The 71,449-nt window shown below is 39.5% G+C and overlaps 3 protein-coding genes across 3 annotated transcripts; all 3 read left to right on the forward strand.

The window, feature by feature from the left end:
• Positions 1-16,653: 16,653 nt before the first annotated feature.
• On the forward strand, positions 16,654-19,917 carry LOC111544798 (olfactory receptor 4C12-like). The gene is made up of 2 exons (XM_023215450.2): positions 16,654-17,544; positions 19,852-19,917. Exons 1-2 carry the CDS (start codon positions 16,654-16,656, stop codon positions 19,915-19,917), a joined length of 957 nt encoding a protein of 318 aa, XP_023071218.2.
• Positions 19,918-46,255: 26,338 nt separating this feature from the next.
• Positions 46,256-47,166, forward strand: LOC111544818 (olfactory receptor 4C6-like). The gene is given in 4 exon segments (XM_023215465.2): positions 46,256-46,340; positions 46,343-46,499; positions 46,501-46,652; positions 46,655-47,166. Coding segments are annotated over 4 exon segments (906 nt in total).
• Positions 47,167-59,665: 12,499 nt separating this feature from the next.
• LOC111551345 (olfactory receptor 4C45-like) lies at positions 59,666-60,603 on the forward strand. Its single transcript, XM_023225235.2, is given in 2 exon segments — positions 59,666-60,050; positions 60,053-60,603. Coding segments are annotated over 2 exon segments (936 nt in total).
• Positions 60,604-71,449: the final 10,846 nt, after the last annotated feature.

Genomic DNA, 71,449 nt, shown 5'->3' on the forward strand with positions numbered 1-71,449 from the left:
TATTTAATCCTCACTGAAAACCTATGTATTAGTTACTATTGTCTTTTTATACTTATTTTACACATTAGGAAACAGAAGCACAGAGAAATTAAGGTTCCTCCCAAGATTGAGCAGATAATCAAGGCTGGACCCAATATTAAGTTTCAAATTATGCTTGTTAATTTTTTTCCCTGCAAAGTCTTAACTCTTGCTTTATATTGTTACAATAAACAATGTTGAACTGGTAATTTCCCTTTGATATGGCCATAATTTTTATAATTACTTTAATACTACTTCAGAGACAAGTTTATATGAAGCGATTTCATCAGCAGACAGACAGACACACACAATGATATATTGAAACTCCTAAATATTAAGAAAAATGTGGTATTACATTCATTGAAGGGTTGTTTTTGCTTAGTCTCTATGTCAGCACTATCCATTCCTTCTCAATCCCCTTCCAAAGCATGGGACCCTGGCCAGAATTTTCTGCAAAGTGTTAAAAACCATTATCACAGTAGTTAAGGGTGTTAGTTTGAGAATCAGAAAGACCAGATTAGAATCCTTGTTTTTTCACCTGTAACTTCTAACTGGGGTATATTTCTTGGCACCTTACATCTTAATCTTATCATCCATAAAATGATAAGAATAATATTCACCTCGCATACTGTTATGAGAATTAATTGGGAGAACGTATATGAATATATCTACCCTACTGTTAGGGACATACACAGGACTTTCATTTATTTTTATGGCTGTATAAGCCTAGGAGACAGGATAAATTGACAGTGTGATCAATATAATACAGAGAAACATTTGACCATGCATTAAGCTCACAAAGAAAGATCTCCAATTTTCCTTTTAAAGAAGCTACAGGGATTTATATTATTCATAGCAAGTGATCCCAGGAAAGCTTCTTCATGTTTGTGCTTGGACTAATCAGCTGATGATTTGCCATTTAATATTTATATTTACGTCTTTTGTGTGTGTGAAGTGTGTTTAAATTTTGTTTTCGTCCTCATAACTTGTCTCACTCACTAAGGAGGTGTCTCATGGCAAAAGTACGGTACCTGATATCAGAGAGATGGGTTCTATACATTGCTTAATCTCTGTAAGCCTCAAATATTTCAACTGTCAAATTAGGTTAATGATATTTACCAACTACTTTTTGAAGAATTGGAGTGAGAATGCAAGACTCTATTACTCTATTTGAAAAGTGTTGAAAAATACTGATTACTATATATAGAAAGTAACAATCCTTGATAAGCTTCAGTACTATTGAAAAACTTACCTTAGTAGTCCTTGATGATCATAATGATGTTTAGGGGTGCTCAGACACAATCTTATTTGAAATTATCTTTACTTGGAATAAGTAAGTTTCAATGTGAAAGGTATTTCACACTTCAGAAGAGCCTATTCAGATGATTCAACATCAAATCAACAGTTGTTAAGAAAGTCTGTTTGTAAGTCTAAATATTTTCTTCTAGCCTAAAGCCTCTGAACATTTTCACAAAAAACTGCTCTTCTTTACATGGCTCTGGTCCCCTCAGGGCAAGATGAAGAAAGTGTGGAGGAAATACATTTAAATGAGTCACTCAACTCATGATGAATCTTGCTCTGGAGATGTGAACAACAACAAAAACAAAAACAAAAACACCATTTTTACCTTGTACTGCATGTGTATTTAAAGAGGTTTCTACAAAGATTCAGAGACCTTGTCTTGTAGCTGTTGCTTTCTCTCCCAGGAATTAGTTTTCTCCCTTGATGGAAAGACTTTGTCTTAGAAGCAGATATTCTGGAGAGACATGTTTGAAAAATGCCCATCCTGAATGGGGAATTGAATTCTCTATATTTAAAACTTAAGCCTGTGAGAGTCCCTTTTTCCTATCTGAACCCAGGTTTCTAAGAAAGCTGAATGCCACCTAAATGGCAAGGTGGCATAATTGCAGAGTGGGCACCTCATGTAGTTTCCCTGTTGACTCATGCTACAGAAAGAGCTGCTGTTTCTTCATCTAATATAAAACCTTTTTTGGAAAAATGTTATTGATTGCTTGAGATCTAGAGCACTGAGGGCATGAAATGAATGGCAGCCATTTTAAAGGACTTGATTCCAAATGCTCTTTTTCTTTCCCTCCTCCTACTTTATTGAGGTATATTTGACAAAAAATTTTTATATTCAAGGTGCACTACTTGATGATTTATATATGTATACATTGTGTAATGATCACCATAATCAACATAATTAACATGCTCATCAACTTATATAGTTAATCATTTTTATTGGTATGGTGAGAAACTTAAGCTCTACCTTCTTAAATCTACTGTACTGTATACAAAACTGTAGTAATAACTACAGTCACCTTGCTGTACCTTAGCTCTACAACTTATTTTACATAAATGCAACTTTATACACCTTGACCAACATTCCCATTTCTCTCTGCTCTAGCCCCTCACAAACCACCATACTATTCACTGTTTCTATGAGTTTTATTATTTTAGCTTTTACATATAAGTGAGGACATGCAATATTTGTCTTTTTGTGCCTGGCTTATTTTGTTTAGCATAATGTCCTGCAGATTTATCCATGTTTCTGCAAATGAAAGAATTTCTTTTCTTTTTTTTTAATTATTATACTTTAAGTTCTAGGGTACATGTGCACAACGTGCAGGTTTGTTACATGTGTATACACGTGCCATGTTGGTGTGCTGCACCCATTAACTCATCATTTGCATTGGGTATATCTCCTGATGCTATCCCTCCCCCCTTCCCCACCCCACAACAGGCCTTGGTGTGTGGTGTTCACTGCCCTGTGTCCAAGTGTTCTCATTGTTCAATTCCCACCTATGAGTGAGAACATGCGGTATTTGGTTTTCTGTCCTTGTGATAGTTTGCTCAGAATTATGGTTTCCAGCTGTGTTCATGTCCTACAAAGGACATGAACTCATCCTTTTTAATGGCTGCATAGTATTCCATGGTGTATATGTGCCACATTTTCTTTATCCAGTCTGTCATTGATGGACATTTGGGTTGGTTCCAAGTCTTTGCTATTGTGAATAGTGCTGCAATAAACATACTTGTGCATGTGTCTTTATAGCAGCATGATTTATAATCCTTTGGGTATATCCCCAGTAATGGGATGGCTGGGTCAAATGGTATTTCTAGTTCTAGATCCTTGAGGAATCACCACACTGTATTCCACAATGGTTGGACTAGTTTACAGTCCCACCAACAATATAAAAGTGTTCCTATTTCTCCACATCCTCTCCAGCATCTGTTGTTTCCTGACTTTTTAATGATTGCCATTCTAACTGGTGTGAGATGGTATCTCATTGTGGTTTTGATTTGCATTTCTCTGATGGCCAGTGATGATGAGCATTTTTTCATGTGTCTGTTGGCTGCATAAATGTCTTCTTTTGAGAAGTGTCTGTTCATATCCTTTGCCCACTTTTTGTTGGGGTTGTTTGATTTTTTCTTGTAAACTTGTTTAAGTTCTTTGTAGATTCTGGATGTTAGCCCTTTGTCAGATAGGGAGATTGCCAAAATTTTTCTCCCATTCTGTAGGTTGCCTATTCACTCTGATGGTAGTTTCTTTTGCTGTGCAGAAGCTCTTTAGTTTAATTAGATCCCATTTGTCAATTTTGGCTTTTGTTGCCATTGCTTTTGGTATTTTAGACATGAAGTCTTTACCCACCCCTATGTCCTGAATGTATTACCTAGGTTTTCTTCTAGGGTTTTTATGGTTTTAGGTTTGACATTTAAGTCTTTAATCCATCTTGAATTAATTTTTGTGTAAGGTGTAAGGAAGAGTTCCAGTTTCAGCTTTCTACATATGGCTAGCCAGTTTTCCCAGCACCATTTGTTAAATAGGGAATCCTTTCCCTATTTCTTGTTTTTGTCAGGTTTGTCAAAGATCAGATGGTTGTAGATGTGTGGTATTATTTCTGAGGGCTCTGTTCTGTTCCATTGGTCTATATTTCTGTTTTGGTACCAGTACCATGCTGTTTTGGTTACTGTAGCCTTGTAGTATAGTTTGAAGTCAGGTAGCGTGATGACTCCAGCTTTGTTCTTTTGACTTAGGATTGTCTTGGCAATGCAAGCTCTTTTTTGGTTCCATATAAACTTTAAAGTAGTTTTTTCCAAGAATTTCTTTTCTTTTAATGCTGCATAATATTTATGCATATATATAAAATCACTTTTCTTATCCATTAAGTTACTAACAGGCAATTAGGTTGTTACTATATCTCTGTATTGTGAATAATACTCCAATAAACATGGAATACAGGTATCTTTTCAAGGTACTGATTTCATTTTCTGTGGATATACAACTAGAAGTGAGATTGCTGGATCAGAAGCTTTCTAATTTTGGGGGGAACCTCTATACTGTGTTCCCAATGGCTGTACCAATTTACATTCTTGCCAGCTGTGCACAAGGGTTTTCTTTCCTCCACTCTTCACTAACATTTATCTTTTTTTCTGATACAGCTATCCTACATGTGTGAGGTGATAGTTCATTGTGATTTTGATTTGCTTTACTATAATAATAAGTGATATTGAGTATCTTTTCATATACTGGTTGGAAACTTATATATTCTTCTGAGAAATGTTTATTCTCATTCTTTGTTCATTTTTAATTTTTTTGCTATTGAGTTGTATGTGCTTCTTTTGTATTTTGGATATTAACTCCTAATCATACACATGGTTTGCAAATATTTTCTCTCATTCCCTAGATTGCCTTTTCACTTTGTTGATTGTTTCCTTTGCTGTGAAGAAGCTTTTCATTTGATGCAATACTACTCATTTATTTTTGCTTTTGTGACCTGTGCTTTTGGTATTATATTAAAATATCATTGCCCAGACCAAAATCAAGATTTTCTTTCTCCTGTTTTCTCCTACTAACCTTATAGTTTCAGGTATTGCATTTAAGTTCTCAATCCATTTTCATTTGCTTTTTGTATATGGTGTGAGATAAGGGTCAAATTTCATTCTTCTGTTTGTGGATATTCAGTTTTTCTAACACCATGTGTTGAAGAGACTCTTCTTCCTCCTACTGTGTGTTCTTGGCACCTTTGTTAAAGATGAGTTAATAGATGTATGTGGGTTTATTTCTAGGCTACTATAGAGTTGGAATAGTGTATCTTTACCAATGAGTTTATGCTTTCATATGTTTTCATGTTGTTAGTTAGTGTCCTTTCATTTCAACTCACTTTTGTTTTAAGCATGAGGAATTTCCTTTAGTATTATCTTTAAGGCAGGTCCAGTGGTGATGAACTCCCTCAGATTATGTTTGGGAAAGTTTTATCTCTTTTTTATTTCTGAACAGTTTTGCTGAGTAGTCTGTGTTGACAGTTCTCTTTCCTTTTCTTTCAGCACTTTGAATATATTATCTGACCCTCTCCTGGCCTGCAAGGTTTCTGCTGACAAATCTGCTAATAGTTTTATCATTCCTTTGTATGTGATAAGTCAGTTTTTCCTTAATGCTTTCAAACTTCTCTCTTTGTCCTTAACTTTTGGCAATTTGATTCTGTTGTGTTTTGATGAAGACATCTTTATGTCCTAACTTTTGTAGTTCTTTGGGCTTCATGGGTCTGAATGTTTATATCCCTTCCTACATTTGGGGACCCTTTTCTTTATTATCATTTCTTTAAACATACTTTTAGCTTCTCTTTCTTTCTCTGTTCCTTCTGGGTAGCCCATAATACTTACACTGACATATAGGATGGTGTTCCTGAAATACCAAAGGCTTTTTAATCTTTATTTTTACTTTTTATTCCCTCTGAGTGAGACAAATTTCAAGCGATCGGTCTTCAAGCTTGCTGATTCTTTCTCCCGCTTGGATGAGTCTGCTTTGCAGCTCTCTCTATTGAATTTTTCAGGTCACTGTTTGTGTTCCTCTCTTGAATTTCTGTTTGATTTCTTTTTATGGTTTATATATTTTTATTGAACTTCTAATTTTGTTCATGCATTATTCTCCTAATTTTTAAAGTTGTTTATCTGTGTTATCATATATTCCCATGAATTCTTGAAGACAATTATTTTGAATTCCTTGTCAGACTGTTCATATATCTCCATTTCTTTAGGGACAATTACTGTTGATTTATTTATTTCCTTTGGTGGTACCATGTTTGTCTGATCTTTCATGATTTTTATAAACTTGCTTTGGTGTCTTTGCATTTGAAGAAGTTGTCATCTCTTCTAGCTTTTACAGTCTGGCTTCTGCTGGGAAAGTCCTTCACCAATCAGCTTGTCTAGAATTCCTATGTGAGCCAACAGTTGAAGAGACTATGGGCAGGTTGACTGTGGAGGTCTCCAGGCAGATAACCTTGCTATCTGTTTCCACAGGGTCGGCCTTGCATTAGAGTCCAGTGGGAACAGACCTGACACATGGGTCTGCAGGTGAGAGCCTGGAGCCTGGGTCCACCGGGGTGAGTTTAGAACCTGAGTTTATGTGGGCTGGCCTGGCACTGGATCAGGCCTTGAGTCTGCATTTTTGAGGGACAGCCTGGAACTGGGGTAGGGTGTAAACTGAGTCCTCCATGGTGGAGCTGGACCTGTGTTAAGCCTAGTGCCAGGGTCCATGGGTACTGGCCTTCCACAGATGCTCACTGGGGCAGACATGTAGGTTGAATCCATAGGGGTTGGTCTAGTGCCTGGTTGCATTCCTGACCTAGTGCTGAGGTAGTCTGATAGACTATTTTCATGAGGACTGGCCTGGTACTGAGGCAGGCCTGGAACCTAGATCCACATAGCAGTCTAATCATAGAATAGACCTGGAACTGGAGCCAGTCTGGTAATGGGGTGGGTCTGGTTCCTATATCTACATGAGCTGGCCTTGCAAAGGGGCTGGTCTGAAGCTTTAGTGTGTGAAGGGGTGGTGTGACACTGGAGCAGCCCTGGTGATTATCTACTTGTGCCAGCCTGGCTTTGAGTTATGAGGGCCTCATTGGTACTAGGACTGGTTCTGTGCCTTGGTCTAAGAGAGTTGGCCTAGTGCTGGGTGGTTTAGGAGCCTGGGTCTGTGGGAACCTGCTCTGGCTCTGGGGTGAGCCTGGTGCTTAAGTTCATGCAAATAGGCCTTGTGCTTGAGACTGTCGGTGCAGGCCTGAATAGGTGTCTGCAGTGAAGCCAATGCTCACTTCACTTTTCTTTTCTACATAGGAGAGCCCTGGGACAGAGAGGGTCTCTCTTAGCCTTGTGCGGCATGGGCTTGGGGAATGGGTGACTTGGGTAAAGCAAAGCTGTTCTTCCCCCATTCAGTGTATCTTTTCTTGATTGTGCATTCCACTTGGGTACTGTAAGTTCTCACCTGTGATCTAGAACTCTTGTGAAGGTATTTTCACGTGCAGATGGGATATGTATATTGGTGTTTCTGTGAGGGAATGTGATGTGGAACGTCCTATTCTATCTTTTGACATCACTCCCTTTGTGCATTTTTAATTGAGTTGCTTGTCTTTTTATTTTTGAGATGTAAAGGGTTCTTTACATATTTTTATACAAGACCCTTATCAAATATATGATTTGGAAGTATTTTCTCCCAGTATTTGTGAACTGACTTTGACTTTCCAGATAGTTTCCTTTGAGGCACAGAAGTTTTAAAAATTGATAAAGTTCAATTTGTCATTTTTCATTTGTTGCTTGTTTGTGGCTGTATTTAAGAAACCATTGTCTAATCCCAAGATCATGATGATTTACCCCTCTGTTTTCCTCTAATAGTTATATGGTTTTAGATTTTACATTGGATCTTTGATTCATTTGGCATTAATTTTGGTATATGGCAAGAGAAAGAGATCCAAATTCATTCTTTTGTGTTTGGGTATCCAGTTGTCCCAGTATCGTTTGCTGAAGAGAAAATTCATTTTCTACTGAATGTTCTTGACTAGTATTATTGTCACCTTAATTATTTTAAGTCTTCCATCTATGAAAAGTAGATGGGTTTCTGTTTATTTTGGTCTTTGTCTTACTTCATTTGTGCTACTGTAACAAAATACTACAGACTAATTTATAAAAAACAGAAATTTATGTCTCACAGCTCTAAAAACTGGGAAGTCCAAGATCTAGGTAGCAGAAGATTTGGTGTCTGCTAAGGGCCCAGTCTGTGCTTCCAAGATAGTGCTTTGTTGCTGAGAGGGCACAAAAGAGAAGAACACCATGTAAAGTCTCGTTTATAAGGATATATCAACCTTTTGTGCATCAATTCTTATGTATTTTATTCTTTCTGTTTCTATTTTAAATGGAATTGTTTTGTTTTATCTTCAGGTGGTTCATTGCTAGTGTATAGAAATACTACTGGTGTTTGTAGGATGTTGACCTTGTACCCAGCACTAAAGTGCCAGCACTAATAGCATTTACATACTAGTGATGATATACTACTTTGAATAAAAGTGATTTTTTAACTCTTATTTTAAGTTCAGGGGTACAAGTGCAGGTTTGTTACACAGGTAAACTTGTGTCATGGGGGTTTGTTGTACAGATTTTTACATTACCCAGGTATTAAGCTTAGTACCCATTAGTTATGTTTCCTGACCCTCTCCCTCCTCCCACCTTTCACCTTCTGAAAGGCCTCAGTGTGTGTTGTTCTCTTTTATGTGTTCACGTGTTCTCATCACTCAGCTCCCACTTATAAGTGAGAACATGTGATATTTGGTTTCCTATTTCTGCCTTAGTTTGCTAAAGATAATGGCCTCTAGCTCCATCTATGTTCCTGCAAAGGACATAGTCTTATTCTTTTTTATCGCTGCAAAGGATTTCATGGTGTATATGTACCACATTTTCTTTTTTGCTTTTATTTATTTATTTTTATTTTATTTTATGTTTGCAGATACATGTGCAGGATGTGCAGGTTTGTTACATAGGTAAACGTGTGCCATGGTGATTTGTTGTACCTATCAACCCATCACCTAGCTATTAAGCCCAGCATGCATTAGCTATTTTACCTGATGCTCTCCCCTCCATCCACCAAGACAGACCCCAGTATGTGTTGTTTCTCTTCCTGTGTCTATGTGTTCACGTTGGTTAGCTCCCACTTATAAGTGGGAACATGTGATGTTTGGTTTTTCATTCCTGCATTAGTTTGCTAAGGATAATGGCTTCCAGCTCCATCCATGTCTTTGCAAAGGACATTGTTTCATTCCTTTTTATAGCTGCATGGTGTATATGTACCACATTTTCTTTATCCAGTCTATTACTGATGGACGTTTAAGCTGATTCTGCATCTTTGCTATTGCAAATAGTGCTGGAACGAACCTATGCATGCACGTATTTTTGTGTGTGTGTGTGTGTGTGTGTGTGTGTGTGTGTGTGTGAAGGAGTCTTGCTCTGTCATCAGGCTGTAGTGAGGTGGCGCAATCTTGGCTCACTGCAAACTCTGCCTCCTGGGTTCAAGCAATTCTGCTGCCTCAGCCTCCCGAGTAGCTGGGACTACAGGCGTGCACCACCATGCCCAGCTAATTTTTGTACTTTTGGTAGAGACGGGGTTTCACCATGTTGGCCAGGATGGTCTTGATCTCTTGACATCATGATCTGTCCACCTTGTCCTCCAAAGTGCTGGGATTACAGGTGTGAGCCACTGCGCCCGGCTGTGTGCATGTATCTTTATAATGGAATGATTTGTAGTCCTGGGATGAGTCCAGTAATAAGATTGTTGGGTTGCTGGTATTTCTGTCTTTAGGTCTTTGAGGAATGGCCATGCTGTTTTCCAAAATGACTGAATTAATTTACACCTCCACCAACAGTATATAAGCATCACTTTTTCTCTACAATCTTACCAGCATCTATTATTTTTTGACTTTTTGCTGATAGCCATTCTGACTGGTGTGAGATGGTATCTCATTGTGGTTTTGATTTGCATTTCTCTAATGATAAATGATGTTGAGCTTTGTTCTATATGTTTGTTGGTCACATGTATGTTTTCTTTTGAGAAGTGCCTATTCATGTCCTTTGCCCACTTTTTAATGGGGTTATTTTTTTCTTGTAAACTTGTTTAAGTTCTTGTGATGGCTAATACTGAATATCAACTTGATTGGACTGAAGGATGCAAAGTATTGATTCTTGGTATGTCTGTGAAGGTGTTGTCCAAGGAGATTGATATTTGAGTCAGCAGGTTGAGAAAGGCAGACCCACCCTTAATCTGGGTGGGTATCATGTAATTAGCTGTCAGCATGGCTAGATAAGCAGGCTAGATAAGCATGGCTTTATAAGCAGGCAGAAAAACATGAAAAGACCAGACTGGCATAGCCTTCCAGCCTACATCTTTCTCTTGTACTGGCTGCTTCCTGCCCTTGAACTCGACTCCAAGTTCTTCAGTTTTTGGACTTGGACTGGCTCTCCTTGCTTCTCAGCTTGCAGACGGCCTGTTGTGGGACCTTGTGATCATGTGAGTTAATACTTAATAAACTCATTCATATATATATATATATATATCTGATTAGTTCTGTCCCGCTAGAGAACCCTGACTAATATGGTCCCTTATAGATACTGAATATTAGACCTTTTTGGATGCATAGTTCAGAAAAATTTTCTCTTGTTCTGTAGGTTGTCTGTTTACTCTGTTGCTAGTTTCTTTTGCTGTGCAGAAGCTCTTTAGTTTAATTAGATCCCATTTGTCAATTTTTGCTTTTGTTGCAATTGCTTTTGGCATCTTTTTCATGAAATCTTAACCCATGCCCATGTCCTGAATGGTGTTGCCTAGGTTGTCTTCCAGGGTTTTTATAGCATTTGTTTATATGTTTAAGTCTTTAATCCATTTGAGTTAATTTTTGTATACAGTATAAGGAAGGGGTCCAGTTTCAATCTTTGGCATAAGGATAGCCAGTTATCCCAGCACCATTTATTGATTAGGGAATCCTTTCCCCATTGCTTGTTTTTGTCATGTTTGTTGAATATCAAATAGTTGAGTTGTAGGTGTGCAGTCTTATTCCTGGGCTCTCTATTCTATTCCATTGGTCCATGTGTCTGTTCTTGTACCAGTATCATGCTGTTTTGGTTACTGTAGCCTTGTAGTATAGTTTGAAGTTGGGGAGTGTGATGCCTCCAGTTTTGGTCTTTTTGCTTAGGATTGCCTTGGCTATTTGGGCTCTTTTGCGGTTATTTTAAAATAATTTTTTCTATTTCTATGAAGAATGTCAATGGTAGTTTAAAATAGCATTGAATCTATAAATTGCTTTGGGCAGTATGGCCATTTTAATGATATTGATTGTTCCTATCCATGAGCATGGAATGTTTTTCCATTTGTTTGTGTTATGTCTGATTTCTTTGAGCAGTGGTTTGTAGTTCTCCATGTAGAGACCTTTCACCTCCCTACTTAGCTATATTTCTAGGTATTTTATTCTTTTTTTGGCATTTATGAGTCAGAGTTTGTTTATGATTTGGCTCTCAGCTTGACTGTTGTTGATGTATAGGAATGCTAGTGATTTTTGCACATTGATTTTTTTTGTTTGTTTTTGTTTTGAGATAGAGCCTCACTCTGTTGCCCAAGCTGGAGTGCACTGGCATGATCTTGACTCACTGCAACCTCTGCCTCCCAGGGTCAAACAATTCTCCTGCCTCAGCCTTCCGAGTAGTTGGGATTACAGGCACCCGCCACCATGCCTGGTTAATTTTTATTTTCAGTAGAGAAGGGGTTTCTCCATGTTGAGCAGGTTGGTCTTGAACTCTTGACCTCAGGTGATCCGCCTGCTTTGGCCTCCCAAAGTGCTGGGATTACAGGTGTGAGCCACTGTGCCCAGCCTTGCACATTGGTTTTGTATCCTGAGACTTTGCTGAAGTTATTTATCAGCTTATTGATTTGTATATGTTGCTTACCCAGCAATCCCATTACTGGATGTGCTTTTGGACTGAGATGATGAGATTTGCTAGATATAGGATTATGTCATCTGCAAAAAGGCATAGTTTGACTTCCTCTCTTCCTATTTGAGTGCCTTTGTTTCTTTCTCATGCCTGATTGCCCTGGTCAGAACTTCCAACACTAGGGTGAATACAAGTGGTAAGAGAGAGAGCATCCTTGTCTTGTGCTTCCAGTTTTTGCCCATTCAGTGTGATGCTGGCTGTGGGTTTGTCACATATGGCTCTTATTATTTCGAAGTACATTGCTTCAATACCTAGTTTATTGGGAGTTGTTAATATAAATTGATGTTGAATTTTATTGAAAGCCTTTCCTGCATATATTGAGATAATCATGTGTTTTTTTTCTTTAGTTCTGTTTATGTAATTATATTTATTGATTTGTATATGTTGAACCAATCTTGCATCCCAAGGATGAAGCCTACTTGATCATGGTGGATAAGCTTTTTGATATGCTCCTAGATTCTGTTTGCCAGTATCTATGACTCAGTTTAGATTAGAGACTGGTCTGTGTTTATCCAACGTCTATGTGCTTTCTACTGAGCTGTCTTTGCTTACATGTAGGTGAATCAGTTGTAACCGGGGTTTTTTTACTGGCTTGATGCATTTTGACTTTTCTACCCATGTAATTTACAGCTAATTGAGAGTGACAATGAAGTCACTCTTGTGCACTTGAAGCTGCCTTGGGAAAACTGCGGTTGATTAGATTTAGTTCAACGCAGGGTGGAACTACAAATGTATGAACTACAGTGCCAACAGTGGGGTCACATAGATTCCCTGCTCGTTGTTCAAATGATATAGTTGAGCTCAATTCCTAAATTTATTAGCCATCTAAAGCCTTACTTTCATATCTAATCTAGGCTTTGAACAATAGTTTTTGCTTCAAATTCAATATTACTTCCTGATGATAATCTTTGAATGCTCCACCTCATCCCAGTTTAAGCTATATCCCCATTACATAGATGTCTAGTGCTGTGTCCTTTTAGATAGTCCTTATTACTCTTTTCTTTTTCATAGTTATATTCTTGCATTGTGAGGGCAGACACAATTTCTGGGCTGTTGAGAGAGACACATTTAATTTAAACATCAGTTGTGCCACCTACTCTTTTTGCTCTTGTATATTTACTTAAATTCATAGTGACTCAATTTTCTTATCTGTAAAATAGGAATAATAATAGTACCCATCAGAAAGGGTACCCCATATAATGTGTCTAATATAGGGGTTGGTATTTAGCACTCAAGAATTGGTTACTGTCATTATTATTGAACAACATTGTGCCTCATACATTTTTGATGTTGAATGAACCTTTGTTGAAAAAAAAGAAATAAAGCATTCATGTTCTGACTGAAACCAGATGATGATCCTAGATGAATTCTTTTTTTTTTTTTTTTTTTTTTTTTTTTGAGACGGAGTCTTGCTCTGTCGCCCAGGCTGGAGTGCAGTGGCCAGATCTCAGCTCACTGCAAGCTCCGCCTCCCGGGTTCACGCCATTCTCCTGCCTCAGCCTCCCGAGCAGCTGGGACCACAAACGCCCGCCACCTCGCCCGGCTAGTTTTTTTTTTTTTTTTAGTGGAGACGGAGTTTCACCGTGTTAGCCAGGATGGTCTCGATCTCCTGACCTCGTGATCCGCCCGTCTCAGCCTCCCAAAGTGCTGGGATTACAGGCTTGAGCCACCGCGCCCGGCCAATCCTAGATGAATTCTAACCCTTGTCAGAAATGTTTCACTGGCAAGAAGTATAGTTGAAAGAAGAGATAAGCATGTAGTTGCCATTTTGGCAAAGGCCAGTGAAATTAATTGCTCTTTCCTTGAGTAAATTGCTCTTCCCTTGAGTAAACAGCACAGATGTGAGTTTCCCACCTGAATGACACTGGTGTCTCTATATTGTGAGAACAGAAGGAAGTCGAGGAGGGTGCAGCTGTGAAGATTTCTGGGCAGAGCTAATCACAAAGACATTGCCTCTCCCTGACATACTTTGGGTCTTGAGATTGGTTCTACTGAAATTTTGGAAGAAGGAAGGCTGAATCCCAAGGACCAAACTATGTGGCTAAGCACTGAGCATTGATGCTCTGAAAAAATACTTGGAAGAATTGGCTGCAGGAGATTTCTCATCCAGGAGACCTTTAATCAACTTCTGTCTTGGTAATTGGATTTGTTTTTCTAGTTCTAACAATGGCAGTCTAGTTCTTATGTCCATATCAAGGCTTTCAGATCAGATTCTATGTAAAAATTATAATGCCTCTAAGATTTCTGTGAGTCCCATAGAAGTATAAAGGGGCTAGAGCTACTGAAATCATCCCACTCTTTCCCAAATCCAAATTCCATTTAAGCACAACATGAATGTGTTTACTGTCTGTGATAATTTATTATCTGAACAAGTTCAGGCCAGAGTGAGAAGTCCTAGACACATGTAAAGTTGATATATAGGAGAAGCACAGTTTTTCTTCTGTTAAAGTTTACTTCAGGTTTTTTTTTTTTTTTTTTTTTTTTTTTTTTCTGGAAACACTACATATATATATATATATTACAAATTTGCAGTAAGTTTATGGTAAATTAACATGACCATTAATTGCACACACACTAAATTGAAGAAAACCCTGATGGACTTTAAGTATTGTTGAGTCTGCAAAAAATTAATTGATGACAAGTCAATAGTTTATAGCTCTTAATAGTGACTTGTGTAAACTTTTCCTGAAGAGTTTGTAAGAACAACTTGTGACTAATATAATTGTAGGTAGGCCCTTGTTGATCTTAAGGGTGACAATCAGCAAGTGAGTTTGATAAAAAGTTTAGGTTTCAAGTACAGCACTTATTTGAAATGTTATACCACACCTATTCAATAAACAATCATTCTTAGGTGACTGTGTGTATGTCCATCTTTCTCTCCTTTCCTTTTTTTCTGAGACAGAGTCTTGCTTTGTTATCCAGGCTGAAGCACAGTGGCATGATCTGGGCTCACTGTAACCTCTGCCTCCTGGTTTCGAGAGATTCTCCTGCCTCAGCCTCCCGAGTAGCTGTGATTACAGGCGTGTGCCACCATGCCCAGCTAATTTTTGTATTTTTAGTAGAGACGGGGTTTCACCATGTTGGTCAGGCTGGTTTCAAACTCCTAATCTCAAGTGATCCACCTGCCTTGGCCTCCCAAAGTGTTGGGATTACAGGGTGTGAGCCACCTTGCATGGCCTGTCCTCTTTCTTTTGTTCTTTCCTCTTTTTTATTGGTTTCAGCTTTTCTTCTCATCCTATTCCTTCTTTCTCTCTCTCGTCCTTCCTCTCCTCTTCTTCTTCTCCATCTCTGTTTCTGTCCTGTCTCCTTCTCCCTTTTTTTCTTCCCTTCTCTCTCTCCCTCTTACTTCCTCTCCCCACACCCTTTTTCTGTAAATGCTTTATGATATCTAATATTGGTCATCATTGTAGATATGAAAATGCATCCTCAAAGCATTTATTTTAATAGTGAAATGGGTTTAATGTTTCCTGGAAATCCTCACACTCAGTCATAAGAGTCAATTTTGGAAGGAGTAAGTTTTCTCTGTATTGAAAAATGGATTTAGCTAGTTAATTAATTTATGAGAAAATAGGTTATAAATCCCACAAAGAAGTAGAAAAGTAAAGAATTATGAAATCATCATGTTAAATATTCTTTTAATAGCTTGCTGTATTGTCTTCTTTTTTAATCTGCTGATTTTTTTTTTGATATTTATTCTTGTTTTCCTTGTTCTGTTTGTCTTCACTTGGTTAGCTTAAGTTTTCAGAATGTTTGACTTTTGGATATTTAAGAAACAAATTTTAAAGTTTTTTTCAGTGATACTTCCATGAATCAATAAAATCATATAACAACAATAATAGTAAGTTTAAAATTATGTCATTTTTCACAACAATCCTGAAAGGTGTATTTATTCCTCCTTTTTGGCAGCTGAAGAACACTGAAGCACAGAGACATAAAGTCCATTAATATTATTTAGTTAACAGTGGTTAGATTCAGGACTGTAAACAATATATTTGGATTTTAGGTCCATTTCTCTTTCTTTAGTCTTTTATACATTTCTAATTTCCCCTTCTCCTTTTTCTCTCCCACTCTTTTTTTTCTTTTGCTTCTTTTTTTTTCCTTCTCTCTCTCTCAGTTAATGCTTTATGAGTGTTTGTTTTTGCCAGCACTAGGGATACAAAAATTAATATGACTAGGTTATAATAGGGCCAGACTTCTGCTCCAAGAACCCATAGTGTTGAACACAGAGAGGTGATCAGAAGGCTATGTGTACTGTAATGGCCATTCAACATGGCCTTTGAGGTTGGACAAGTGTAGCAGCACCATTTTCAGCCTTGAGGACACCAAGAAGCTTCCAGATAGACAACATGGAAAAAGGGATGGCTCATGAAAGAAAGAGGCTCTCTATGTGCTTGGTCTTTTTGTATGACTTAAAATTGGCAGAGCAAATTGGAGTTTTCTCTGGTAAGTATGTGCACCCATTGTCAGGTGAAGTATATCCATCTTGGTGTACCTGTAAATGGGTTACCTATATGGCCACATCATGGAATGGCTCTTGAAACTTGACATTTTGTATTTTTATTTTCTGATTGTAAAAGTTACACATTTTTACTGTAGAAAATTAAAAACAAACCAGAAAATTATAAAGAAGAAAATGCATACTATTCATACTTTGTCAAATGTCAAATAGAAACAAATAAACAATTGACACGGTTTTGTGTTTGTTTTTACTTATTGTAAGGCTAGAAAACATATGACATCAAAGATACATTTATTCACTAACTGAAAGCCTTATTGTTGAGGATGAATATGACTTATTTTTCAGAGCAGTCACCTGTCACCTGAACACAACTGATGATGAGGATGAATAATGTGACTGAGTTTATTCTCCTGGGCTTGACTCGAAACATGGAGCTTCAGAAATTTTCATTTGTTGTGTTTTTGATTGTCTACTCAGTCACCTTGGCGGGCAACCTGCTCATCATCCTTACCATTAGCACCAGCAGGTCCCTGGTATCCCCCATGTACTTTTTCCTGTTTTACTTATCCCTCATGGATGGCTGCTGTTCTTCATGCATGACCCCCAAAATGCTAGCTGATACTCTTTCTGTGAAAAAAACCATTTCTTTTAGGGGGTGCATGACTCAAGTCTTTGCTGGGCATCTTTTTGGTTCTGCTGAGATTGTGCTTCTCACGGTGATGGCCTATGACCGCTATGTGGCCATCTGTAAACCCCTGCACTACATGACCATCATGAACCAACAGGTGTGTAGACTCCTTGTGGGAGCAGCCTGGGTTGGAGGCTTTGTTCATGCAACAATTCAGATCCTCTTCACAGTCTGGCTGCCCTTCTGTGGCCCCAACGTCATAGACCACTTCATGTGTGACTTGATCCCTCTGTTGAAACTGGTCTGCATGGACACTCATACCCTTGGTCTCTTTGTTGCTGGCAACAGTGGATTTGTCTGCCTGTTGAACTTTCTCCTCTTGATTGTGTCTTATGTGGTCATCCTATATAATCTGAAATCTCACAGCTTGGAGGGGAGGCGCAAAGCCCTCTCCACCTGTGTATCTCATATCACTGTAGTCATCTTGTTCTTTGTGCCCTGCATATTTGTGTATCTACGTCCAGCGACCACCTTCTCCATTGACAAAGCAGTATCTGTGTTTTATACCATGATAACTCCTATGTTAAACCCTTTAATCTACACCCTTAGAAATGCAGAGGTGAAAAATGCTATGAAGATGCTCATGGTTAATATGTAATTTCTCTGCCACTGCTGTAATATGTAATACTCTGATCTGACTGGAGTCTGTAAGATTTTTGGGAGCTGGAGCACCTCCTAACATGCTCATTACTGTATTTCTCTCCTCCTGGTTTTCTGATCTCCTTTGGCCCTTTGTCTTCTGGTCCTTGAGGCTGATCCATTTGTCAGTCTAATTCTATCATGACAAACCCTGTTTCAAGGACCAAAGAGTGACTTCATTATGAATCTGAAATCAACAAAACAGGCAATTAGAATATGGATAGACAAAATGAAGTGAGAAATTTGTTCAGAAAAGGTAGTATGGTGCAGAGGTAAGAACAGATTCTAGAGTCAGTTTCCTGGGTTTGACTCTGACCTAGGAAAGTTATTTAACTTGTTTATTCTCACATTTTCTTCATTTGTAAAAATGGTAATGATAGTATCTCTCTCAAAATGTTGTTGGGACATTTAAAATGCATTAGTATTTGTTAAGTGTTTATAACAGTATGAATGGTAAATATTGCAAAAGTGTTTTTTGTTTGTTTTTTTGAGACAAGATCTTTCCTTGTCACCCAGGCTGGGATGCAGTGGCATGATCTTAGCTCACTACAGCCTCAACTTCCCAGGCTCAAGCCGTCTTCTCACCTCAGCCTCCCGAGTAGCAGGCATGAGCCACCACAGCTGACTTATTTTTGTATTTTTAGTAGAGATGAGGTTTCACCATCTTGCCTAGACTAGTGTCGAACTCCTGGGCTCAAGTGACCTGCCCACCTTCGCCTCCCAAAGTGCTGGGATTATAGGAGTCAGCCTAAAAGTATTTTTTAAAAGCCAAACATATTGACTAGTGCTGACCCAACTTCCATTTGGGGCCAATTTTGCCTTATGTCTCCTTCAGCACTAGCAGGATGTTTGTTTTTTCTGGATCAGGATCTTTATGGGTCTCGCCCTGGTCCTCGTCTCCTTAGGTGGAAAAGACACCTTCACATGTGATCAATATTATGTCATATAACTGTTTCCTTGGACTTCAGGCAAGGACATGATTGACTTTTAGGGTGATTATTTAACCTCTGGAAGTCCTGTTGACAGAGTTTTGGATGATGTGGAAGAATTTGACTGTGGTGTCAATAGAGCTAGGATGGAACTCTATCTCACTAGTTCACATAACATTGTATGTATTTCACATCTCTCAATATCTTAATCTTTGTTTATATGTACAATGAAATGGTAGTACATATTTCATAGGGTTATTTTAAGCCTTAGATGAGATACTATGTGCAAAGTGTCTAGGATAGTACTTGTCACTCAGTGGATGCTTAATAAATGTCACTGTTTTTGTTGCCTTTACTTCATCATCAGTGTCTCATTTCTGTCTGCTTTGGAAAAAAACTATATGATTTACAGATATTCAACTGTGTGTAGGTATTATATTAGGAAGTCATGAGGAACTTTCTGATTCCTGAGAGTAAACCTCCCAAAATTAATGCAGGATGGATGAGATTAAGCCTGAACAATTCACCTTAGAAGTCTGAATGTCTCTTTTTGCAGCCAACAGACCCATGAAAAAATGCTCATCATCAGTGGTCATCAGAGAAATGCAAATCAAAACCAAATGAGATACCATCTTACACCAGTTAGAAAGGCGATCATTAAAAAGTCAGGAAACAACAGATGCTGGAGGGGATGTGGACAAATGGGAACGCTTTTACACTGTTGGTAGGAATGTAAACTAGTTTAACCATTGTGGAAGACAGTGTGGCGATTCCTTAAGGATCTAGAACTAGAAATACCATTTGACCCAGCCATCTCATTACTGGGTATATACCTAAAGGATTATAAGTCATGCTACTGTAAAGACACATGCACATGTATGTTTATTGTGGCACTATTCACAATAGCAAAGACTTGGAACCAACCCAAATGTCCATCAATGATAGACTGGATTAAGAAAATGTGGCACATATACATCATGGAATACTATGCAGCCATAAAAAAGGATGAGTTCATGTCCTTTGCAGGGACATGGATGCAGCTGGGAACCATCATTCTGAGCCAACTATCACAAGGACAGAAAACCAAACACCGCATGTTCTCACTCATAGGTGGGAATTGAACAATGAGAACACTTGGACACAGGACAGGGAATATCACACCCCAGGGCCTGTCATGGAGCGGGGGGTCAGGGGGATGGATAGCATTAGGAGAAATACCTAATGTAAATGATGAATTTATGGGTGCAGCAAACCAACGTGGCACATGTATACCTATGTAACAAACCTGCACATTGTGCACATGTACCCTAGAACTTAAAGTATGGAAGAAAAAAAAAAGTCTGAATGTCTCCAAAATCAAAATGAGGCTAAAGAAGACATAAAATTTAATAGAATCCTTAAGACAAATAAGAAAGTTATAGCATAATAATCAAAAATTTTAGTAAATTAGTATTTACTACAACGTGGTTCATGATAGAAAGTCATTGTCTTGTTAATCTGCACAAGAGCCTTATGAAATAGATACTGTTTTTCTTGATTTCTAATACAATTGGATGAAGCTGGGAAAATTTAAATAAATTACTTTAGTCACAGAGGTAGCAAATACCTGAGGTAGGATTTGAACTCATGTAGTTTTGCTTTAGAACTTACACTTTTAGGCACTATGGTATATACCAGAAAAATGACACACATTTGAATAAAGAAAAATTCTAGTCAGGGCAAGGAGCAATAAATAAACATTTTTAAGAAAGGATAAATTCAGAGTGAAAAGGGCTTAAAAAGGTGAAACCTGTGATGTGATCGAGAGCAACTCAGAAGGCAGGGTGGGGGTTCCTTCAGAATGGGTGTGAAAAAGATTTTAGTGCAAGAATTTAGTGTTTAACCTATCAGGGTGAGGAACAATGAACTGAAAGTCATAAGTAAAACAGTAGAGAGAAATTTATGTATGTTGAGGGGGAATATTATCTGACCTGATGCAACTCTTGTCTTTAATTTCTCTCTTCTCTTTTGACCCTAATATCACCAACTAAATTTATCATATTATAATTAATTCATCTCTAATTAAAATCAGGATGAAGCAAAATCAAGCATATGCATCCAAGCAACCACTTTTCCCAGAAACCTTTATGTGTGCCTTTGGCAGTTGCTGTTTTTGATGGACTTTTTGGTGTAGTCAACGACATTGATCTCCATTTTGCCTCTGTGTGACTATTGTTTTAAAATTAATTTCTTTTTTCCATGTAAAAAATTCACTTAGTGAAGTTGAGCTAGGTTGATTGGTAAAAGGAAAGCTATTTAACCAATTGTAATTGATGTTTTCGCACCTTGTCAGAGTCTGTACAGTTGTTTCCCACTCAAACATGTATCTGATCTCATCCAGCACCTCTCTCTCGCTTGTTCACTGTACTCCAGCTGTAGTGACCTCATTCTTGCCCTCGGGCCATTGTACTAGCTCTTCTTTGTTCCCCAAATGCTCATCTTCTAGATCTTCACATGGCTGTATCCTTGTCATCACTCAGTCTGCAGTTCAATTTGTCCTCATTAGAGGTCTTCTTGATCCATCCGTGTAAAGGCATTCTCTTTCTCTATCTCTTTGAGTTATCTTCTACACATTACCTTGTTATATTTTATCTACAACATTTTCACTATGCAATTGTCAGATTTAATTGTTTTTTTTTTTTTTTGTCCATTTTTTCCAGTTAGAATTAAAATCCACGAAAGTAGACGTATTGACTGTTTTGTTCACTATGGCATTTCCAGCACAAGAAATGCCCATGCATTTATTCTATGTCAAGCCTATTCTGTGTCAAGAATGGGCTGTTATGAGCAAATGTAGTTTTCAGAGGGACCCTTGCTAACAAGAATGCTTCTGCAATTGATGGCTTTCCATTCGTGGTGACAAATTGAAATAGAGAAATTTAGATCAGTTTAGTATATCAGCCATGGTTCTTAGGTGATGACACAGAATTATCTGTAGCTAGTTTAAGTAAAGGGATTTGTTATATGCATTTAAGTTGTTTAAAGAACCTTTGGAAGCATTAGAATGACAGAGTCTGACATGAATGACCAGGAATAACTTGCGGAAACACATCTGTTGGGACAGGTGCTACAAAGGAGCCGCTGCCCCTCTGACACCATGGTTATGCTGCCATGGGCACATCTCCACAGGTGCTGCTGTGTTTCTGACCACAGAACCACTTTGCCTTTGTTGACATAGTCAGAACCCAGCCTCAGATAACTAATTTCCAATTCAAAGACTTGCACGGAGGCTCCTGGTTCGTATCTCTCAAGTCACGTGTCTAACCTTCTGGGACTAGCATTGTATAGCATATGATTTGGTAGCAAATCTCAAGCAGCTCTTCTACCTTAATTTGAGATGCTTATTAATGGAAGATTCCCTCAATTGAAAAAGTGCTTATCTTACTTTACTTTCATTTTTATATAATAGTTCTATTTTTTTATACGTTTAAGTCATACAACATAATGTTTTGATATACGTGTACATGGTGAAACTATTACTACAGGTACGCACTTTTACATATCCATCGTCTCACATGGTTATCTTTCTGCATCTTAAATTTTTTTTTTTTTGGTAAGAGGACCCAAAACCTCTACTCTGTTAGAAAATTTGCAGTATACAATGCAATATTATTAACTATAGTTTTTATACTACACTCTATTTAGATCTTTAGATTGATTCATCCTACGTATCTTCCCATTTCCCCCACCCCCTGCCTCTGGTAACCACTGTTGTTCTATTCTCTGTTTCTACATATTCAGCTATTTATTTTTATTTTTTATATTCCACATATAGGAGAAATTATGCAGTATTTTTCTTTCTGAGTCTGGCTTATTTCACTCAACATAATGTCTTCCAGGTTCATTCATATTATTGCAAATGGCAGGATCGCCTTGTTTTTAAAATTGAAATAATATTCATATATATAATATTATTCATTTTTATATGAAGAATATGAACATTATTGTAAGTATATTATAACAATTATATATTCATATTACTGTTATATTAATATATAATTATATTATTAATATCCCCTTACATTATTAATATACTATAATAAACATTACATTATCAGTACAGTAATATACTATGTTAATGTAATTAATAATATATTTTAATAATAATATTCACATTATTCATATTTTATTATGCTTTTTAAAAATCTAGTCATCAGTTGAGAAACATTAGGGTTTTTTCCATATAGTGGTTATTGTGAATAATGCTTCAATAAACATGTAAGTGCAGATATATCTACAAGGTACTATTTTCTTTCTTTATTATTTTTTTTTATTATACTTTAAGTTCTAGGGTACATGTGCAAAAAGTGCATGTTTGTTACATACATATACATGTGCCATGTTGGTGTGCTGCACCCATTAACTCATCATTTACATTAGGTATATCTCCTAATGCTATCCTTCCCCCCAACCCCCTCCCTACAATAGGACCCGGTATGTGATGCTCCCCTTCCTGTGTCCAAGTGATCTCACTGTTAAACTCCCACCTGTGAGTGAGAACATGTGGTATTTGGTTTTCTGTTCTTGCGATAGTTTGCTGAGAATGATGGTTTCCAGCTGCATCCATGTCCCTACAAATGACACGAACTCATCCTTTTGTATGGCTGCATAGTATTCCGTGGTGTATATGTGCCACATTTTCTTAATCCAGTCTGTCACTGATGGACATTTGGGTTGATTCCAAGTCTTTGCTATTGTGAATAGTGCCGAAATAAACATACGTGTGCATGTGTCTTTGTAGCAGCATGACTTATAATCCTTCGGGTATATCCCCAGTAATGGGATGGCTGGGTCAAATGGTATTTCTAGTTCTAGATCCCTGAGGAATCACAACACTGTTTTCCACAATGGTTGAACTAGTTTACAGTCCCACCAACAGTGTAAAAGTGTTCCTATTTCTCCACATCCTCTCCAGCACCTGTTTTTGCCTGATTTTTTAATGATTGCCATTCTAACTGGTGTGAGATGGTATCTCATTGTGGTTTTGATTTACATTTCTCTGATGGCAATTGATGAGCATTTTTTCATGTGTCTGTTGGCTGTATGAATGTCTTCTTTTGAGAAGCGTCTATTCATATCCTTTGCCCACTTTTTGATGGGGTTGTTTGTTTTTTTCTTGTAAATTTGATTGAGCTCTTTATAGGTTCTGGATATTAGCCCTTTTTCAGATGAGTAGATTGCAAAAATTTTCTCCCATTCTGTAGGTTGCCTGTTCACTCTGATGGTAGTTTCTTTTGCTGTGCAGAAGCTCTTTAGTTTAATTAGATCCCATTTGTGGATTTTGGCTTTTGTTGCCATTGCTTTTGGTGTTTTAGACATGAAGTCCTTGCCCATGCCTATATCCTGAATGGTATTCCCTAGGTTTTCTTCTAGGGTTTTATGGTTTTAGGTCTAACATTTAAGTCTCTAATCCATCTTGAATTAATTTTCATATAATGAGTAAGGAAAGGATCCAGTTTCAGCTTTCTACTTATGGCTAGCCAATTTTCCCAGCACCATTTATTAAATAGGAAATCCTTTCCCCATTTCTTGTTTTTGTCAGGTTTGTCAAAGATCACATGGCTGTAGATGTGTGGTATTATTTTTGAGGGCTCTGTTCTGTTCCATTGGTCTGTATCTCTGTTTTGTTACTGGTACCATGCTGTTTTGGTTACTGTAGCCTTGTAGTAGAGTTTGAAGTCAGGTAGCATGATGCCTCCAGTTTTGTTCTTTTGGCTTAGGATTGTCTTGGCTATGCGGGGTCTTTTTTGGTTCCATATGAACTTTAAAGCAGTTTTTTTCCAATTCTATGCAGAAAGTCATTGGTAGCTTAATCGGGATGGCATTGAATCTATAAATTACCTTGGGCAGTATGGCCATTTTCACAATATTGATTCTTCCTATCCATGAGCATGGTATGCTCTTCCATTTGTTTGTGTCCTCTTCTATTTCACTGAGCAGTGGTTTGTAGTTCCCCTTGAAGAGGTCCTTTACATCTCTGGTAAGTTGGATTCCTAGGTATTTTATTCTCTTTGAAGCTATTGTGAATAGGAGTTTGTTCATGATTTGGCTCTCTGTTTGTCTGTTACTGATGTATAAGAATGCTTGTGATTTTTGCACATTGATTTTGTATCCTGAGACTTTGCGGAAGTTGCTTATCAGTTTAAAGGATTTTGGGCTGAGACAATGGGGTTTTCTAAATATACAATCATGTCATCTGCAAACAGGGACAATTTGACTTCTTCTTTTCCTACCTGAATACCCTTGATTTCTTTCTCTTGCCTGATTGCCCTAGCCAGAACTTCCAACACTATGTTGAATAGGAGTGGTGAGAGAGGGTGTCCCTGTCTTGTGCCAGTTTTCAAAGGGAATTTTTCCAGTTTTTGCCCATTCAGTATGATATTGGCTGTGGGTTTGTCATAAATAGCTCTTATTATTTTGAGATATATTCCATCAATACCGAATTTATTGAGAGTTTTCAGCATGAAAGGCTGTTGAATTTTGTCAAAAGCCTTTTCTGCATCTATTCAGAAAATCATGTGGTTTTTGTCTTTGGTTCTGTTTATATGCTGGATTATGTTTATTGATTTGCACATGTTGAACCAGCCTTGCATCCCAGGGATGAAGAGCCCACTTGATCTTAATGGATAAGCTTTTTGATGTGCTGCTGGATTCAGTTTGCCAGTATTTTGTTGAGGATTTTTGCATCGATAATCATCAGGGATATTGGTCTAAAATTCTCTTTTTTTGTTGTTGTATCTCTGTCAGGCTTTGGTATCAGGATGATGTTGGCCTCATAAAATGAGTTAGAGAGGATTCCCTCTTTTTCTATTGGTTGGAATAGTTTCAGAAGGAATGGTACCAACTCCTCCTTGTACTTCTGGTAGAATTCAGCTCTGAATCCATCTGGTCCTGGACATTTTTTGGTTGGTAGGCTATTAATTATTGCCTCAATTTCAGAGCCTACTATTGGTCTATTCAGGGATTCAACTTCTTCCTGGTTTAGTCTTGGGAGAGTGTAAGTGTCCAGGAAATTATCCATTTCTTCTAGGTTTTCTAATTTATTTGCATAGAGGTGTTTATAGTATTCTCTGATGGTAGTTTGTATTTCTGTGGGGTTGATGGTGATATCCCCTTTATCATTTTTTATTGCATCTATTTGATTCTTCTCTCTCTTCTTTATTAGTCTTACTAGCGGTCTATCAATTTTGTTGATCTTTTCAAAAAAACCAGCTCCTGGATTCATTGATTTTTTGGAGGGTTTTTTGTGTCTCTATTTTCTTCAGTTCTGCTCTGATCTTAGTTATTTCTTGCTTTCTGCTAGCTTTTGAATGTGTTTGCTCTTGCTTCTCCAGTTCTTTTAATTGTGATATCAGGGTGTCAATTTTAGATCTTTCCTGCTTTCTCTTGTGGGCGTTTAGTGCTATAAATTTCCCTCTACACACTTGCTTTAAATGTGTCCCAGAGATTTTGGCATGTTGTATCTTTGTTCTCATTGGTTTCAAAGAACATCTCCTTTTCTGCCTTCATTTTGTTATGTACCCAGTAGTTATTCAGGAGCAGGTTGTTCAGTTTCCATGTAGTTGAGCAGTTTTGATTGAGTTTCTTAGTCCTGAGTTCTAGTTTGATTGCACTGTGGTCTGAGAGACAGTTTGTTATAATTTCTGTTCTTGTACATTTGCTGAGGAGTGCTTTACTTCCAACTATGTGGTCAATTTTGGAGTAAGTGCAATATGGTGCTGAGAAGAATGTATATTCTGTTGATTTGGGGTGGAGAGTTCTGTAGATGTCTATTAGGTCCACTTGGTGCAGAGTTGAGTTCAATTCCTGGATATCCTTGTTAACTTTCTGTCTCGTTGATCTGTCTAATGTTGACAGTGGGGTGTTGAAGTCTCCCATTATTATTGTACGGGAGTCTAAGTCTCTTTGTAAGTCTCTAAGGACTTGCTTTATGAATCTGGGTGCTCCTGTATTGGGTGCATATATATTTAGGATAGTTAGCTCTTCCTGATGAATTGATCCCTTTACCATTATGTAATGGCCTTCTTTGTCTCTTTTGATCTTTGATGATTTAAAGTCTGTTTTATCAGAGACTAGGATTGCAACCCCTGCTTTTTTTGTTTTCCATTTGCTTGGTAGATCTTCCTCCTACACGGTACTGTTTTCATTTCCTCTGGGTCTATATCCAGAAGAGGGATTGCTGACCCGTATGGTAGTTCTATTTTTAATTTTTCGATGAGCCTCATACTGTGTCCCCTAATGGCTCTTCCAATTTACATTTCCACCAACAGTATACAAGTGTTCTCTTTTCTCCACATCCTCGCCAACACTTATCGTCTTGTCTTTTTGATAAAGCCATGCTAAGAAATGGGAGGTGATGTTTCATTGTGATTTTAATTTGCATTTACCTGATAATTAGTAATATTGGGCATCTTTTCTTTTGTCTATTGGCCAAGTTTTTGTTTTGTTTGGAGAAATATCCATTCAAGTTCTTTGGTAATGTTTAATTGGGTTATTAATTTTTTTGCTGTTGAGTTATGTGAATTCCTTATATATTTTGGATATTAGCTCCTTAACAGATTTATGGGTTACAAATATATTCTCCCAAATTCTAGGCCATCTTTTACTTTTGTTGATTGTTTTCTTTGGTGTGCTGAAGTTTTTGGCTTGATGTAGTCCCACTTGTTTAGTTTTTGCTTTTATTTCTAGTGTCTTTGGTGTCCTATCCAAACGATTATTGGCAAGACCAATGCCATGCAGCTTTTCCACTATGTTTTCTCCTAGGAATTTTATAGTTTATAGACTTGTGTTTAGTTCTTTAATCCATTTTGATTTGATTTTTGTCTATGGTATGGGATAATGGTCCAGTTTTATTCTTTTGCATGTGGATATCTAGTTTTCTTAACATTGTTAATTGAAGAGAGTAACTTTTCTCTGTTTTATTCTCGGTGCTTTTGTCAAAGATTAATTAATAGTATATGCCTGGGATCAGGTGTGGTGACTCATGCCTGTAAACCCAGCACATTGGGAGGCCAAGGCAGGTGGATCACCTGAAGTCGGGAGTTCCAGACCAGTCTGGCCAACATGGTGAAACCCCTGTCTCTACTAAAAATACCAAAATTAGCTAGGTATGGTGGTAGGCAACGGTAATCTCAGCTACTCAGGAGGCTGAGGCCGAAAAATTGCTTGAACCTGGGAGGTGGAGGTTGCAGTGAGCTGAGATTGCACCACTGCACTCTAGTCTGGGTGACAGAGTGAGACTCTGTCTTAAAAAAAAAAAGAAGAAGAAGAAAAAAACCGTATACACATGGGCTTATTTCTTGGCTTTCTATTCTGTTCCTTTGGTCTATGTGTCTGTTTTTATGTCCATACTGTTTTTATAACCATACTGATTCGATGATAATAGCTTTGTGACATAATTTTTATTTTTTATTTATTTTATTTTATTTAAATAAAAGTCTATTTTATCAGAGACTAGGATTACAACCCCTGCTTTTTTTTGTTTTCCATTTGCTTGGTAGATCTTCCTCCATCCCTTTATTTTGAGCCTATGTGTGTCTCTGCATGTAAGATGGGTCTCCTAAATACAGCAAACTGATGGGTCTTGATTCTTTATCCAATTTGCCAGTCTGTGTCTTTTAATTGGACCATTTAGTCCATTTACATTTAAGGTTAGTATTTTTATGTGTGAACTTGATCCTGTCACTATGATATTAGCTGGATATTTTGCTCGCTAGTTGATGCAGTTTCTTCCTAGCATCGATGGACTTTACATTTTGACATGTTTTTGCAATGGCTGGTACCTGTTGTTCCTTTCCATGTTTAGTGCTTCCTTCAGGATCTCTTGTAGGGCAGGCCTGGTGGTGACAAAATCTCTAAGCATTGCTTGTCTGTAAAGGATTTTATTTCTCCTTCACTGATGAAACTTAGTTTGGCTGGATATGAAATTCTGGGTTGAAAATTCTTTTCTTTAAGAATGTTGAATATTGGCCCCCACTCTGTTCTGGCTTGTAGAGTTTCTGCTGAGATATCCACTGTTAGTCTGATGAGCTTCCCTTTGTGGGTAACCCAACCTTTCTCTCTGGCTGCCCTTAACATTTTTTCCTTCATTTCAACTTTGGTGAATCTGACAATTATGTGTCTTGGAGTTGCTCTTCTCCAGGAGTATCTTTGTGGCGTTCTCTGTATTTCCTGAATTTGAATGTTGGCCTGCCTTACTAGGTTGGGGAAGTTCTCCTGGATGATATCCTGCAGAGTGTTTTCCAACTTGGTTCCACTTTCCCCGTCACTTTAAGGCACACCAATCAGACGTAGATTTTGTCTTTTCACATAATTCCATACTTCTTGGAGGCTTTGTTCATTTCTTTCTCCTCTTTTTTCTCCATACTTCTCTTCTCGCTTCATTTCATTCATTTGATCTTCAATTGCTGATACTCTTTCTTCCAGTTGATTGAGTTGGTTACTGAAGCTTGTGCTTTTGTCACGTAGTTCTCATGTTGTGGTTTTCATCTCTATCAGTTCTTTTAAGGTCTTCACTGCATTGATTATTCTAGTTATCCATTTGTTCATTCTTTTTTCAAGGTTTTTAGTTTCTTTGCCCTGGTTATGTAGTTCCTCCCTTAGATCTGAGAAGTTTGATCGACTGAAGCCTTCTTCTCTCAACTCATCAAACTCATTCTCCATCCAGCTTTGTTCCATTGCTGGCGATGAGCTGCGTTCCTTTGGAGGGGGAGATGCACTCTGATTTTTTGATTTTCCAGCTTTTCTGCACTGCTTTTTCCCCATCTTTGTGGTTTTATCTGCCTTTGGTCTTTGATGATGGTGACGTACTGATGGGATTTTGGTGTGGGTGTCTTTTCTGTTTGTTAGTTTTCCTTTTAACAGTCAGGACCCTCAGCTGTAGGTCTGCTGGAATGTGCTTGAGGTCCACTTCAGACCCTGCTGATACCCTCTGCTGCTTGGGTATCAGCAGCGGAGGCTGCAGAATATAGAATATTGCTGAACAGCGAGTGTTGCTGTCTGACTCTTGCTCTGGAAGCTTCGTCTCAGGGGTGTACCCTGCCGTGTGAGGTGTGAGGTGTCGGTCTGCAACTAGTGGGGGATGTCTCCCAGTTAGGCTACTCAGGGGTCAGGGACCCACTTGAGCAGGCAGTCTGTCCGTTCTCAGATCTCAACCTCTGTGCTGGGAGATCCACTGCTCTCTTCAAAGCTATCAGACAGGGGCATTACCTCTGCTGAGGTTTCTGCTGCTTTTTGTTTAGCTATGCCCTGTCCCCAGATGAGGAGTCTACATAGACAGACAGGCCTCCTTGAGCCATGGTGGGCTCCACCCAATTCGAGTTTCCCAGTGGCTTTGTTTACCCACTTAAGCCTCAGCAATGGCAGGAGCCCCTCCCCCAGCCTAGCTGCTGCCTTGCACTTAGATCTCAGACTGCTGTGCTAGCAATGAGGGAGGCTCCATGGGCGTGGGACCCTCTGGGCCAGGTGTGGGATATAATCTCCTGGTGTGCCGTTTGCTAAGACCCTTGGTAAAACGCAGTATTAGGGTGGGAGTTACCTGATTTTCCAGGTGTTGTGTGTCTCAGTTTCCCTTGGCTAGGAAAAGGGATTCCCTTCCCCCTTGTGCTTCCCAGGTGAGGTGATGCCTTGCCCTGCTTCAGTTCTCGCTGGTCGGGCTGCACCAGCCGACCAGCACCGATTGTCCAGCACTTCCCAGTGAGATGAACCTGGTACCTCAGTTGAAAATGCAGACATCACCCATCTTCTGTGTCACTCACGCTGGGAGTTGGAGGCCGGAGCTGTTCCTATTCAGCCATCTTGGGCACCCAACCCTAATTCACATTTTTATTTACAGTTAACTGCCAGAAGAACATAGACTCAAATCTGTGGCTATTTGGTTTTGGGCCTTAAATTCATTTGGCACTCCTCTTGGGATCCCATTGGCATCTATATAAACATGAGAATCGAAGGACCCATGGGGTTCCTCTCTTGTTTGATGATGTTTGGTTCCTATCCTTTCTGGTTGATGAAATGCCAGGGTGAAAGGGATGGCCAGTTGAATTAGAGCACAAATTCTGCTCCACTTACTTGGCAGAGTGTCCAGTATTGGTCTACCACAATACCACCACACATCTGCTTGAGAATGGCTAGGGGCAGACTGATGGGTAAGCTCTTGGAAGGGCTTAAGCTCACTGCGTCCTGTTAAGGCTCTCAGGAACACCAAGTTATCTCCCTGTCGTGAGAGACATGAAGTAAAATTGGCATTGGGAGATGGATGCTGAATGGCCCTTGGAGGCTGACCCACAGGGTGTTTAACTTCAGGGAACAGCAGAGAAAGAGCTTGGCATGATTTGTTACCCCAGGCTGAGGGGTTTTGGAGGAGAGCTACCATACAGCTCATGGCTGGTCAACTGGAAGACCATCCAAGTGGAAAGGGCACAATCTGGGCCTCTGGTCTACCATGCGCACAAGCGTAATATTCACTTTTGTTTAAAGTGTGGACAGAATATTTAATCCATTCCACCCAGGCATTTGCATCTTGATATCCTGTCTCTAGAGCTATAGTTTCCCTTAAGTTTTCTACCTCCACAACTGTTACCTGGGTTGGGTCATTTTGGAAATGGGAGGAGGATGTTGGGCTCACTGTACTTAGGGAGAGTGTTGGGTTCCACCTGTCTCCTGGACTTTGGGTCTGAACTCCTTTATTATTGGTAACCAGTGTTTTAACTAATTTCAGGGAGAAGTTACTTCAATGCTTGTTCCTTACCTGTACCATTCGAATATAGAGGGCTCTTGGGCCATTGTCTGGGGATTATTTATAATTAGCAACAAGGGGTTACAGTGTAATGGCTTACAATTTGGTGGGGTGGTACAATGGACTAGTTGGAATTTTTGTTTCAGTCCCCATAATTTATTTGAAGCAGGGGGCTTGGCTGTCCACTCTTTGTACTTAGTAGTCCACCAAACATCTGCCCAGTCACCACAGGGACTTTTTAAGGCTGTATACTTATACCTGCTTGATTCCTTGCGGTATGGACACAGATACTTATCAACATGAGATAGCTTCCTTTGAGCTTGCACGTCTCCACACAGGATGACTGAACAGGCATTGAACTGACGGGTTAAAGGATGGCTATCCTGAGTTACATTCATGACAAGATGAACTTCTGTTGAAAAGAAAAAAGAGAATAAACAAGTGATTATTCAGCTCTTTTTAGAGTTAGTTTGGCGGAGGCGGGCCTTGGTGTGACAGTCCATGATTCTGCAGGTGGCGGCATCTTCTTGACTCGGGTGTATGAGTCCATCCCCTTTCCACTGTCCAGACTGCAGTCTCAGTAGTTAGGAGCACTGGATACGGTCCTTCCCAGGCGGGTTTGAGCTTCCCTTCCTTCTACCCTTTGATAAGGACATGGTCTCCAGGTTAATGCTGATGTTCTGGAAACTCCAGGGGCAGCGTCTGTTCTAGGAGACCTTTAGTCTTAAGGGAAGAGAAGGTAGAGGATAGACCAAGTATACAATTTTTGAGGAACTGGTCTTTTGTTTCAAAGGTAGGGATGTCAGCAGTGGAGTATAAGTAGGGCAATCCATAGAACATTTCATAAGGGGAGAGACCAATATCTCTCCGAGGAGCTGTCTAGATTCTTAACAGCAATAGGAAGACATTTAGTCCATGGCAATTGAGTTTCTAAAGCTAATTTAGTTAAGTGGTTTTTTAGAGTCTGCTTCATCCACTCTACCCTTCCTGAGGAGGATGGATGCCAAGGGGTATGGTATTCCCAATTTATATCTAGTACTTGGGCTAACTTCTTAATGACACGCACAGTGAAATGGGTTCCATTATCTGAGTCAATATTTTCTATTAGTCCAAATCTGGGTATGATGTTTTCAATTAATGCTTTAACTACATTACTAGCAGTTGCATCTGAGAGTGGGATTGCCTCTGTCCAGTGGGTAAAGATATATCTACTAGTATATCTAATAGTAGATATACTAATAGAATTAGTAATCTATTATTACTAATAAGTATTTTAAATGACCAATTGGAGGCACTTTAGTGTAATCCATCTGAACACTTTGAAAATGGTCTCAGTCCTGGATTTCTTCCTTCAAGGGGAGATTTCCTTAGAACCTGCTTATTAGTTTTTTTACATATCAAGCAACTATCTATAACTTGTTCAGTTGGGGTGTAAATTCCTGTACACCCATAAACCCGGAGAACTGCATCGCACATTGCTTGGGGTCCCCAGTGGGTCCCCTGATGTAACTGAGATGACCTCCCTCATAAGAGGTTTCGATAATATTTCCCTTTGATCTGATAATATCCATTTCCCTTCCTCATTTTCTTTAGCTCCTATTTTTATTAACCTCTCTTTTTCAATGGAAGAGAAAACGGGGGTTGCAGTAGGAGAAGGAAGGCATGGAGTTAAATGAAAAACAGATGTTTCAGAAGAAATAGCAATTTGTTTTGCTATCTGATCTGCAAGATTATTTCCCCGACTTGTGAAAGACAAGTGCCTTTGGTACTCTGGGACATGCACAATAGCTATCTCTTCTGGCAATTGGAGATTGCTGAGGACGTGAGCAATGAGCTCTCTATGAATTAATCTTAGCCTATACTATTGATAAGACCCCTCTCCATCCAAATTTTCCCAAATGTGTGTGCCACCCCAAAGGCATATTTAGAGTCAGTATAGATAGTTCCTTCTTGGTTTTGTAAATGTCCCAAAGCTTGGCTGAGTGTAAACAGTTCACAGGTTTGGGCAGACCAATCATTATGCAGCCTTCCTGATTCTACTTCTTCAAGTGTCTCTCCATCAATCACTGAATACCCATTATGTCTTTTTGCTTCAATCACCCAGGAGGACCCATCTATGAGTAAGTGCTGCCCCATCTTGAAGGGAGTTTCTCCTAAGTCTGGTTAAACTTTTGTATGGTAGCCAATTAGATCTAAAGATACTTGCTCTCATTTTAAGTTTGGATCCCCCGTTAAAAAGCCTGCTAGATTATGAGTTTTTAGTAGTTAATATGAAATCATCCTTTTCCAGTAAGATAGCCTCATATTTTAAAATTCTTGAGTCAGTGATCCATCTCCCTGCTTTCTGATTTAATATAGTTCTAACATGGTGGAGCGTGCTTACTGTTAACTTTCCTCCAAAGATTAACTTCCTACTTTATTCAACTAATACTGCTGTAGCTGTGATGGATTGGATATGTTGGGACCACCCACGAGTGACTGGGTCTAAGCACTCCTAGGGCTACCCCCTTATTTACATTAATGAAAAGGTGAAATGGCTTTTCTAGGGAGGGTAGAGCTAGAACAGGGACTGTTATGAGCATCTCTTTCAATTCCTCAATCTGCTAGATTTCCTGCGAAGTCCACAAGAGATTATCAGGCTTCCACTGGGCAAGTTTTTCATATAGAAGTTTACTTTTTAATGCATATGAGTCAATCCATAAACAACAATATCCAATTAGTCCTAAAAATTTCCTGAGTTCTTGTTTAGTTTGAGCCATGGGCAGGGAAACAATTCCCTCCACTCTTTCAGGTCCTATTTTTCATTTACCTTCACTGATTAGGTGGCCTAAGTATTTAACTTCAGGTTCTACATACTGAAGTTTCCCTTTTGAGACCTGCAATCCCTCACAATGCAAGTTACTGAGAATGCGTGTAGAGAAGTCACCTGCTTCTTTTGTGTCTCTACCAGATATAAGGAGATCATCCACGTACTGAAGCAGACATATTTGTTTAGGGACTGTAACTTTCTCTAGTACTTGTTCTAGGATCTGACCAAAGAGGTTGGGGGAGTCTGCAAACCCCTGGGGCAAGACTGTCTATTGATATTGTTGTCTCCGCCCTGAATAGGGGTCTTCCCACTCAAAGGCAAATATATCGTGGCTATCCTCAGTCAAGGGGCATGCCCAGAAGGCATCTTTCAAATCTATCACTGTACACCATTGATGATCATATGGAATTTTGCTAAGAATGGTGTAAGGGTTGGGAACAACAAGGTGAGTAGTCTGGAGTATTTGATTAATAGCTCTAAGGTCTTGCACCAATTGATACAACCCATCTGATTTCTTGACAGGCACGATTGGGGTATTGTAAGGAGACATACAGGGTTCAAGAAGCCCATCTTTAACAAGACCCTCAATTACAGGCTTTAGCCCTACTCTGATCTCTAAAGGAATGGGATAGTGCTTTTGACTATTTCCCCAGGGGTTTTTAGTTTGATATGTATTGGAAGGATTTGGAGTTTCCCTCTATTTCCTTCCTTTGACCAGACATTGGGATGAATATATTTCTCATCCACAGCAGTGAGTAAATGTAGTGAAGTGATGAATCCTTTAGGGCCCACTGGAAGGCCTATGCCTAGCCTTAACATTAAGTCCCTTCCTAATAAATTAGTTCCTGTTTCAGGAATTAATAAAAATTGGATATGGGTAAATCAATCTTAATATCTGACTTCTGTGCTTTCTAAAACTTTTGCCTTAAATCCTTCTCCTTTTACCCTTGAGACTAAAAGTTCTTCTGAAGCGCAGATGAGACCAGGTGGAAGGAAACAGAGGAGCGTGAAGTCCCTGAATCAACTAGAAAGGTGATAAATTCACGTTTAGGTCCCACCTCCAAATTTATCAAGGGTTCCTGGTGGGACTCAAAATAAAAGAGGCGGAGCCCCTGACTCCCCTATTGTTCCTCAAAAGTCATGAGTGTGTTTCTCTCTTTCTCTCTCTCTAGTTCAGGACACTCGCTCTTGAAGTGGCCTGTTTTTCTACATCGATAACATCTATCTTGTCCTTCTCCCTTCTCAGTCTGAGCATTCTCTGCCCTTGTCCCACCTATACCCCTTGGGGGCTTATTATCTGAGGACCTCAGCCCCCTAAATGGAGGCTTGGATGGGTCTAGGCCCCTCATAATCTCTGGTTCCTTGGAAGCCCTGCTTGGAGATATATGGATTTGGAGCCATCTGCTGGAAGGTAGATAACATAAGTTTTGTCTTGTTTTTGTTTTTCCTTGTCTCTTCTGACATATGCCTTTTGAGCCTCCCTAAGTAGTTCACTCAGGGGATGGTCCTTCCAATTTTCTATTTTTTGTAATTTTTTTGGAATATCTGGCAAACTTTTAGTAACAGAGTGAAGTTTTAACATTCCCTGTCCAAGGGGATTTCCCAGATTAACCCCTGCATATTGTCTCATTTGCTCCCTCTATCTATCTAAGAACCCAGTGGGTCCCTCATCTTTTTCCTGTTTAATATCAAATGCTTTAGAAAGATTTCGAGTTTGGGGTACTGATTCTCAAATTCCTTTTATTATCATCTCTCTTAGGTCCTGTATGTTTTCCTGGTGATTTGCATTGTTATTGTCCCACTGAGGGTCGTGGGTGGGAAATTTATGGTCCATAAGAGGAACAGTTTGGCCAGGAGGGTGCTCACATTCCCAAACCACCATAGCAGCCTTCCAAATCATACTTCATTCCTCCCCTGAAAAGAGGATGCCCAAGATGGACATCAACTTGGCCCAAGTGTATATATGAGACCCTAAAAATTGATCAATTTGATCCGCTACTCCATAAGGGTCATCCAGTAATGGCTGAAGCTCCTTTTTCAAATTATGGACCTCTGAACTGTTAGTCAAGGGAGCATTTACAAAGCCAATAGCTTCCTCCGGCCTTGTGGTACCTCTCCTAAAGGAAAGAAAGTTGGATCTGGCTCTTTGGGTGTGGAGGAAAATGGAAAGTTTTGAATATCTTTTTTACGTTGTTCTATTTTGTGTTGAAGCCCCTTTAAAGAGGGATACTTAATAGGTTGGGAGGGGGCAGGCTCAGAATTCTGCAGAGTTGAGAGTATAAGGAGGGGGGGTCAATATGTGCAGAAGTATCATAAGCAGAGGAGGGATCCACAGCAGCAGCTGGGGGAATAGCACGGGCTGGGGCTCTGCCTGAAACAGCTGGGAAGTAACCTGAAACTGCAGCCGGAGGGACGGCACAAGCTGGGGGACCTGAGACAGGAACCGGAAGGGTGGGATTAGGGGCAGCTGGAAGAGTGATGCAAACAGGGGAGGGACCTGAGAAGGGAAGCGGAGCAGGGGGATTAGGGGCGCTGAAGGAAGGAAGGTGATTTAGAGGATCCCACGTGTTGTGGGTTGTCTAGGCATGGGAACGTCTTCCCTTTTAGAAGGATTGGCTTCTGACTTTCTCCCTCCAGAGTCTAAAGGGTAAAGGAGAACTGGCCCCTGACGCCAGCAGAGGGCGTAATGGATCTCTTCCTGGGAGACAGGGCTCCTATCATTAACATGTTTTATTAAGAGCTGACAAATCCGCTCCTCATTAGACCCCAATTTTGGCCAGAAAAGTGAGGGTTTAAGGATGGGTTCTCAAACCCAAATGAAACAACAATATTTTATCATCTACTATTTTCGTTTGTACTTGGTTCTTTCATTATCTTTCCAATACATTAGCATAAGCCCCAAGGGGCTATCAGAAGGAATTTCATTATTCTCTAGACTTTTTAATTTTCCTGTCTTACTTAAAACATTCCCCACCTTGGGGATTATTAAGGGGGTGGGGTAACCCCTCCAGTTAGAGATTTCTACCCTCCCCCTTCTTAAGGCTTACTGAGGCTTTGGGGAAAAGGGCCCCAATCCCACCTTTTCTGGGATTTCTACCCTCCCCCTTCCTCTTTGTCTACTCTGTTTGCTCCCACCTCTAGTCAATAGATAGCAGCACGAGACTGCAAAGAAGACTCACTCATTCCACAGCCACAATACTTCCATTTATACACTATCAGCCTCCAACTTATCCTGACCACCCAGGAAATACTTTGTGCCTTCACGAAATCTCCTACCTTACTCCGTGCACAAGAATTACCTGGTCCTCTTATTGCCGAGGTCTTGCAAGCTTCTCTTACCCGCTTTGCTGAGAATCCAGATTTATTCATTACAATGGGTGGGCCTTGATCTCCCTCACCCTAGGGCCACCGTAACTAGACAGTAGGACGTGTCCCCATGGGTGGGGTGATGGAAGGCCCCCTTCCCGAAAGAGCATATTCAAATTCCAAAGTTGGACATCAGAACAGTTAGGAATAACGTTCAAAATCCTAAGGAAATTGAACACTCGAACAAAGGATTCTTAGCAAAGCAATTTTACTTCTGCACAGAGGGGTGCCTCCTTGGCTAGTTGCCATGGGAGCACACCTGAACAAAGGGGCACGAGAGCCTTTATTCCTGACACAAGTCCTGCCCCTGTACCCTTTCCCCATTGGTCGGGGTCGGGTCATACAATCTAAACTGATCCCAGTTGGCTAAACATTTGATTTTTCTTAGATAGGGTGGGCACATGAAAGAAATTGGAGGGAAAGGGGAAGGGGTGTCTATAATGAGCCAGAAAGTGAGTCCTCTTTCCAAATAAGGAAAGGAATGTGAGCTGGTACTGATAATGCTTGGTACTGTGGCGTGCCTGGGCATTTAACAAAGGCAAGAAGGGAAAAGGAGAAAAAAAGAAAAATTGAGGGGTACTATGAATTAAAGAATAAAAGATTGATCAGATTATTTGAAGAGAAACCTCATCACATCCCACACTGTGAAGAGGCATGATTGTAAGTTTCCTGAGGCCTTCCCAATCATGCGGAACTGTGAGTCAATTACACCTCTTTTCTTTATGAAGTACCCAGTCTTGGGTATTTCCTTATAGCAATTTGAGAAGGGACTAATATACATGCGTTTTCCTTTAAAAAATAAATGCATATTGTAAGTATATTTAACTTTCTAGCTTGGTAATAGGTATGGGTTGCAGAGAATTACTATGGACTATGGCATATTTTTGGCAATTTATACATTAGTTAATTTTTATGTACTTTTTATTATTAGAGCAAATAAATTCAGCTTCTGGACTGTCATAGGCATCATCTGATCTAACAAACACCATTGCGTCATTCCGAAAAGTGGAAAGCATTAGTAGTTATTCGAATTCAGATAGAAGGGACATAGAGAATTATGGCTTATTTTCATATTCTCCATCTTGGAGTCATAATTTAATCCACGTTATCTTTGTTCATATCTGATAGTTCTTCAGAATTAAAGATATGTTCATGCATCTTTCACCACTTGTAAGAGGGCACAGTGCTTACAGACATGCTCTTCAAATTTTGGAAGTGATACATATTACATTTGGGGTGGATGAATTTAATCCATTTATTAGTTAAGTTGAAAATGAACAACTTTTAGTGGAGCCTGTCAAGTGACAAAGACCTTAGCTGGTTCAGATAAGTATTTACGGGACTCTCTATCTAGGGCTTTTATGACACCAAAGAGCCAATATTTAACTAAACTTATGATGAGGTCAAGGTGTTCAATGGAGCAAATGGTAACCGAAGTCATGGAAATAACAAAGGCAGACCTTAAGCACTGCTCTCTTCTTGGCAAATACAAATTTCTTTATTGTATAAACAGTTACTGATGTTGGAATAAAATTAAAGGATTGAATTAATGGACTACAGATCATTATGGTTATATCTGACATAGATTCAGGCCCTGATCAAAAGCGTGTACTCTAAAACTGTAGAACTATGATTACCTACATTTTCAAGAATGAGAATGTCAACTTCTGTTTTTAGACTCTCTGTCTCTAAGCCTCAGGGCTTTTGAGCATGGTCTTTCTAACAGGAAGGGTAAGGCCCTCCTTGTTGAGAATATGCTTAAGGAAGAGAACCTGGGGCTGGTTCCTGCTTCATTCTGGCTTCAATATTACTTACCTTACGTCAGTATTTCATAATGTGAAACTCATAACTTATCGTTCAGTTTATTTTAGCATTTTTCTTTTCACATTATAGGCTTTTCACATTACTTGGCATTTACCTGCTCTTCCTTGATGAGACCCAAGTCTTTTCCCTCTAGGGATTTTCTAAGGGGAAAACAAGGTATTTAGGGAGTTACTTCATTTGAATTTATTCCAAATATTCAAATTAAGCTATAATGACTTTTTTATTTTAAGTGGTGATGATGTAAAAGTCATAGATTGTGTCTACACACGTAATGAAAATATTTTTTTTCCTGATAAAATAACCCAAGAAATATCTGAAGAGTTAAATTTCTGCGCAAGGTAGGGTATGTCTTCAGTTGGAATCTAGTTCTCTAGGTGTGATGTTTTCTTGTCATATCCTCCATTTCTTGTAAAAATTTGTGAAAGTTCTCAATTTACTCAGATGAGGTAGGGGGAGATACAAAGACATGTTTTTAATGAGGAAAGAAATGGACTTAGGGGTACGCTATTTGAATGAAATTTGAATGACTAAAAAACTGAAGAGTTTGGTTTTTGCCTGTGAGAATGCTCTGTCACTGATTTTTCTATGAAGTTAAATTTCAGCATTTTCCTTGTTAGGTACAAAGCTTAATAGCTGGGCATGTGAATGTTATTATAAATCTTCAATTACAGTAAAGTACTTCTGGTTGCTTCACCATAATTGAGGAATATTTCACATAAAAAAATTTAGTGTTAGTATATTTTTATTCACTTGTGTCACAAGATAAGGGTCTTGTCTAGGTTAATTTCCACTAATTAGGTCAATTTTTACATAGTCATGCAATGATAGTATCTTTTTCTATGAAGAAATTTTCCAGCAGGTGAGAATATTTAACTACCTTCATATATTATGTTTAAGTATCTTTATATTTTGGTCATCTGCCTCGGATAGTGCCATACTTCTCTAACAACTGAGATAATGAGAAGCCTGTGTGGAACTGTGGAAACTATAGCCACTAGGAACTAATTCTGTATCCATGGATCAGCTATTCATTTCATGTGTTTTATGATCACACATAGATACATGAGGTATCAACATCAATGCTCAGTGAAAGAAGCATTGCTTTTTTGGACCATGATGTGACTATTTGAATCTATTGACAAGTATGTACGTTTCCCCCATAAATTAAACAGAAAAATAATATTTGGATCTGATGTATAAGGATGTTATGGTTTAATCTAAACATTCAATTCAGTAAAATGCTAGGCATTATTTAGGTAAGGGGAGTGAGCTTATTATTGTTAAGGCCAACTATGAAGCATACGTATTGTTAGGTTTTTTATATACTTTGCCTTCTGCCATGATTGAAAGCTTCTTGAGACCACCCCCGTCCCCACCACCACAGGCAGAAGCTGCTATGCTTCCTGTACAGCCTACAGAACCGTGAGCCAAGTGTGTCTCTTTTCTTTATAAATTAGCCAGTCTTAGGTATTTCTTTATAGTGGTGTGAGAATGGACTAATACAGATAAAATAAAATACATAAATTGGTGGATAGTATATCTGTGGTGTTAAATTTCAGAGGCAGGGTCATTAGGAGAACAAAACATCTAAAAAGCCTCCTCAGAAGGAAAATAAGGAAGAAAAAAAAGTTGAAGATCATTACTTTCATCCATGTCTACATGGTTACGTAAGAACACAGGGTACCTTTGGTGCACGGAAAAGATAATTCAAGTGCCAAGGTTGACCCATCACCTGTGAGCTCAGATCCAGTTAAATTGAGGGACTCTCCTTTTGCAGGATACTTCTAGGGTATTCAGTCAAATATGTTAGTGAACTGGTTGTAACCTGAGAAATATATTGCAAATGTAGAATAATAATTTTATTACTATTGAAGGTAGAAAAAGAATGAAGGCTATAGGCCAGATACGGTGGGGCTTACACCTGTAATTCCACACTTTGGGAGGCCAAGGTGGGGAGATCACTTGAACGCAAGAGTTTGAGACCAGCCTGGAAAACACAGCAAAACCCTGTCTCTACTAAAAACACAAAAATTAGCCAGGCATGGTGGTGCCTGCCTGTAGTCCCAGTGTCTCGGAAGGCTGAGGCAGGAGGATCGCTTGACCTTCAGGAGGTCGAGGCTGCAGTGAGCCATGATCCTGTCACTGTACTTCAGCCTGGGAACAGAGTGGGATGCTGCCTCAGAAAACAAAAAAAGAATGAAGGCTATAACTCCAAATATTTTGGAAATTAAAGCCATATTATTTAAGAATACTAACTGTTATGGAATGAGAAGGAATTTAGCCCATATTGTTTTTCTGGCTCAAGTTCATTTTTAAATTCTTAAGAATGGCAGCTATCCTTTAGTTAGATGTGACACAATTTCAAGAATAGTCTGAAAACATGAAAAGAGTATCAGACTAGGTATTAAAAAATTATGTCCTGATACTTGCTAGGTGGCCCAGAGAAGTAGTGCTCGTGTTTCTTTATCTATGCTGTCAGGCAGGACAATTGTGTGGCCATTCTGTTACTGAAGGACAGAGGGTAGCTGAGGAGAAAATCATTGAATGGGGAATATCATGATCTAGTTTTGTGCTTGTGAAGCATCAGCTTGGCTTGGCTCCAGTGAAGCTGTGCCCATTGGAAAAACCCAATCACTGCAGGGGTGATGTACTGTGATTAGCTTCTCAGTCAACAGAGACACAGCCTCAAAGGGAGGCGGTTGGAATGAGGCAAGTCTACACATTGTGGAATTCCATGCTATTTCAAAGTGGCACTCTGCCCTCTTGTAGCCCAGGCCTAGAACTGAAAGATGGACATCTTATTAATGATATTTCTTCTGCAATGTGGATTGGAAGCTCTTTACAAATTGAGCTCAAAGTGCAGCGAAATGGCAAGTGTAGTCCCATGAATGATTTTGTAGACAGCTTAGCTGGCTACCTTTGTTGGTAACTTTTCCTATTTAGATAAAATTTAAGCTTCTCTGCCAACCAGCACAAAAGTTGTTTTTCATTTAAGTTCTTGGACACTTAGAACAAGTATTTTAAATGTTTCTTTAAAATCCCCAGAAACTCTAGCCCTGTCAACTTTCCATTAAATGGTGAGATGATTTATTTTTTGGCCAGGTCCTGACTTACTTTGACACTCTAATGCATCATGGGTCCTAGCTCTTCTGTACAAGAAAGTTCATGTGAGTATGTCCTGGATGGGACCAAACTTTCTGTCCCTCTGACATGATATTAAGAAAGTTTTCTTGCATAATCTCTGCCTTCTACTTAGCGGGATCATCAGGTAACTGGCTTTTGGGAATCATAGAGATGACACCAGACACCAAATGAACCTTGGTGATGGCCTTAAATTTTTATTTGAGCATTAAACATATTCCTACTAATTTGAGCTACTATTTTGAAACTGTTAAAATAATTGAATCACCTAATTAGATGCAGTATTATATTATGCTTAAGATATCTATTAATTTGCTTGCTTTATTTGTATATGCAAATTCAGATCTCAGAATGGAGAGACTTTGTCAACAATCTGTAGCTTGCTTTGCTTTAATCTTTTTGGCAAGCTATGGAAATTAACCTCTGACGACAGCACTTTCGCTCCTGGAGGCAGAGACTGGCACTGCCATTGCCTGTGCCCCCACGGTTCAGTACGGTTTTCCTTGGATGAAATCAATTGCATAGATTTAATTAATTTAATTAAGTGTTAAGTATGTACACAGCACAGCATTAGAAATGTGGTGGAAAGAGAATAAATTAGACACCCTTAAGCACGCCCAGAAGAAGATAAAGTCAACATGACATTAAACACATTAACAAAAAAGATAATTTAATTATTGTCAATATGCAACCTCTACAGGTGCACGTAACAAATATCCAGGATGATGGGGGACATTGGGGAGGAAGTGAGGCATTAAGGAGAAGGGGTAATAGAGGGCCCTCTGTTAACAGAGGGCAGAGGCAGGAGGAGGTCGTGAGCTTACATGAATGGAAAATAATGATGACTATCTGAAAAGTGCTCTCCAAACATTCTTATGCTTGTAACTTCCTGTAATTCTTGTGAAAGTGCTGTGAGGCAGACACAAAATTCTTGGATAGATTGTAGAGCACAGAGGTTAGTGACCTGTGCTGTGAACTTGATGACATACTCACCCACAGGCTTAATCAGTTTCACTAGTTACCCAAAACTATCCACTGCAGCAGAAAGTAAGGATAGCAATAGTGTCTATCTCATATGGCTTTTGGGATATTAAAAGGAAAACTCATGAAAATCTTCGCACAGTACCCTGAAATAGTGAGTGCTTTGTACAGTGACTTTAGTTACGATTGCATTGTTTTATTTTCACAAGGTTTGAAGTTTTTGTTGTCAGTAAGTGGCAGATTGGGCCAGAGAACTAAGTCTGATCCCTCCGGATCTACGAACTTTTCCACTGTGCAAGACAGGCTGAGGCTCTGGCAGTAAGAGTTGGGTTTGACTGCAGTGGAGGAAGACCACAAAAAGAGAGGTTGATTACTATGGGAAACAGGTTTGGATGTCAGGCTGAGAAATGGAGATATATATTAGTAGTGAAATAAAATATGATAGATTTGTAGATTTTAAGGCAAAAGGACATTATTATTATTATTGTATAGTATACACCATTTTAAAATATTTTAGGTCTTGAGATTGCTCAAAGAAAATCTTACTTGAAAGTGTAAATGCTTAATACAGATAAGAGGTAAGCTGCTGAGTTTGGAAAGGACAAAGTCCCTGAGACAGCTTCTTTGAATCCCTAGCATTCCACTCATCTACTACACCCACCCCACACTGCAGATGAGGAAATAAACTGAGACCCAGAGAAGTGAGTAATGTAACAATATGTTCTAGGAGTTAGACGGACAACAAAAGAATGAAATCCAGTTGCACTGATTTCCAGGATTGTGTTCTCTCCACTTCTTTAGAACTATTCAAGAACTTTAGAAGTTCTTGGGCTGCAGGTAGGAGAGGCTGGGGTTAGCACCTATTATTGATCTACAAAAAAACCTTTTGGTAGCTGTCTATTTAGTAAAGTGTAGAATACTAAGAATAGGCCTCTAGGTATTTCGAAAAGTCTTAGGGAACAGAGTTTACATCTCCATTTAAAGCAATGGTCTCTAATATATTCTAACCAAGTGGCACACAGCCTCTATTTAAGTGTCTTTAACAAAGATCAATTTGCTACTTACTGGATCAGTTCCCTTACCATGTCATTTGGCTGTGCTAGCAATTGCATTTAGCCAGCTGAGGCTGCTGTTCACTTCTTCAGAGATACAGCACAAAGATTGAGAACTTATGCTTCAAGATGAGATTACCTAAATTCATAATTCCCACTCATCTTAGATGAGATGTTTAACATCTCCAAGCCTCAGTTTCCTCATCCTGAAGATGAGATCTTTTATAGTACACATCTTGTATGATACAAAAAATAAATGCAATTATGCATGTAACAGACACAGTTCATTGACAATACATAGTACAAAATAAAAGTTTTGATATTTTTATTATTCTTTAGAATCCTTTATCTGGTAGCAGCCTTTCATAAGGAAAATTGGAAGTGAGAAAGTGAGTAATGAAGGAGGAGTGATATGGATTTACATTATCCACAGAATGATTTAGACTGATTTAGACTCGTGTGCAGGGATGGTGTCAGTTAAGTTGTAGATCTGAATCTTCTTGGAGCACAGAAAGAGGCTTAAGATTAAATTTTCTTTAATAAGCACATCTGGACAATGATTAGAATACTTGAAAACTTAGTTAATCACCGTACCTTCTACTTTCAGGATTGGAGCATACATATTCCAATATACATACATATAATGAGAATATGCTCTTAATTATGGGATCGTCATTGGATTTTATTACAGAAGTGTTGAATAAAATAATCCCAGGAAGCATAAATCTATCTTACTGGATTGTTATGAAAATGAAATTATATTATGAAGGACAATATCTCATCCCATTTTCAGCATTCAATATTATAAAATAAGCAATACAGATTGTTGTATGAATTTTAGAGTAAGGAAAAGCTGGATTTGAGGTTTACTTCAGTGTTTACTAGTTGTGGGAAATTGCATCACTTTTTTTCACCTCTCTAAGCCTCAGTATCGAATATCTAAGAGTATCTCATAGGATATTCCACTGACTGAGACATAGTAGGGACTAACTGAATATCAGAAATATGTAATAATAATGATAATTCAAATTTGGAAAAAAGACACGTACACAAAAAAGTATAGTTGTTAATAAGTGAATAATCTTTGGCATGTGAACTGTGCTGTGAATTTGATGACACAGTGTCAATGTCATCAAGAGCCTACAAGACTCTTAACCAGCTCTCAGCTAGCATGTTCTAGGCACTCAATAAATGTATGGAATAAATAAGTGAAAATTTATATGACATTTTCTTGGGTGTGTTAATGAAATGAATGTCAGTATCCTAGCTTGGAGTTACCCAAAAGCAAAGGCTAAGAGAACATCTTGTATATATGTAGTTTATTTCAGAAAACAGAACGAAGGTATTGGGGTGAGTGAACAGGGAAAGAAAGAAACTTAACCCAAGATGATGTTAAGGTGATTACCATTTATCAATTGGCTCCTAGTTACTGATGGTCAAAGGTGTTATTCCCTTAATATTTTCAGATGTGTACACCAGAATGATGAGGCAGTGTCTCCTATGTGTCACAGCAGCAAGCAGCACAACAGAATGCAAGAGAGTTGCACCAGTGAAAGGAGGCGTTATCATCGGGATCAGTAGGATGAAGCTGCTGCAAGGTTTTAATTCCTAGCAACTGTTTTCTGTAGCAACAACTAAAGAAAAAAGGTAGGTTAAGAGGGTGTGAGACAGAGTACCAAAAATGCCCAACATACCTGTTGATTAGTAATTAAAAGTAATGCTGATTTTGAAGATTTTTCAGCTCAGAACAATAAGCTTTCATCAGCCCGTCTTAAATGGGGACTTCAAATAATGAGACTGAATTCATTCTTTTGGGCATTACAAAAAATCCAGAACTAAGGAAAATATTCTCTGCTTTGTTTTCGCCATGTGTGTGACCACAGTGTTGGGAAATCTATTCATTGTGGTGACTGTGGCTGCAAGTCGGAGTCTGAGGTCATCTATGTACTTTTTCCTTACTTCCTTGTCTCTCATGGATGCCACCTACTCTTCCATCATTGCTCCTAAGATGACTGTGGACTCTATCTGAGAACACTACCATTTCCCTCGAAGGCTGCATGACCCAGCTCTTTGCAGAGTATTTCTTTGGTGGTGTAGGGATCATCCTTCTCACTGGGATGGTGTATGACTGTAAGCCCCTGCACTACACAACCGTCATGAGTCCACGGGTGTGCTGCTGTTGGTGGTAGAAGCTTGGATGGGGGGATTCATGCATGCCACAATACAGCTTTTTATCATAGATCAAATACCCTTCTGTGGTCCGAATATAATTGACCATTTTATATGTGATTTGTTTCCATTGTTGAAACTTGCCTGCATGGACACCCACATCCAGGGTCTCTTAGTCCTCCTCAACAGTGGGGTGATGAGTATGGCCATCTTCCTTATCCTAATTGCATCCTACATGGTCATCCTGTGCTCCTTGAAGTCTTGCAGCTCTATAGATCAATGCAAAGCCCTCTCCACCTGTGGCTCCCACCTCACAGTGGTCATCTTGTTCTTCGTGGCATGTATTTTCTTGTACATAAGGCCTGTGGTCACTTACCCCATAGACAAGGAAATGGCTATTTCCTTTACTCTTGTTGCACCCATGTTAAGTCTGCTGATCTACACCCTGAGGAACATCAAGGTAAAAAATGTCATAAGAAAACTGTGGATGAAACAGGGGACCCTAGGTGGTCACTAGCTTACATGCTTAGAGTAAATTTTTAATGTAAGACCAGTAAGGTTTTACCCTCCTCAATCCTCTAATCCACTGGATACACAGGAGCCAGAGGCGTTTTTAAAAATTTTTTCATTTGGAGACAGGGTCTCATTTTGTCTCCCAGGCTGGAGTGCAGTGGCATAATCAGGTCTCACTTCAGCCTCAGCATCCCGAGCTCGAGCAATCCTCCTGTGTCAGCCCCCAAGTAGCTGAGACTACACCTGGCTAATATTTTGTATTTTTAGTAGCGATGGGGTTTCACTATGTTGCCCAGGCTGGTCTCAACCTCCTGGACTCAAGTGATCTGGAATTACAGGCATGAGTCGCCACGCCCAGCCCAGAGGCATTTTTAAGCACACACTACAGGCCAAGAAAACACAGTGTCCTGCCTAATCATGGTATTGCCTATACCTCCAGCCCACTACACCAGCACATTTTGTATTTCATCCCCTTTTTCACAGAGCTCTAGAGACAATTCAAACAAACAACAACAAAACAACCAACCACAGTATTTTGAATAATCTGAGCCTTTCCCAGTTCAGGGATTTTGGTTTTCTTCTCTCTACTGCAGTGATCTTTCCCAGAGCCTTTGGCTGGCTGGCTCCCTGTCATTGTTTTTATCTTCAGATGGACTGCTCCCTCCTCAGAGGACTCTTTCCTGGTGATGTTCTGTGGTCATTCCCTTCAGTTATTTTCTAATTCCACATACTAGTTATATCCTTATTATTGATGATCACAAATTATACTTTAAAAAAATTTGTTTTGGCTTTTATCTTCTGTTTTCTCTAAAAGATTGTAATGCTTGTCAAGGCACAAATTATGTTTATTCACGGGTGCTGTAAACCCAATAATTAGAACACTCCCAGTCAACTAGTATGTGCTTACTAAATATTATTGAATGAATGTAAGTCTAAAAGAGACTTTGAGTGAAAACAAAAATTGCGAATAAATATAAAGAAAGAAGTGGGGAGGGCAAATACATATATGCACTGTAGGAGTTAGAATCCCCTATTTGCCTGGTGCCAAGTTGTGTCTTTGGAAGCAAAGACAGTCTCAGCTTATTAGTGTAAAATTTAATAAGGGAGCCACCACTTTACCAAAGTTCTCTACTACCTCTTCTTACTCATGGGAGAAGCAGAATAAGGTTCACTGTTGGAATCTAAGGTTCTGTCTTAGAGCCCAGGCTTGGAGGCATGCACCTGTGGTCCCAGCTACTCCAGAGGTTGAGGTCGGGGCAGAAGGATGGTTTGAGCTCAGGAGTTCAAGACCACGCTGGGCAACAGAGCAAGACCCCATATCTAAAAAATAGTTTTTAAAAAAGTGTCTATGTCTTGGAATTATATGTTCTTTATGGTATGTATCTATTTTATTAACTGTGAGAGAATGGTTTTGCTGAGATTTGAGATTTAAATTTCCAAATCCAAAGGATGTTTATTTTCTCCCAGATCCTCCTGTGAAAAGTGAAAAAGCTTTCACTAGAAAGACACTAATACTGTTTTAAATTGCCCCCCTTGATGAAGTAGATGGGACGCCTAAGGTTATAGCAAGATTTAGCATTCTCTTTTCTTATTAAAACAAATATATAGGCCGGAAGTCATGGCTCATGCCTGTAATCTCAACACTTTAGGATGCCAAGGTGGGCAGAGCACGAGGTCTGGAGATCAAGACCAGCCTGGCCAATATGGTGAAACCCCATCTCTACTAAAAATACAAAAATTATCCAGCATGGTGGCAGTTGCCTGTAATCCCAACTACTCTGGAGGCTGAGGCAGGAGAATCACTTGAACCCAGGGGGCGGAAGTTGCAGTGAAATGAGACTGCACCATTGCACTCCAGCCTGGGCAACAGAGCTAGACTCCATCTAAAAAAAAAAAAAAAAGTGTGTATATATATATATATATATGTAAAAGTGTATATATATATGTGTGTGTGTGTGTATATATATATATATATATACACACACATACACATAATAATTATAGGATGTTACAATATTTGAAAAAAACACAATGTTTAAATAAAAATGTTTATTTTAAAATAAAAATATATATGGGCAATCGCCAATTATATGAAATAATTCTTAGGTTCATTCATTCATTGAAGAATATTTGCTGAGTTTGTAAAAAGTTTCACATATTCTTCCAGGAACTGGGTATACAGTGTTAAGAAAATATGTTTTCATCATGTGTTGGAGTTTACATTTTAGTTCAGGAGATGACATATAGAACTGAAGATAAAATCGTACAGATAATTCTCAGAAAATTGTAATGAAGTGGTGTTGCACGACTAGTTATAATTATAGTTAGGTGGACATGGGGGCTTTTTTTGCGAGGAATTTCTAAACTGAGATTTCAATGATGAGATAGAACAAACTTTAAGCATTTCGGCTGGATGTGCATTCTAGGCAAAAGAGAAAAGGTTATGCAGAAACCCTAAGGCAGTCACTAGCCTGAAGTAAAGAAGGTCCAAAATTCAGTGCACAGTGGACAAGGGGAAATGCAGTGCAAGGTGGGATATGAAAGGTAGGCAGGGCTCTGATCAGAGAAGGCTATTACTTTTTAATCATTAGTTTATTGAGTTTACAGAAATTGATGCTTAAATTAATAATAATCACATCCTGTATTAATCCATTTTCATGCTGTTGATAAAGACATGATAAAGACATACCCAAGACTGGACAATTTAAAAAAGGAAGAAGTTTAATGGACTTACAGTTCCACGTGGCTGGGGAAGCCTCACAATCATGGCAGAAGGTAAAAGGCATGTCTCACATGGTGGCAGACAAGAAAAGAGAGCTTGTACAGGGAAACTCCCCTTTTTAAAACTATCAGATCTCTAAATCGTCTCTCTCAAATTCAAAGTTGAACAGATCTCTAGAGCAGGGGCACAATGCCAGTCTCTTTGATAAAACATAGCAAGAATGACCTTTACTCTCCAATAAGTTCCTTATCTCCATCTGAGACCACCTCAGCCTGGACTTCACTGTCCATATCACTATAAGCATTTTGGTCACAACTATTCAGCAAGTCTTTAGGAAGTTCCAAACTTTCCCTCATCTTCCTTTCTTTTTCCAAGCCCTCAAAACTGTTCCAATCTCTGCCCATTACCCAGTTTTAAAGTTTCAGGTATCTTTATAGAAATACCCTACTCCTAGTACCAATTTTCTGTATTAGTCTGTTCTCACATTACTATAAAGAACTACCTGAGGCTGGGTCATTTGTGAAGTAAAGAGGTTTAATTGACTCACAGTTCCACAGGCTGTGCAAGAATCATGGCTGGGAGGCCTCAGGAAACTTAATCATGGTGGAAGGCAAAGAGGAAGCAAGCACACCTTCACTACTTCACATCAAAAGAGAGAGTGAAGGGGGGAAGTGCTACACACTTTTAAACAACCAGATCTTGGGAAAACTCACTCACTATTATGAGAACAGCAATGCGGAAATCCACCCCATGAGCCAATCACCTCCCATCAGGTCCCTCTCCCAACACTGGGAATTACAATCTAAGACAATGAGATTTGGGTTGGGGACACAGAACCAAACCACAGCAGTGTCCATCAACAGATGACTGGATAAAGAAAATATGCTGTGTGCATATGTGTGTATATCAATATACCATGGAATACTAAAAAAAAACCTATTGTTACAATGTTCACAATTTGAACAGTGGGTACAATAAAAGCTCAGACTTTACCACCTCATAATATATCCATGTAAGAAAACTGCACTGTACCCCTAAAATCTATAACAATAAAAACAAAAAAAAGGCAAATAAATAAATAAAAACCCTACCCATCATGGTCTTATAGATGACTTCAGAAACTGAGCATCAAAATTCTTTGCATATGGCTTCCATTTAACTTTTGCTATTTCAAGAGTACCACATAGTTTTTGTGGTCTGCTTAACAATATTTTAGAATTAGGGCTCAGCTCAGTGACTCATACCTATAATCCTAGCACTTTGGGAGGCAAAGGTAGGAGGATGGCTTGAATGAGTCCAGGAGTTCAAGACCAGCCTGGGCAACACAGTGAGACCCCATCTCTACAAAAAATACAAAAAAAAAAAAAAAATAGATGGATGTGGTGGTGTGTGTCTGTAGTCCCAGCTACTTGAGACCAGAGGATTTCTTGAGCCCAGGAGTCTGAGGCTGTAGTAAGCTGTGATTGTGCCACTGCACTCCACCCAGCCTTGGTGACAGAGCAAGACACTGTCTCAAAAGAGAAATTAAAAATTAGAAAAGCCATAATATTTTAGGATTAAATACCTGGGTTCATTTTACATGTCTTCAGCCTGCCTTATGTCAGAAAACAAGAAAATGCCTTGATAGTATGATATCTTGAGTCTATGTAAGAACTTTATGATGGCCACATTCTTAGTTCAATTATAAAATTAAAGAAGTGAAAGGATCATAATGAGATCCCTAACTTCAAATATTTGTAATCTGCTTGATAATTTTTATAGTTTCAGAAGTAGGTCTAGAATCTATGTCTTCTACTTAATAGATAAGAGCTCTTCTGATCATTCATGCTGAAATCATTACTGGTCAGTTATATTAAAAATATTTCTTTTCTATATTCTATACATCCCCCAAACTAATTCACATTAAGTAGTTTTACTAATAAAACACATTACTTAGCAGCTCAAAGCCTGACTTTTTGTTTTAAAACCCTCTTGACTTCTGGAATAAATCTTGGTCTTCATTTTTTAATAAGTGCTGTTATTAATAGTTTATTAATCACGAATATCTGCGTATTTGAATTTGAAAATTTAATTCTATTCATGATTTAAAGGCATAGCAAACTAGGAATAGAAGGGTACTTTAAAATAAAGGAGATATTCCTTAAAAACTACTGCAAATTCATTGAACCATAAGGTGAGCTTCCTTCCCATTTTACTGGGAAAATGTAAGTGATAAGAAGAGAACTTCCAGACTCTTAAAAATATATAAGCTGCACCAATCTGCCAACATCCATTCACTTCTATGCTGTCTCCCTACCTGCTACTACACGTAAATTATCTGTTCCCCAATTCAAAGCCAATAAAACCACTTTGTTGTGTGCTGGACTGAGGTCGTGCTCTTGTTGCTTACACAAGGGCATTGGTCTAACAATCTCTTCTGTTTCTTCTTTCATTGACATTTCCTTCTCTATTAGATCATTACATCAGAAAAGAAGCAATTTTAAAATCTCTTATCTTTAAAAACAATTCTTCCATTAAGCCTACTTCTTTCATCAATTGTTATCCCATTCCATTCTTTCTCCTTTGTAGCAAAACTCAAGAGATATCTATGCTTGTCTCCTACTTCTCTCTTTTCATTCTTTGATAGTGCCTTTTAGTCATACTCAATATCTAATACTTTCTGAAAATGCTTTTCTCAAGGACACCAATGACCCCTGTATTATGACATTTAATGGTCACTTCTCATTTCTAATTTTATTAAATCAGTTAGCAACATTTAAATCAGTTTTCCTTGTCAGACTCTCTAAACATAACCAAGATTCCCCAATTAGTAAATATGTCCATCTCAGACTTCTGTCTTGAAGTTAAGACTTGGAAATCCAATCTCTTTCATGTCATTTCCATCTGAATGACTAATAGATTCCTTGAACTGAACAGGTCTAGAGATGTACTTCTGATTCTTCCCCCATTCTCAACCCTACTCTAATCACATTTTCTATCTCAGTGGATGGTACATTTGGTCTATCTCATACCCCAAATCCAGTCTATCAGGAAATCCCATAGACTCAATCTTCAACATGTATTCTAAATTCAACCATTTCTAATCACTTTTAGAGCTGTCACCCAGTGCCAAGCCACATTATCTTTTACCTGGATTATTGCAATTGCCCCTTACCTACTCCTGCTTTTATTTCAATTTCCCCCAGTCCAATATTTGATTCTCAACATCACACTCAGAGGTGTCTTTTAACTTCACAAGTCAGTCACATCATTTCACACCTCTACTCAAAACTTTGCAATAGCTCTCTATGTCACTCAGGGTAAAATCTAAAACTACTATAATTGTTAACTATCTGACAGCTATACTCTGGCTGCCCTATTATTTCTCTGAACACCTCTCTTACAACAAACAGCCTTTCTGTTCCTCTTACTGGCCAGGTATACTCTTGCTATAAAACCTTTACATAGGCTATTTTCTCAGCCTGGAAAACAACGAAGACGGGGAGAAACCAGTGCAGAAAGGCTGAAAATTCCAAAAACCAGAATGCCTCTTCTCCTCCAAAGGAACACAACTCCTAGTCAGCAAGGAAACAAAACTGGATAAATGAGTTTGGTAAATTGACAGAAGTAGGCTTCAGAACATAGGTAGTAACAAACTTCTCCAAGCTAAAGGAGCATGGTCTAACCCAATGCAAGGAAGCTAAGAACCTTGAAAAAAGGTTAGAGAAATTGCTAACTAGAATAACCACTGTAGAGAAGAGTTTAAATGACCTGATGGAGCTGAAAAATACAGCACAAGAACTTCGTGAAGCATACACAAGTTTCAATACCCAAATCAATAAAGCAAAAAAAAAGGGTATCAGTGATTGAAGATCAACTAAATAAAGTGAGAAGACAAGATTAGAGAAAAAAAGAGTGAAAAGAAATGAACAAAGCCTCCAAGAAACATGGGACGATGTGAAAATACCAAATCTATGTTTGATTGGTGTACCTGAAAGTGACGGAGAGAATGGAAACAAGTTGGAAAATACTCTTCAGGAGGGAAAATGTGGAGTGGGAGCCCCCACACAGAGTCCTCACTGAAGCACTGCCTACTGGAACTGTGAGAAAAGGGCCACCATCCTCCAGACCCCAGAATGATAGATCTACCCACAGCTTGCCCCATGCACCTGGAAAAGCTGCAGGCACTTGACGTTAGCCCACGAAAGCAGTCACAGGGACTGCACCCTGCAGAGCTACAGGGGTGGAGCTGCCCAAGGCCTTGAGAGCCCAAATTCTTTTGCGTCTCTGTGCCTGGATATGAGACATGTAGTCAAAGGAGATTATTCTGGAGCTTTAGGGTTTAATGACTACGCTGCTGGGTTTTGGACTTGCATGGAGCTTATAGTACCTTTGTTTTGGCCAATTTCTCACTTTTGGAATGGGGCCATTTGCTTGCCCAATGCTTATACCCCCATTGTATCTTGGAAGTAACTAACTTGTTTTTGGTTTTATAGGCACACAGGAGGAAGGGACTTGCCTTGTCTCAAATTAGACTTTGGACTTGGACTTTTAAGTTAATGCTAGAATTAGTTAGGATCTGGAGGGACTGTTGGAAGGCATGATTGTGTTTTGAAATGTGATAAGGATGTTAAATTTGGGAGGGGCTGGGGCAGAATTACATGGTTTGGTTCTATGTCCCCACACAAATCTCATGTTGAATTGTAATTTTCAATGTTGTGGGAGGGAACTGTGGGGGGTGATTGGATTATGGGGGCAGATTTCCCCCTTGCTGTTTTCGTGATAGTTAAGTTCTCATGAGATCGGGTTGTTTAAACATATGTAACACTTTCCCCTTCACTCTGTGTCTCCTGTTCCACCGTAGTAAGATGTGCTTGCTTCGCCTTCACTTTCCATGATTGTAAGCTTCCTGAGGCCCCAGCCATGCTTCCTGTACAGCCAGCAGAACTATGAGTCAATTAAATCTCTTTTCTTCATAAATTTCCTGGTCTCAGATAGTTCCTTATAGCAGTATGAGAACTAATACATCTATATTCCACAAATTTTCCTTTAATCTCAGAACATTACACCTTCTACTTGTCAGGAAAATAGGAACCAAAACAGAATCTCTCAGCCTTAAGCTTCTTTATCAATGGTATGAAAATTCTCACCAGACAACTCTTGTCACTCTTGTCCCTCCACAGAAGCATCAATTTGAACTATCTACATTCAAAAATACCTTCACAAGAGCTAAGGAAACCAGCTGAGATATTATAGTACCAAGTGTAGCACAGAAATAAGAAAAGATGCATCGAAGACCATAGAAAGCATGATTTTACATTACCTGTGTCATCACCTGTGTTCCCCACAATCCCAGGCAGCATGGCATTGAGTGAAATAGCCTCTGCATGAAGGAAGGAGAGGGAAGTGAGCACTGGACTTTGCCTCAGACTCTAATATCAGAATAGCCCCAGTAAAATTCAGCAGTAGCCAGTACCCCATGGCCCCAGGTTCCAGGACTCCCTTGCTAACTTGGTCTCTGCACCCACACCATTGCCAAGCCAAATCCAATGGCTCCAGGTTTCAGGCCTACCCCAGTGTGAGGCAGGCTCCATAGCCCTAGTCATAAGGTCCATATCCACAGATCCAGACTCCAAGCTGACCCTCAGGTCCAGGCTCCTGGCCTGCCTAGTACCAGGCCAGCCCCTGTGACCCCAGTTTCCAGCTCTGCACCAGGTTCCAGACCAGCTCAGAGCAAGGTTGGCCTACACAGCCCCAGGCTTCAGGCCTACTCCAGCATCAGGTCAGCACCCCTGGCCTCAGGTACCAGACTAGCACTCACAGACACAGGCTCCAAGCTTATGCAGTATGAGACTGGTTCCTGTGGCCCCACCCACCAGGCTGACCCCAGCATTCCTACACTTTAGCAGACCTAGGACTCAGGGCTTCTTGAATACCCAGGGTCCAGGCCCATCCCAATAAACCCCAGCACTGGGCCACCTCTGCTGGACCCAGGCTCTAGGACTGCTACTGCGGACCTAGGTTTCAGGCCAGCACCTGAGGCCCCAGGACCCATCCATCCATCATGAACTCAACCCCTAGACTAGCACTTATACACCCAGTCTCCAGTCTGGCCCTTGAAGACCCAAGTTTTAAGCAGATCCCACAGCTCCATATTCCAGAACCCCCTGATTCCAGGCACCAGGCCAGCCCCTGCAATCTCAGACTCCATACTGGTCTTTGTAGACCCAGGGTCCATTCCTGCCCCAGCACTAGGCTAGCTCCAGGCTCCAGGACAGTCCATAAGGCCCCATTCTATTGAGAATAGAGGAAAGTTTTGCTTTTGTTTTCTGGTCCTGGACTTTGGGAGTGTGTCAGTTTGTTTTGAAACCAAAAGTTGAGAGCAGAAAAGGTGATTCCATGCAAAGTTGCAGTCAGCAGAAGCTGAAGGAGAGAAGATAGTAGCAGAGCCTTCTTCTAGAGTGTCTCTATTCTCCACCTCTGGATGTCATCATACATGAGGGCTTGGCTGAGTGTCATTGATTCTCAATGGCAATGTGGGAAAGCATGGTACCTACTCCAAGGCACACCATTCTGTCTTGGGGTAGAAAGAAAAAATACATACTCTTGAATTCATCATGAGAACATGTCTTCTAGGTAATCATCCTACAGGAAGTCGGTATCTCTGTCACTTTAAATTGCCCAATCTTTGGTAGTTGGAAATCCTGCCATGGAAGTCCCCTGGGTCAGTCATTAATAAAAATTTCACTATCTCCGAGAATAATCAGACACATGACCTTGAATACCAGCATTCCCCATTCTTCAGAGCAACCATACCATTTAGACCAGACATGGGTTCAGAAAAAAACATATTCTCTAAACTCTGACCTTTGCCTAAAACCACCCCATATCCTAGGCTAGGCTCAACAATGCCACAATTAGCAAAACAGCCCTATAATGAAGGTTTCCAAATCTTATCCTCAACAATAGCCACAGACATATCTTTAACCCAAGTTCAACTGCATTTCTAAAACCAGCCACTAATGACGTTTGTGGGTGCCAAGTGAGAGTAAATGAAGGACCTGACTATTGTTTTGCCAAACATTCCAACAAGGCCAATTACTAATCCTCTGGGTACTTGAAAGGTCAGTGCATTGCCAAATCCTGAAGTCTGTGATAGTCTATTTAAATATTTCTCTAGAGTCAATGAAGAAAGAACTACAAAAAAGGACCTGTGTGCAAATGACAGCAGCAGAGACAGGAACCAAAAAGATGAAGATGTGTTTGGGAGACACCACTCCTGAGCTTAGTGGGTTTCCAAGAAAACAGAATTGAAAGAAGAACTTGAATCAGAAATAAAAGGAATGCTCTCACCACATTTTTCAGGGACTCAAGAAAGCAAAATTTCATCAGAATAGATTTGAGAAAACAATATCCAATCAGGTGGATTTGATTCACTTATTCATTTTATAGTTGCATTTTCCAAATTTGAAGAATGTTGCATTATTCCTAGTTTTTAATTTGGACTGAATTTAGTCCTAAGAGATCTGAAAAATAGATACATTTTGAAGATTGGCTTATACATTCATAGGAATCCCAGGAAGTGAGTAGACACTAAATCCTAGAGATGATGAAGTTTTCTAACTGAAACAGCTTGTTTTCTTAGTAAATTCAGACTGACAATGGAAAGCAACATAAACTGAAACGTCAGAATTGAGAGAGCCGTCTAGAGAATTCCAACGTCCCACTTGTCAGCTGGTGGAGTCTATTTGTGGCCGTGTTCCATGCCTTCAGGAGAAGAAAGCAGTGACCGCACTCAATCTAAAATGGAGGAATCCACAATCAGCTAGATCCAGGTCAGTGAAAACTAAATCTTTTCTCCCAAATTTTAAGCAAATTAACTTGTTTTAGCCAATTTGTTTTCAGTGAAGTAGTCTTTGTCATTACATACCCTACTTGAAGTTTCGTGTTTTTCTCTGAAAATGAATTTGGACACACTGACATAAAAATATCAATAGAAAAGTCTATGTATAATGTTGCCAGACCAGGCCGGGCGCAGTGGCTCACACCTGTAATCCCAGCACTTTGGGAGACCGAGGCAGGTGGATCACGAGGTCAGGAGATCGAGATCATCCTGGCTAACACGGTGAAACCCCGTCTCTACTAAAAAATACAAAAAAAAATTAGCCGGCACAATGGTGGGCGCCTATAGTCCCAGCTACTCGGGAGGCTGAGGCAGGAGAATGGCATGAACCCAGGAGGCAGTTTGCAGTTAGCCAAGATCGCGCCACAGCACTCCAGCCTGGGCCACAGAGCGAGACTCCGTCTCCAAAAAAAAGTTGCCAGATCAGATGCTGCTAAGAACTACTGAAGTCACTTTTAAAACATTATGGTCAACATTTATAGCTCACTGAATACACTGATTTTGTAGATTTCTGTTTGTCATGCTTGAAATGTTTTTCCACTTTTCGTGACTTCTATATTGCTACATTGAAGTTAGAATTGGTGAATTAAATCCATTAAGAATGATTAACCATATAGTCACCATCTACAGAAGCCATAAATAAAGAGGAAGCAACTTAGCAACTGAGTTTTCCTGAAAACCAAAGATATTTAAATGAAGCTCCGAGGTCATGATGCTTACTGATTTCTGTTTCTAGAAATTTTTGAGGAAAACTATGTGGTTACATTTTTGCCAGGGGTTAGGGAAAGAAGGAGAAAAGGGGGAGGAGAAGAAATAAAATATCTTACGCTCTTTTGTAACAACATGTTCTTACTCTTGAAGCTCTTGGGATTATTCAAAAATATCTACATTTTTAAATATATTCAATGTTTTCAGGTAGCAATACCAATTTCCAGTTGTTTACCAGTCAGCAATGAAAACTACAAGTTCATCTTAATTGACCGAACTTATGCCAAAAGAGAAAATTGCATCATCTCGGGTGACCCTAACATTTCTGTCTTGCCAATGGAAAACATCATGACTCATTTAATTCCATTTGTAAGATGTGAGTGGGGAAATATATCTAATCCAGTGCGTAATTCTATATGTGATAAAAGTCCAACTGAGAGGAAAATGTATTTATGAAATACTGTTAAATTGTATAACTTTGCACCATTTACATAGACACAATTAAAAGATGCAGAAAGAGTGAGCATGAAAAAAAGGGTCATTTAGAGATAGATGCAACATTCAGGGATGTTGAATGAATTATCCTTAATGAGTTGTTATTGCAATAGTTACCCAGCATTCCAAAAGAAAAATATCTCCATTTGCAGTTCTGTCTCTGTGTACATGTGCATTTATATGATAGAAAAGGACAATAGATCACAGAACACAGCGGCTTAGATTTAGTGAGGCTTTGCACTTTAGTATCTAATATGCATATTAGTATCTAATATACATACTGGATTCATATACCTATAAATAACCATAACAAAAGAAAGTATAATTTCAACACATTTGTTATTGATAAGATTTGTCCTCTCTAAAAATGAAAGAAAGCCATATGTGAAATTTTAGAACCAGAAAGGAAGTTTGGAAGTCAACATTTACAACAAGATCTTGTTTTATTGTGGTACTTGTAAGATATTATCACTATTTCATTAATATATGAATTAGGAGAAATCTAATCTTCTGTTCCTCTTTACAGCTCCGCAAAACAGCAGAGATGAGTGGCAATGTAGCTCCATCATCCCCAAAAACCAGGACTAAAGAGGTGATGAAATATTTTAGTATTGAATTTAAAATATCATCATTCAGAAATACTGTTTTTTTCAGATGGGCCATCTACACACAACCTGAGCTAAATCTATGAAAAACATGAACAATGTAACAGAATTCATCCTGCTGGGCCTCACTCGCAATCCAGAACTGCAGAAATTCTTGTTTGTTATGTTTTTAATCATCTACTTGATCACATTGGCAGGTAACCTGCTCATCTCAGTCATCATCTTCATCAGCCCAGCCCTGGATTCCCCCATGTACTTTTTTCTGTCCTATTTGTCCATTATAGATGTTTTCTACTCTTCTTCTATAGCCCCTAAAATGATTTTTGACTTGATCTCTGAAAAGAACACCATATCCTTCAATGGCTGCATGACTCAGCTCTTCACAGAACATTTCTTTGCGGCAGCTGAGATCATCTTATTAAGCGTCATGGCCTACGACCGCTATGTGGCCATCTGTAAGCCCTTGCATTATGCAACCTCATGAGTCAACCTATGTGTGGATTCCTGATGGGGGTGGCTGGGATTCTGGGATTTGTGCATGGAGGGATCCAGACTTTGTTCATAGCCCAGTTACCATTCTGTGGCCCCAATGTCATCGACCACTTTCTATGTGATTTAGTACCTCTTCTAGAGCTGGCCTGCACAGACACTCACACCTTGCGGCCTCTGATAGCTGCCAACAGTGGATCACTGTGTTTCCTCATTTTTTCCATGCTGGTTGCTTCCTATGTCATCATCCTGTGCTCCCTAAGGACTCATATCTCTGAAGGGCGTCACAAAGCTCTGTCTAGTTGCACCTCTCATATCTTTGTTGTCATCTTATTCTTTGTCCCTTGTTCATACCTGTATCTAAGACCTCTAACCTCCTTCCCCACTGACAAAGCTGTGACTGTGTTTTGCACCCTATTTACACCTATGTTGAACCCTTTAATCTATACCCTCAAAACTAAGGAAGTAAAAAATGTCATTAAGAAGCTCTGGAAGCAAATAATGAAAACTGATAATAAGTCTGATGACACAAACATTTAGGCAAGAATATCTGGTGATATTTTATAGAGATTTATTCTATTTCTTGATCGATGAAACTTGGGACAGTCAATTATCTTATTCTGTCTCCATCAATTTTTATTAGGAGGACATATAGTAGGCTGCGCTGACCTATTCATTAAGGCCCAGTAGTAGTGCCAACAGACCATGATACTTTTAGGAGCCCTTGAAATGCTTAATTTCTTTAAAAGAAGAAGAAGAAAATGAATATAATCTAAGTACAACTGGATTATATTTATCTTTATGCCAATACACTCATAAAATACAACTTTTAATACTTTTTATGGAGGAAAGAACTTACAAGGGCAAAAGTTTCAAGGGCTCACAAAATTTATATTGTTGTCCTGTTTGTGGGTATGAAACGGATTGACAGCAACATTCTTGACACCTTTCATACCCAGCACTACAGCTAGAATGAAGTTTTCTTTTACAAGAGGACAAACAACTATATATGAAAGGGCTAAAAAGAGCGTTTTCATGAAAACTTACTCTTAAAAAATTATATCTCCATTCTCTATAGTATACAATTATCTACAAAAAGAATTGAAAGTTTTTTTTTTTTTTTTTTTTTTTTTTTTTAGGCAGAGTCTCACTCTGTCACCCAGGCTAGAGTACAGTGGCATGATCTTAGCTCACTGCAGCCTCCACCTCCTGGGTTCAAGCAATTCTCGTGCCTCAGCCTCCAAAGTAAATGGTATTACAGGTGCAACCACCACGCTCAGCTAATTTTTGTATTTTTAGTAGAGACAGGGTTTCATCATTTTGGCCAGGCTGGTCTCAAACTCCTGAACTCAGGTGATCAACTCACCTTGGCCTCCCAAAGTGCTGGGATTACAGGCATGCACCACCGCACCCAGCAAGAATTGAAAGTATTATTGGCTGGAGCAAAAGAAATAGAATTGATAAATATAACTGATAAAAATAACAATAAAGTTAAGGCAAAAAATATCTGCACATTAAAATGAGGTTTAAATGCCAGCAAAGGAAAAGAAAGCTCTGAAGACTAAACAGCTGTCATAGGAAATTGCCAGAGACATAGAAATAAGTTTGTGTCATGAAACAGGATGACAGTGATCAGAAATCTAAATTATAGAAAAGAATCCATACCATGAATGCAATGAAATTCTACAAGATTCAGATATAGTCAGATGCTTTGAAGTTAGGGATTAAGAACCTTGGATCAAACAGACTTGATTTCTCACCTGGTCACTGCATTAATTAGCCTTATAAATGTAAGCAAATAGTTTAACCTCTCTACCTGTTCCTTTATCAGTAAAAGGAAAATACCATTACATTTTTTTCAATTATGATAATTAAATGATTTAAATTGAAACCATGAGTCAGCTGAAAAGTATTAAAAATTGCTCCAACACTGAATACCCTTCAGGGATGTCACCAGAGTCTAAGGTGTGCAGCAAACTGCAGTTCCTGACAAACAACAACAAGAACATCACTACCCTTCTTCAGTCCCCACAGGCACAGCAGGATTCAGTGTCTGTCTCGGACCACTGCATTTCAAAATCTAACATTAATGTCATCCATTTACACATACAGACAGCACAACGGTAGGTTGTTTTCTTACCTAGGACACTTACTGGAGCCAGCAACCAGGTCTTTGGAAATTAAAGTCTATCCCATCACTTACTTTCTCTTCTGAGATGAAAATACTCTTCAATGTCTCTGCAGTTACAAATGAGAGAGCTGATGGGAGCCACTGTGAGATGCCTGAGCAGAAGTAAGTTTAAAAGCTCTGATGAACGAAAGATCCCATCCTGTTCTGGTCCTCTGAAAGAAGGAGAAAGAAGAGTCAGTGCCAGGGACCAAAAGATCTGTCTCTATACTGAGCTTGTGGTTCCTGTGGGAGAGCCCAGAAACATGTTTTCTAACCCACGGAGCTGCACATCACCAGATACAGACATTTTCTGTGTTCTCAGGACTTTATATCAGGTCACATCTTGCATACAATGCCTTTTTAAAAATAAATGCATTGTCATAATTTCCTATCAGTGCCTATTTTATAAATACATGCAAACGGCAGTATATTTTTTAAAATTAAATGTATCCTTTAAAAATGTAGTTGTATACCATTTGACACAGCAATCCCATTACTGGGTATATAACCAAAGGATTATAAATCATGCTACTATAAAGACACATGCACACATATGTTTATTGCAGCACTATTCACAACAGCAAAGACTTGGAACCAACCCAAATGCCCATCAATGATAGACTGGATAAAGAAAATGTGGCACATGTACACCATGGAATACTATGCAGCCATAAAAAAGGAGTTGAACAATGAGAACACGTGGACACAGGAAGAGGAACATCACACACTGGGACCTGTTGGTGGGTGGGGAGCTAGGGGAGGGATAGCATTAGGTAGATGTAGTGTATGTAGATGTATCTAGTAGATGATAATTATAGTATCATGTAGATACTACAATTGTAGTATCTACTACATGTAATGTAGATGACGGGTTGATGAGTGCAGCAAACCACCATGGCACATGTATACGTATGTAACAGACCTGCACATTCTGCACATGTATCCCAGAACTTAAAGTATAATTTTTAAAAAATGCAGTTGTAGTTCCCAAGAAAAACCCTATGAGAAATAGGATAATATAAAAATAAGAATAATGATAATTGTGATAATGATTATACCTAATTTTTATTAAGCACTTTCTGTGAATAAAGTCCTGACTTAAACACTCACTTTATGTTTTATATGTATTGCAAGCAGTGAATTTCTTTTTTTAGCATTTTATCTGACAGATAAAATTACATATATTTATCATGTACAACATGATGTTTTAAAATATGTATACATTCTGGAATTGAGGCGGATCAGCAGGACTTGCTTTCCGAGCACCAGTCACAACCCTGCTGGTCAAAGCAGGATGCAGTAAAGAAACTGACTGACATCAGCTAAAACCAAGATGGCAATGAAAGTGACTTCTAGTCGCTCTCATTGCTCATTATACTCTAACTATAATGCACTGGCATGTTAAAAAGACACTCCCAACAGTGCCCTGACAGTGTATAAATGCCATGGCAATGCCCAGAAGTTACCTTATATGGTTTAAAATAGGAGGAACCCTAGGTTCTGGAAACTCTCCACCTCTTTTCCAGAAAATTTGTGAATAACCACCTACTACTTATGATCGTTAAGGAGTAGCTATAAATATAGCTAGCCAGCAAGCAACGAGCACTACTCTGCCTATGAAAAACCTTGCTTTGTCTATGGAACAGCCATTTTCTTGTCCTTTGTTGCTCTAATAAATTTACTTTCAGTTTGTTCTGAATTCTTTCTGGCACAAAGCCAAGACACTTCCCAGGCTGAGCCACAGTTTGGGGGTTCATCTGCATCATCTTTCCTGGTGACTACAAAGGGACCAATAACATGAAGGGACTAACAAGCTGAAGGGATCTGAGGGAGACATTTACCTGAACCCCAAATTAAGACCAATTGGCACCATTTGGCCTTCATGGATGGGGGAGTGTCCCCTTTGTTCACCTTCCTATTCGGAGGATTGCTTCTATTCAGGCCTTGTTTGTTTCTTTTGTTATTTTGAGAGGTCCCCCATTGCACTCTGGATTTTTTTACATTCCCTCTAGAATTGTGGGTTAGAGTCCCATCCTACGGGCAGTCTTGGTCTTTGTCATACCACCATTTTCAGCGACCTCCTCTAGTCCCTCTTTTTCCTCAACCAAAATGCTTTCTTCCCTTTTTGTGGACTTCAGACTATGAGAATCCTGTCACCCTATTTTTTGGGGGTGGGGGTTAAAAAAACCAAGAATTTTCTTGGCACAAATTACTGGTTTCTATCCCACATTTTCTCAACTATCATTTTGTATTTTTTATTTTTTACTTTAAGTTCTGGGATACATGTACAGAACGTGCAGGTTTGTTACATAGGTATACATGTGCCATGGTGGTTTGCTGCACCTGTCAACCCATCATCTAGGTTTAAAGCCCCACATGCATTAGGTGTTTTTCCTAATGCTCTCCCTCCCCTTTCCCCCCACCCCCCAACAGGCCCCGGTTTGTGATGTTCCCCTACCTGTGTCTCTGTGCTCTCATCGTTCAACTCCCACTTATGAGTGAGAACATGAGGTGTGTGGTTGTCCATGCCTGTGTTAGTTCGCTGAGAATGATGGTTTCCAGCTTCATTCACGCAAAGGAGATGAACTCCTTCTTTTTTGCTGTCACCCTATTTTCACCTCTCCTTCTATACTTTGCTTATTACAACACATCTTTTCTTGTATTCCATTTGCCAGTGGACGCAGTCATCACTCTACTGCCCACTCATATCTCATAATTCACTTTCATCACACCCTGCTAACTGTACTTACACCCTCTTTGCAGGAACTGGCGACAACTTCCCCACTGACCTTTCTTGAGAAAAAAAGGTGAGAATTTAAAAGGGAAAATAACTGGGCTCTCACTAGACTTAGAAAAACTTCTGTAGAGATCCTCATTAGACACGGGGACGATGGTGAGCATCCCGAAAAACTCACCACTAGGGTGCCTTTTAGGCAACTGGAGCAAATGCATATTAGACAGCTTCAAGAGAAAGAAATTCATTTCCTACTGCAATACCATTTGGGTCCAATACAAATTGGAAGACCAAGAAATATGGCCTAAAAATGGTTCTTTGCAGTATAATACTATTTTACTATTTTACTTATTCTGTGAAAAGGCAGGAAAATGGACAGAGACCCCTTATGTACAGGGGTTTACAGCCCTTAAACAGAACGCTCACTTAAGGGAGAGCTGTAGGATGTGTCTGGCTCATGTTACTTCCAGATACCAAGAAGCTGCACTTCCTAGATGATACCCTCCTAGATGCTCTCCCTAGGAGGCCCACATGCCCCCTGGAGCCTCCTCAGTTCCCTGATTCTGAGGGGAGTCCCACTAGTTCTCCAGTGCAGGATTTCACCTAAGGTCATCAGACATCCCTCCTCCTTAGCCAATTAGGCCCAACCTATACCCTCTGCTGCTTGAGGAAATAAGTCCAACCAGTACCACCAGGAGTGAGGCCCCGTATCAGCCCCTAAAATTGAACCTCTGTCCATTGCAAGAGGTAGCTGACAGATATAGGGGAACAATCAAAGTACGTGTGCCTCTTTCTGTGTCTGATTGGACTTTAAGCAAGGAGAAATTTGGCCCATTTTTGGAGGATCCAGGGAAGTTTATAGAGGAGTTTGTTAAGTTGACCATATACTTTGACTTAACTTGACAAGACTTGCAAATATTATTGTCCACCTGCTGTACCATAAGACAGAAACAAAGGATTCTGGGTACTGCCCATGAATATGCAGATGGAGTAACTGCTTGAAACAAAAGCCATGCCATTTATCATGTGGAGGGAGATGCAGTTCCAGACCTGGACCTCAGTGGGATTGCCAGAGGGGTTCCCAAGATTTCAAATGCAGAAATCACATGGTAACTTATTTAATAGAAGGTATGGAAAAGTGTATGGTTAAGCCAGTTATGACGAGGTTACAGAGGTAACTCGGGGGAAAGAAGAACATTCTGCTGTTTCAGGACAGTATGGCTGAGGCACTCAGGAAATATACTAATGCAGACCCAGACTCCTGGGAAGGGCAAGCTCTCCTAGGTATGCATGTTATTACTTGATCTGCCCTTGACTTAGGAGGAAACTACAAAAGGCAGAGATGGGACCTCAAACACCCAAGAGGCAACTCTTAAACACGGCCTTTGGAGTTGACAACAATCGGGACAAGGCAGAGGAGGTGAAGAAAATCCAAAGAAATAGCCAAAAAGCACAATTGTTAGTGGCTGTCTTAAACTCCGTGCCACCTCAGGGTTACCCATTCTGAGAAAGTGTCATGAAATCAGCCTCTGGAATGTCCAGGTGAGAGTCCCTGACTTGGGGTTCCCTGGGCCAGTGTGTTTTCTGTAAGCAAGAGGGCCATTGCGAAAGGGACTTCCTCAGGCTCTGGAAAAAGCCTCAGCCACCCACACTCATAAAGGCTGAGAGAACAGAGGATTGAAGGGGCCCGAAGTCCTCCATGGTTTCCACTAGACATCTTGCCATCTCCACAGAGGAGCCTTGGCTAATTCCTGATTTGGTAGGTAAGAGGACTGAGTTCTTATTGGGTAAGAGTTCTGACCCATTTCTCAGGGCCAGTGTCTTCCTGTTCTTATACCATAACAGAGATTAATATCCAAGAATTAGGAGATTCACCCACTGCCTTGGTTACAATGTGCGGGACCATAGGTTTTAAACCTGAGTGCCCTAGGTCTTTACTGGGAAGAGACTTACATTCCCAATTACAGGCCACAGTTCAATTTGTGGAGCCTTATGAAAAGGCAATAGGCCACGAAGGGCTCTAAATGCATACCTTAATACAGACAGATAAATAAAAGACCTCCCTTCCACTGCACATTACTTCTCAAGTAGACCCCTCTGGGAAATAGAAGTTGCCGGTAGAGCTGTTAATGTACCCTCAGTCCAGGTTACCTTGAAGCCCAATGTTGGTTACCCATGGAAGAAACAATATCCATGAGACCTGAAGCACAATCGGTCATACAACCCCTGATAGCAAAATTTCTGAAGTATGGACTACTGCAACCCTGGCAGTCCCCATGTAACACCCCCATCCTGTCTGTAAAGGAAGAAAATAGGGAATACAGATTTAACACCCGAGGACAGTTAATGAGGTAGTAGTCCCTGTCTACCCAATAGTTCCTAACCCTTACACAATATTGACCCAAGTCTCTGAAGATGCTAATTGGTTCACAGTATTAGATTTAAATGTGCTTTCTTTTACACACCTTTACACCCAGACCTCCCAGTATATTTTTGCTTTTGAATGGACTGATCCCGACCTTCATGCTATATCTCAGTTTACCTGGACTGTCTGTCCTCCAAGTTCTCAGGGACAGTCTCATCTCTTTGGGAATGCATTGACAAAATAATTAAGGGAATTATAGTTAAAGAATGGATCCATTTTACAATATGTAGATGACCTATTAATTTCCAGCCCTACTAGGGAATACTCTGATTAAAATACAATTCAGGTCCTTAATTTTGGGAGAAAACAAGGGTATTGTGTATCCCCACCCCCAAGCACAAGGCCTAGATTTCAAATGTTCAAAATGTTAAACACTTGGGATACATGTTCCCTCCTGGGACAAGGACCCTAGCCCAGAAACAAAAAGAGACCATCCTGGCACTTCAGCCCCTTCAGAGTAAGAAACAGTTAAGAACCTTTGTGGGAATAACTGGATTAGGCTGGATTTGGATTCCTGAGTTGGGGCTCATAGCAAAACCACTCTATGAAGGTCTAAAAGGGAATGATCATGAGCCTTTGAACTGGGATGGAACCTGCCAACAGGCATTTCTAACCTTAAAAGAAAAGATGGGAACAGCCCCTGCTTTGGGACTCTCAAACTTGGAAAAACCTTTCACCCTCTATATGGCTGAAAAACAAGGGACAACTTTGGGTGTTCTAACTCCAAGGCTCAGGAATAATCCTAGACGAGTGGCTTCTCTAAACAGCTGGAACAGGTGGTAGCTGGATGGTCAGGATTCTTGCAAGCTATGGCCACCATCACTCTATTGGTAGAAACAGTCAGTAAATTTACCTTGGAGCACCATTTAGATGTTATGACCTCCCCATCAAGTACAGGAGGTTCTAGAAGCAAAAGGACATCAATGGCTAATAGGAGGCCAGTTACTTAAATATCAGGCCCTTCTGCTTGACATCCCCAGATGTTACCTTTAAGGTATGTTAAGTTTTAAACCCTGCTCCCCTGTTCCCAGACTCCACATCCCAAGAAACAGATCCCCAATTCATCCACTCGTATGTGAACACCATGAAACAGACCTACTCCAGCAGGTCTGACCTTAAAGATGAGCCCCTGATAGCTTTGATGTTTTGTGGTCTACAGACAGGAGTAGCTTTATTCATAAAGGAGTAGTAAAGAAGGCAGGTAATGCTGTAGTTAACCCAGAAGAAGTTACTAAGACCAAAGCTTTACCGCCCCAGGCTTCTGCTCAAAAAGTGGAATTAATTGCTCTAATAAGGACCCTCCAACTGGGAAAAGAGTCAATATATTTACTCATTCTAAATATGAGTTCCTGATGCTCCATGTTCATGCTGCCTTGTAGAAAGAAAGAGGACTACTAACATCTAAGGGGTCCCCCATGAAACATCACTGAGATCTTAGAACCTTTAGATACTGTCCAACTCCCAAAAGAAATAGCAGTTATTCATTGCAGGGGACACAAAAAGGGAGACATGTCTATTATTAGAGGAAATGCTCTGGCAGACAGAGCAGGCAAGGCCACTGCTACAAGAAGATCAGGGCCACTGGCCACTGCACTGTTGGCTATACTCCACCCACGTCAGCAGAATCATACTATACACCTGAGGAAATGAAATGAACAGAAAGAAAGGCTTACAAAAAGAGTCCCTCGTGGTAGTTGCCAGAAAGCAGTAAACTTTCTCCCCAAGGCTGAGCAATGGAAAATCATTAAGCATTTCCCTAACTCCTCACATTTGGGATGGAATTCTCTCTTCAAATTGTTTCCCAAATATTCTTGGAGAAGGGACTGTTCCAGACTGAAAAAGGGGTCACCAGGGCCTGTGAACTCTGTGCCCATAATAACCCAGGAAGCCACCTACTCAAACCTTTATAACGTCAAGGAACATACCCTGGGGAAGACTGGCAAATAGATTCCCTCAGACCGCCCTACAGAGCACTACAACATTCGCTAGTACTTACAGCCATTTTCACCAGGTGGAGAGAAACTTTTCCCGCAAGGACGGAAATAGTATTGGAAGGATCCAAATTCTTACTTAAAGAATTTCATCCCATAAAAAGCTTGCAAAGTGCTAATGGACCCTCCTTCATAGGTAAGGTGACCCCGCAGGCTTCCTCAGTCCTGGGCATTGGGCATTACCTGTTGTCGTCGTTCCTCCTGGAGGCTTCAATCCTCTGGTAAGGTAGAAAGAGCCAACCGCGTTTTTAAAAGGACATTAGCAAAACTCTGTTGGGACACCTGGGAGGCCTGAGTTTTTCTCCAATCCATAGCCCTCTTGTGCATAAGGAGGGCTCCAAGAGGAACCCTAAAACTTAGTCCATTTGAAATAACCTATGGAAGGCCCTTTCTAACTTCAGATTCCCTGTTTGATGAGGAGACACTTAGAACGCTCACTCATATGATCAACTTAGGCCAGTTTCGAAAGGCCTTTCAAGAATATGGAAATAAAGCATTTCCCTTTCCCACAAAGGAAGAGTAAGTCCCCTCTTTAATCCGGGACTTAGTCTGACTGAAAACCTGGAAAGAAGGGAGGCTTCCCCAAGGATCTACTACAACCAAACTAAAAAGCCCCTATCAGGTGTTGTTAAATACCCGTGCTGCTGTGAAACTTCAGGGAGTCACTAGTTGGGTACACCTGTGTAGGATTAAACTTATTTTCTCCTGAGTCCCTGCAGGTGTGAGAGAAGAACACCACCTACACCTGTGAACCCTGAGATGCTTTAAAGCTGTTGTTTCACAAACACACAGATAAGTAGCATGACGAGGAAAAGTATGTGCAGTAATAAACCACACCTGTTGTTCTTATGTTAACAATCAGAGTTAGTTGAACTGCAAGCTCAAGGCCTTCCACCCTTCTGCAACGCTTTAAAATTAAGGAGGAGTGTATAATCTCTGAGGGGAAAATGAGGTCGATCAGCAGGGCCTGTGTTCCAAGCACCAGTCACAACCCCAGCCATGACGCACAGCTGGTCAAAGCCCCAATTTTGGGGTTTGCCTGCATCAGAATGGTTAAATCAAGCTAATTAACATAGGCATTACCTCACATAGTTATCCTTTTTGTGGTGAAAACACTTAAAATCTACCCTCTTAGCATTTTTTAAGAATACAAGATATCGTTATCTACTATACGCACCATGCTGTACAATAGATCTCTTGAACTTATTCCTCCCATCTAACTGAAATTTTGTATCCTTTGACCTACACCATGAAGGCAGCGATTTGTGACCTTAAGTTATTTCTGTGCTTACCTGTTTAAGCTTCAAAGCACAGAATTTACCTCTGTCTAAAATATTTCATTATTTGAACATAATTGTGACCCTACTCACAGTAAACTGTCAGTACCAACAAAACAATGATATTGTATTTATAATTATGATGGCTATTTTTAATTTATTTGAGTGTTTATTATGTGCAAAGTACTTTATATTCTTTGTTAATAATTCTCACTGCCGCCCAATAAACATGATAATCTTGATATTCCCATTTCATAAATTAAGAAACTAAGAGACAGAAAGTTTAATTATAGTGTTCAAGGTTAAGTAGCTAAAATTTGGCTTAGATAAAATCCAACCAAATCCAACAGAATATCAAAAAGATAATTCACCATGATCAAGTGATCAAGTGGGTATCACACCAAGAAAGAAGGGTTAGTTTACATACACAAGTCAATAAATGTGATGCATCACATAAACAGAATTAAAAGCAAAAATCATATGATCATCTCAATTGATGAAGAAAAAGCATTTGACAAAATCCAGCATCCCTTTATGATGAAAACCCTCAGCAAAACTGGCATAGAAGGGACAGACCTCAAAGTAATAAAAGCCATCTATGACAAACCCACAAACATTATATTGAATGAGGAAAAGTTGAAAGCATTCCCCCTGAGAAGTGGAACAAGACAAGGATGCCAACTTTCACTACTTCTATTCAACACAGTACTGAAAGTCCTAGCCAGAGCAATCAAACAGGAGAAAGGAAGGAAGGAAGGAAGGAAGGAAGGAAGGAAGGAAGGAAGGAAG

Source organism: Piliocolobus tephrosceles, chromosome 13 (assembly GCF_002776525.5).
Source record: "Piliocolobus tephrosceles isolate RC106 chromosome 13, ASM277652v3, whole genome shotgun sequence".
Taxonomy (NCBI): domain Eukaryota; kingdom Metazoa; phylum Chordata; class Mammalia; order Primates; family Cercopithecidae; genus Piliocolobus; species Piliocolobus tephrosceles.

What these genes read in the sequence shown, in the direction of transcription:
- LOC111544798 (XM_023215450.2), top strand. Translation starts at nt 16,654, where the DNA reads ATGATGAGGATGAATAATGTGACTGAGTTTATTCTCCTGGGCTTGACT. An exon ending in AGGTGAAAAATGCTATGAAG is followed by an intron (nt 17,545 to 19,851) that starts ATGCTCATGGTT and finishes ACCCTAGAACTT; the next exon opens with AAAGTATGGAAGAAAAAAAA.